Source organism: Gossypium raimondii, chromosome 4 (genome assembly GCF_025698545.1).
Source record: "Gossypium raimondii isolate GPD5lz chromosome 4, ASM2569854v1, whole genome shotgun sequence".
Lineage (NCBI taxonomy): Eukaryota > Viridiplantae > Streptophyta > Magnoliopsida > Malvales > Malvaceae > Gossypium > Gossypium raimondii.
In genome coordinates this window covers 44,510,387-44,582,475 of record NC_068568.1, presented here as the reverse complement: position 1 = coordinate 44,582,475, position 72,089 = coordinate 44,510,387, and the positions used below count along the sequence as shown (strand labels likewise).

The 72,089-nt window shown below is 33.3% G+C and overlaps 3 protein-coding genes across 9 annotated transcripts; all 3 read right to left on the bottom strand.

The window, feature by feature from the left end:
* Positions 1-21,576: 21,576 nt before the first annotated feature.
* LOC105778825 (ervatamin-B) lies at positions 21,577-22,871 on the bottom strand. The gene is made up of 2 exons (XM_012602585.2): positions 22,342-22,871; positions 21,577-22,258 (listed from the first exon to the last, which is right to left on the bottom strand). Exons 1-2 carry the CDS (start codon positions 22,775-22,777, stop codon positions 21,666-21,668), a joined length of 1,029 nt encoding a protein of 342 aa, XP_012458039.1. The 5' UTR covers positions 22,778-22,871; the 3' UTR covers positions 21,577-21,665.
* A 1,689-nt stretch (positions 22,872-24,560) lies between these two features.
* Positions 24,561-44,449, bottom strand: LOC105780054 (uncharacterized). The gene is made up of 19 exons (XM_012604151.2): positions 43,996-44,449; positions 43,825-43,899; positions 43,440-43,590; positions 43,170-43,238; positions 42,874-43,046; positions 42,556-42,693; positions 40,994-41,119; positions 39,648-39,746; positions 38,084-38,204; positions 37,902-37,965; positions 36,321-36,375; positions 36,113-36,237; positions 28,640-28,713; positions 27,233-27,282; positions 26,629-26,715; positions 25,649-25,699; positions 25,479-25,562; positions 25,201-25,251; positions 24,561-24,870 (listed from the first exon to the last, which is right to left on the bottom strand). Exons 1-19 carry the CDS (start codon positions 44,314-44,316, stop codon positions 24,787-24,789), a joined length of 1,998 nt encoding a protein of 665 aa, XP_012459605.1. The 5' UTR covers positions 44,317-44,449; the 3' UTR covers positions 24,561-24,786.
* A 1,836-nt stretch (positions 44,450-46,285) lies between these two features.
* LOC105779858 (uncharacterized) lies at positions 46,286-59,106 on the bottom strand. 7 transcript variants are annotated; one of them, XM_052629694.1, is made up of 21 exons: positions 58,724-59,106; positions 58,585-58,647; positions 58,311-58,483; positions 58,134-58,224; positions 57,972-58,049; positions 57,831-57,890; positions 57,605-57,709; positions 57,122-57,232; positions 56,327-56,368; positions 56,056-56,169; positions 55,794-55,981; positions 55,095-55,384; positions 54,898-55,019; positions 54,697-54,739; positions 54,505-54,596; positions 53,036-53,084; positions 51,663-51,733; positions 51,414-51,533; positions 50,174-50,214; positions 47,855-47,900; positions 46,286-46,663 (listed from the first exon to the last, which is right to left on the bottom strand). In XM_052629694.1, exons 1-21 carry the CDS (start codon positions 58,862-58,864, stop codon positions 46,604-46,606), a joined length of 2,100 nt encoding a protein of 699 aa, XP_052485654.1. In that variant the 5' UTR covers positions 58,865-59,106; the 3' UTR covers positions 46,286-46,603. The 7 variants fall into 7 exon arrangements, 5 of the variants coding, with proteins under 5 accessions (XP_052485654.1, XP_052485655.1, XP_012459267.1 ...); XM_052629695.1 differs by having other exon boundaries at positions 46,286-46,654; XM_012603813.2 differs by having other exon boundaries at positions 50,174-50,274; positions 58,724-59,105.
* Between the last annotated feature and the right edge of the window lie 12,983 nt (positions 59,107-72,089).

Genomic DNA, 72,089 nt, shown 5'->3' with positions numbered 1-72,089 from the left:
GGCACCCGGAATACAAGCTAGAAATGATCAATGTGGAAGCTTATGGGACCATGCACACTATAGATGTTGTATAAGTCATATCGGGTCAAATTACATAGCCTGATTTCACAAGGATTATGAGAAATGATATCTTATTAACTTGGGTACATAGTAAATATTATTTTTTTGTATAACTCTTTAACACATTATTTACATTCATGGATATACTTTCTATTATTTTTCGAAAGGGTATGAGCTCGTCCAACATCAATTCTATGAATGTTAGAGAATTTGCGAGCAATAAACAAATTTGGTGTTGAATACCTTGATGAGATATCCAAGGAACAATGGACTCAATCTTATGATGGAGCTTTATGGTACGGGCACATGACAACGAATCTAGCGGAATGTATAAATTTCATATTGAATGGGACTCGTTATTTACCGATAGCATCGGTGGTCAAAGAAACATATTTATGTTTATTAGCCTTGTTTCCAAAGCATACAGAAAAATATGTTGGAAAGATAACGAGTAGACACATTTGGTGCGAAGAATTGATTAAAGATATTATAGAAAATGCACAAAGAGAGAACTCTATGTTTGCAATGTGTCACTCGTGTCCAAAGAAAATGTTTTGGGTTACGGAGTTTTATAGACTCAAAGAAGGTATTATTAGGGGACCTTGTCGTCTATACTTGAGACAAGAGACCTCAAATGTTGAAGATATGAAGCACTTCGTTTTTCATGTGTACATGCAATTGCTATATGTGCCTCGGCACATTTGGATCGCATGAAGTATGTTAATGAAGTGTACAAACTAAAATGGATATATAAAGTGTAGAAGTCTTATAACGCCCCAAACCTAACTCGATTCACCAGGTCTGGATTTCGGGTGTTACTACACAATGCTAAACCATTCACAAAAACAATTTACAATTTCTTATTTCTTTAAGCATGTTATCTGACATTTTAATTAGAAACTTATTGTTTGAAAAAAAGTGAAGTAATTTAAAATACTCTTATTACAACATACTCGATACAAATCCTTACCAAATATAAGTTTATTTAATATAGACTTAAAAGGCGTATTCCTAGACTAAGCCATATCTCCATTGTATGCATAATAGCCCACTCTGCCACCAACTTGGCGTACTCCTAACGTCGTCCCTCTAGGAGAAGTCTCTTCTCAAGTACCTGAAAAGCAATAACAAATATTGTAAGTACAAGAGTACTTAGTGAGCTCATTATAACAATACCTTGGTGGATACTATGCAATCTCGTCGGAACTACTATGTGCCAATTATTCTGTATCATTTATTTTGGCGGATACCACCCCAGTTTACCATTCTCTTATATACCAGCTATCATTCTCTTGTCATACTCAGTCTTCCTTATGTAATTAATTGAGGAATCCTTCTAAACATTTCATATATCCCACAACAATTTCTTAACATTACATACCCTCAGAAATCACTTCCAACAATCCATGCCTTAACTCATACTCTTATTTCAAATAGTTGTTTATTGACATTTATCATGTGCGGATACATATATGTTTGACAAATACTTATGCAAAATTTAATACCATCAATTCGTAAACAGATCTACCCTGATTCAGTACCACACATGTCCATACTGTTAAATCACTGTATAGACCATTCTGGCGAATTCCATATCATGTTATATTAGACTCCCATAACTTAGTATCACATTAACTCAGATTCAGAATAATTTTAAAAGACGACACAATACCACTCACTTTCCATTTTTATAGATCATTATGATGGATACCCTTCTTAACATACAAATACACATATATTTTTCACGGAAACCCTTAAGATTTATTCACTCTATGCCCAGAACATATCCATACCTCATCTTAGCCTTACTTAATATAAAAATAAAAGACTTTACTCGTATTTTACAATAAAGATAGACATTCAAATTCAACCTTTACTAGACATTCCTAATAGTTTACATCACGTAGACCTAATAGAGCACTCCATGCAGGCAATCATATAGAATCTCTTATTTACTGTCACGGCAAGCTTCACAGAACACATCAGAGGCCAACAAATGATATGCCAGATGTGCCATAATTCCTTATTATAGAATGCACTCTAAAGTAATCTAATTAGAATACGCCACAAAGGCGATCCATAAAGAGTATGTCACAAAGGCGATACATTAATAGTACACCACAAAGGCTGACAAGATGTCACATAGGCATCCCAAAACTATCATGTTTGCAATATAGATTTGCCTAAACTCATATTGAGTGAGGTTTGCCCATCATCACCCAGGGACACACTGAGAACCCCGTTAGATAAAATGTTATTCATTAGTTCTTTTTTAGAGTATGCCATGGGCATAGAATTTTTCCTTCAAAGTTTCATATCAGATTTCATGCTTACAGTCCCAACGGACTTCCTTATTTACCACCGCAGTGACCCGACTCACTTTACAAACTCTACGAACTAGATACATTCTAGACCCAAGATTTCGTAATTCCATAACACTTTTCATATATCCCATAGAACTTATTTTCAAGTAGGCTAACTTATATCTTAATCTAATCATAACTTTATTCTTATAGTTGTATAAGTATCATATTCATGCTATACTATCCATGATTTCAGTTTCCATTTTGATCACTTTCATATAGATATACTTCAGTATGAACAATATACATGCAAGAGTCAAATTAGAGACTCACCTGATTCTCACTCACTATAGTTCAAAACTCCAGATCCAAATATTCATCTCAAACCATCAGCAACCACTGCTTAGATACATAACGTCACTATTACTACTCTTATACATACAAATTACTTATCATATTTATCGCTGACAATCTCTTGCAGAAATCTTATACCTATAGTATTACTGTCCAATCACCACATACAGATTTACTCATTCAGAACTTATCATGCAAAGCTGAAATACTCACATTGATGCGAAGTAACCACTGATCATAAAAGAACCATAGCTTCTAGATCATCGATGTAAGATACATTCAGGTTTAAAGAAGGTATCAGTAAATACCATTTAAGGAAGAGGAAGAAGAAAGAATAGCCCTTTCAGAAATCGTCTCTCACATATAAATATGACTCAACTTACTTAAATAATTTAACAAGTGTATACATTTCAGAACTTGCCTTCCTAATGGCCTACATTTTTTTAGATAAATATTAATAAATACCTTGTGATCACAATTATCCAGTTTGGTTGTTTAGTTGATTTCTAACCAAATTGCTTAAAATCTAACTAGTACAGTATTCCAGAAAAATCAGGTGTACTATACATTTGGCGAATACACATTCCATACTTACCATTTATCTCTTAATACAAACATCTCCTTAATATATGAGAATATCATGAAGTCAAATTCTTACTAACTTACGTGGTAGTTACTATACGCCTACACGTATACGCCAAAATAATCTTTTGGATAGACAACATTACGCCAAGTAGACTATTTACTACTATACGCCCAAGTCTTTAGACTCGCTAGATCTGGGGTGTTATAACTATGAATTCCAACCGGTCCCAAATGAAAGTATATGGTCACCTATTTTGAACACTCCATTTGAATTGCTACCGAATACTAAGCTGCTTTGCAAGCCAAAAGGTCGATCAAAATCTAGTCGGATACGTGACAATATAGATATTTAGGAAAGGATAGACCAACGAGGTTATACAGTTATTGTAAGAACTCAGGGCATATTAAGACAATATGTCCACATTTTGGGGCAACATTGAGGCGAGGATCAAATTTAAAAAATTTATTCATTTTTTTTATAAACATACAAAAAAAAAGAATTTATTCATTTTTTGATAAAATATAAATAAGTATATTGTTCATGTAAAAATACAATACAGTACAATACAAACAATTTATTCACTTTTTTATAAATTGTAAATAAGTAAATTATTAATGTAAAAATACAATAAAATACAATAACTACAATTTATTCATTTTTGGTAAATTATAAATAAGTGATTATTAATGTCAAATTACAATACAATACAAATAATTTTTTTCATTTTTTTATAAACATACAAAAAAAACAAATGTGAATAAGTAGATTAGAGATGTAAAAATTTAATACAATACAACTTAAAAATTAACAAACTAAATGATAATGTACATGACAAAAATTTAAAATAAAAAAATCATCTCCGTCGTTAGTGCGAATGTGTGTCATAGCCCGATGGGTGCCAATGACTAGGAGAATTTCGTCGTTGTTGGGGTTCTAACTTTTTATCTTCATCTTCTTCATTTTCATCTCCAAAATTATCTTTATTTTCATCTTATTCTTCCGTGCTAGGCTACACTTGCATCTTAGATTGTCGTTGTATATCGTCGGTTGTATTAATAAGTGGTTGCAAAGATGACCTACCTCTGAAGAATAGTGATTCCGGAGTGTTTGGGACACTATCAGTCAAGAAGTATAAGGTGTCAAATAACCGAATTATGCATAGAATGTTGGAATTGTAGGCGATGGTGGATACATTGGTGTTGTTGACGACGGTGGCGTGTAATATGCTCCTACAGATAGAGGTGATGCAAAAAAATATTCCTAAAGAAGGTGTTGATGCATGGTATGATGGTGCATAATGTGGTGCTTGTGTGAAATGTTGGATTTGGTGCCCTAAGTGTAGTATTTTTGTCTATGTACACTTTTAATTTTTTTCGAATAGATTGGTTAATAAAATAAATTGTAGATTACATTGATATACTTTTTACAGTGACCTCATCTTGTTTTTTATAGCTGTATTAATAAGTGTGTTGGGTATACGATTTCTGCAGTATGTAGCACCATTCAAAATAGTGGAATTCAAAGCCCAATACATGGGTAAATTATATTCTCTCAATGGCATTACATGATAGATGAAAAGTAAACATGACCATGGGTAGTTAGCCTTGTGATGAATGACGTGATTTATCTTACAGATGTAATGACTACCATGAGATAAAATATGATCATAATAGGACAACGGATTTATCCCAAAGAGATTAAGGATATCCTATAAGGGTAACACACTTATGATAAGGTCATTGGACGAGTACTAATCGAATTGCTTTTGCAATGGTATGTCATTAAGGAGAGATCAGTCACAAGACAATAGTGTAATGACTTAATGATTAAATGAGTTTATAATTAATAGACAAAAGGTTTGAACTTAATCATAAATCATTTGAGCCATAATCACATATGTCTAATCGGTCTCTCCTTTAGCTCGTTGAAACCGTAAATGAATTGCATGTTGAATCAAATGAATAGAAATGGTAAACTTGGAGAAATGAGAAACATTTGGAAATGAATGTGGTTTTATCACTAACTGAAAATGACCTAGAAAATTAATTTCGGTTTTTCAAATTATTATATAATTAATTAAATAATTGAAGTTAAAAATGAGATTAAATTAATTTATCATAGTGAATCCGTTGAATGTAGAAACATTAACCATCTATTTTTATAGATTCTCTTACGGTAAAGTCCTCATGATTACAACAAAATTAAAATCGGGTTAAGAAAATTATTTACTTAGAAAATTAATTAATTAAAATTAATTTATGATGTTTATTTTGGAAAATAGAAAAACATGTATTGGGTTGAATTGAATTATAAAGTATTGAGTTAAAAGTTCAAGAAGTACTTGTAATTGAACCCGATACAAGAGAGGCCCAAATGGCCCTCATACTAATACATGAAACGGTAAACCCTAATATATTTAACTAGGGTTGTCGGCCCTTTCAATCCTTGTTAGACTAGGATTTTATTTCTCTATTGAAATAGACTTCTATTAATTCAACAAGGGTTCCACTTCTTCTTATTATAAATAGATGGCACCGATAGGGCTAAAAACACAACTTTGTTATTCTGCTAAAAAGTAGTGATGATTTATCTTCTAAGTATAAATTCTATTTTTGAGAATAACAATTTTACCTGTTTTTATTAAAGAGAGATTTGTTTTCCCATTGAAAGTAAACTAAATAGTTTCTAGTTCTGTATTTGATTCAAGTTCGTTCGAGCCCACACTGGAAACAATTCATGATACGAGAATAACGTAGAAGGCGGTTTGATGCCGGGAACGACAATGATCCTTCTAATCGAAAACACATGTGTGATTTAGGTAAAGGGTTTATTGTTATAAATATCATAAACTAACTCAAAATTAAATATTTTAATTTTTTGTTGTGCAAAAAAATTGTTTTTGAATCAGATTTTTTTCAACAATTAGCATTAGAGCAAAGTTGTGCTATGTTTATAGTATAAACCGATATCAAAGCTTTTTTGTCTTCTTCATGTGTTATTAATTTTGATAAGATGTGGTATTCTTGTAATTATATGCATGTTTAGGGGAATGTATACAAATAAATGTATGTTATTATTTTATTATTGTGTATGATAAAGTAATTTTGCCAAAATTGTGATTCCTAGAAAATTAAATGTAATTATTATTAATTTTTGGGAATGTATAATTAGATCGTGGACTATCATCTCCACGTAGTTTTTTTAATTTTATTATTTTAGAATAAATTATGTGAGCTGGAAATGGATATAGGATCTTCGTAAACCTACACTTTTTGGCGGAACCCGATGAACCGAGACACATCCAGGCTGATCGAGATGACGCAAACTTGACCTAGCCAAACCGTAAAAACATCAACGATTGTTCAGTAGCAAGAGGCTGTTGGTGGTTCAACGATGATGGTCGTTGACGTTGGCCAATGACGGTGGGTGGTGGTGGTCAGCGGTGGTTAGCGGTAGAGATTTATTCGAAAATCAAGTTTGAAAAATGCAGTGAAAAATAGGTTTAAGGGAAAACCAAAAAAAGGGCTAGGTTGTGTTATCTAAAGTAATAAATCTTAATCAAAATCGTACCTTTATGATTTGTCTAGGATGAATGCTTCGTCCAAGTAGTCTTCTTCGCTATCCTCAAGCTCATGTCTGCTGAGTATAGACTCACTTCTAATCACTAGTGGGGTAATTTCATAATTTCTCTAAATTTTTTGGGGTCATTTTGTAAATAACAAGAATATCTCTAGAAATTTTCTAAAATAATTTCTTCAGAGAATTTTCTTTCTACAACTTTTCTTGAATTCAAGTGTATGAAAACAATGACTCATGCTCTCTTTATATAAAGAGAGTTTACAAAGAGTTCAAAATTGGATTAGAATTAATCACATTAATATTAAAACAATAAAATATTATCTTGATAAATATTAAATTAAATTTCATATTAAATTCATTAAAACAATATTACCTTTAGAAAAGTTAATTTGAAATCAAGTTACTCGGTAGAATCCCACTAGGAGTTTAATTTTTCCATTGCTCTACCACCAAAAAATCACCATCGCCGACCATTCATTAGTCATTGGATCGTCGACCATCTGATCATCAACTGCCGAAAAATCACCATTCGGTCACGAGTTTTGGTTCTTAGGTTCAATTTTTTTATTTTGGGTCCAATCTTCAAATTCAATTACTCATCGAGCCAATTGTCTGACTTAAAAATTAATGTAAAAAATATCATATTTATTTTAATTAATTTGATTAATTTAATTTTACTTGATTAAAATTAATTTCCCCAAAAATAATTTAGATTTTCAAATTAATTTTTCAAGAAAATTCTTTAATCAAATTTCCTAATTGAACAATTCTCATGATCGCTTAATTTAATTCCACATCGAATAAATTGACTCAATTAAATTATTTCTAAAGTCGTAGAATTTTTGTAACACCCTTAACCCGTGTCCGTCGCCGTATTAGGGTTGCGAGGCATTACCGATCAAAATACAACTCAGAACAGACATTCATTTCAATTCAAGTACCAAATAATATAATCATTTCAATTTTATTCATCTAGTATAATTTTAAACCAAACTAACGTGCTTCGATTCTATAATTCATACTCTACCCAAATTAATATTCAAACATTATAACTAATGAATCATGGCAATCGAATACTTAACTTATAACCAAGTATAAATATTTTTTTTCATATACCGATCATATATGAAGATATCCATTCATATAAATCTATTTCATTAACTACTTTCCAAAAACGCTATTTATAATTATGCACTTCTTCACATTTTACTAAGTCAAGCCAAACCACATGATTTATTAAACGTTAATATATATATACGACATTAACAACTTCACATAATGGTCAAGTATAAAATTTGGTTTTACCATACTATGCACGTTTTACCAAAATAATAACTACCAATTTTATATATAAAAGAGCCAAATCAAATCACACCATAATTACAATACCCTTGACTAATAAATATCCAAAATACCTATGTATCATTTACCAAATTCATAAATCACATATATGGCACATTTTAAATGGAGCATTTAACTTAACAACTTAACCATTAATTACCAAAATCACGAACAAAACATATCATAGGCATGGATAAGTATATTTTTCCTATTATTAGCCAAATATAAATACACACCCTTTACCATTTCCAAAATACATCACAATCGATCTTTTAACCATATATTCAGTCATAAAATTTATCCTCCGATAATCCAACCAATTTCACAATTTGAATCAAAGCTAATTGTACCAATTATAACCGTACCTAAATGACCATCAAATAAATTACAATATATGTTCATATTTTTACTATCACAAACTGTACTTTAACAATCAATATGCAAGCTATCACACATACATAACTTAACTTATGTGAGCATATGTATTATGTCAAAAACACATCATTTACCACTTTCAAACATTTACACAAGACAAATTATACATCCAAAATGAGCTACTTTCATGGCCGATTATACATCATCATTAACATTTCTCATTGCCGAATCATATAACCAACATCACAATCATATTTAACATGAAACATACCTCCAAATTAAGCTTATAACATGACCAAATATATATATACCAACATTAGTATCATGATCAAGCCATTTTCGCATGGTTATATACATATATACAAATTTCAAAACCAAACATATCAAAACTAGCCTATACATGCCACATAACCAAAAACTCAAAGCTTATATTACCGAAGCGATAAATGGATAGTGTGATGAGGTCTCCTATGACTTCCAACCCGAGCAAGTCTCTGAAACTCTATAAACATAGAAAGAAAACACAAAAAGTAAGCTTAGAAAGCTTAGTAAGCCATAAGCAAATAAATCATCTCAATGATATTTATAATTCAATTTAACTAGGCCGAATTTAGCAAATCTCAACCACATATACATTCATCATACTCGTAAATACTTATGACCACATTAAGTAACTTCACTTATCTTATTATCAATGAACATATAAACCATGCTTTCAAATTCGAATAGCAACCATTAGCTTAATCATATAAATTAAATTTGCACATATTAATTACATAACCAACCAGAACAAGTCATGTTTTACTAGCCATTTCACATATATGGTAACCATGCATCATAACACCACCATCTCGATATCAATTATCTAATCCAAATTTCAAACCAAATTAGCATACCTCAACACCATGTTTCATGTTTCATAATTCCCATGTTCGAACATATGACCACAATTTCATATAACGAGCATATGTAACACAACGTTCATTTATATACATTCATTTCATTCATTGTCATATAGTTCACATATCGTCATTTTAAACATTCTCACCTTTCAATTTTTGAATAACATATACACTTCGTATGTACCTGAATCAGATATACTTTCACATAGTCATCCATTTCTCGATATTGCCCGTTAAACCATTCGAAATCAATAAGGATACTCGGATAGCTCGGAAAGCTCATACAACGCCATATCCTAGATATGGTCTTACATGTTATCACATATCGATGCCACTGTCCCAGACAAGGTCTTACACGAAATCATATACGATGCCGATGTCCCAGACATGGTCTTACACGTACATCACAAATTGATGCCAATATCCCAAACGTGGTCTTACACGATAACACATCTCGAAATCCTATGTCATGACATATGTATCATATAATATTCCTATAGTTCGTACGGGGCTTTCGGACGTCATCATTCAATCAATTCCAGCTCGAAACACGTCATTCCATGCTCAATTCAATTCGGCAATATGTATATAAATACAATTCAATTTGGTAATATATAAAACATATACATTTGAATTTGAGAATATTTATTCACTTATGAACTTACCTCGTACGGACACGAACGAACCGGAACGATTATTCAATAACTTTCGACTTCCCCCGATCCAATTCTGATTTCTTCCTTTCTTGATCTTGATCAAAGATACAAGTGCTGAATGCATGAGAGCTCAAAAATGGTGTTTTCTTTCTTTAGAAATTCGGCATTCACCAAAAGGATGGACTAAAGTCATGTTTTGGTTTATTTAATTAACCATTATTTATTTAATTACCAAAATGTCCATTAATAAAACATAAATAAAACACTTAATGGTTATCCATCTTTGTCCATCCAATTATTCAATGGTCAAATCACAACATAAGGACCACACCTTTAATTAACTAAAGCAAATAAGCACTTTAACTTATAGCATGCTACTTTTCAATTTTACGCGATTAAGTCTTTTTTATCGAATTAACCACTCAAACGGTAAAATTTCTTTACAAAATTTTCACATAAACATCCTATCATACTATAAACATTAATAAAATAATAAAATAATTATTTTGACCTCGGATTGTGGTCTTAAAACCACTGTTTTGACTAACCCTAAAATCAGGCTATTACAATTTTCTTATGATTCAAATGCAGTCCGATTGAGCTTTTGTTGAGCTAGCGGAGGGACCAATCAGACATATACAATTAGGCTCAAGTAAATTACAATTATGTCTAGAAGCATCATTCCGATAATTCGCAATTACTTAATCATGGAGTCAGTCCATAAGAAGTACCATGATTGAAAATTCATTATTGTATACTCTTTACGAAAGCAATTCATCTAGTTATTTTGTCAAGTAACCTTGTCATGTGTGTGTTGTCCTCATATGATATCCTTGATTCCTTTGAGTTAAATACGTTCATTCAATACAATCCTATTTTATTTCATTGTCACCATTGTGTCTTCTTAATGATTAATATGATCACTGCCAACTAATGACTTTGATAAATTGCTAGTTCGAGAATAAGCAACCTGTGACCACATTCCATATTTATCAATCCACATACTACCAATGAGAGGATATCGTTAACTCTTTAATCAAGATATTTATCCTATTTTTTCTAGTAAAACCATGCCATACACAAGTCATGTACCCAACATACCAGCTATCGGCTCAATCATATTTAAAGCATAAGCCTCCATTTATATCAAAGCACATGAGTTACACATTAGATCATGGTCAGTGACTAACTCAGGATTTAGGTAAGTCACACCATGAAAGTCACAAGTGAATTAGTTCACAAGCGGATTCAGAATTAATTCAACTTGGGTCCAGTCTAATGTATCATCCTTCTAATGAATACATCTATGTCTCTACCCATGGAGTCAATTGCTCCGATAGCCAAGACTAGTCATCTCCCTAATTAGAATTGTAGACGACATAATAATTCTTTTGAGTATTTTAATCAAATGCTTACTTTGATTATTTTACGACATTACAGACTTGATTAGGTTATCTACTGAAGTAAGTTGACTTTCTTTCAATGTAAATGTTCTTAGAATGCCACTTATCATCAGTTTGAACTTAGACAATCAACGAGCTAACATTTGTTTGTCACAATTTTGCTATGTATGCAAAATATGAAAGACAGAAACACAAAAGATATAATAGTGAAATGTGAAATTAAATTTATTTATTTATTCATCGTTCAAATACATAGAAATAGTTACATATTTACTAAAATATGGACACATTTCCCAACAATTTAACGGTGGTTAGGCAACGGTGACAATGACACAAAAATTACAGAGAAAAACAGTGACGATAGTAGCGTGAACCAATTCCGCAGTGGAAGTCCGTAGTGGCAAAATAGAAGACTCAAAGTATGTTTTGGGGTGAATTTTGTAATTTTATGTTTTTATATGTGATAGCATGATGATATTTATTTGACTACGAATGTATATTCATGTATATGTATGATAAGCATGCCATATAGTTTAGCGAAAGAATGTCACATGTACTTATACATATATTGATCATTCATGATTGAAACCAGACATTAAAAATCTTGCATGTATTTTAAAATATTGAGTGAGAGCATGTCCCTAAACAAGACCTACAACCTCCATCAATGGTCTTTTACAATGGCATGAAAATTAAACTACCCCACGATAAGATTGTCATGTGGACCTCACTGAGGAGATTTCCTAAAAATAAGAAAAATTATCTTGTAATCATATGATAGTTGGCTAACCCAGTTGTAGGTATTATCATGCAATATAACAAGAAGTTTTTCTTCAAGGAGGACAACTAGTCACAACATGTTACTAGGTGGGATTGTCCCATGATGACTCATTTGTGGTATATAATTTGATAGGTGTTGAGTTGATGTTTATACACTTAAGATCTTACTTAACTTCCCACGAAGCTCTACTTAAGTTAGAATGATTGTCAAACGTTAAACGATTATTAGTACCTGTGAAGGCCTGAGGAATTAGGTTCTTGTACTAATTGGATTGAAATTCATGTTCTTACTAGTTGGTTAAGATTGCCCCAAGGTGTCTTGATTCAATGAGTGTAGGAATTATCGTTGCCACGGCTTACAAATGCTTTCAAGGTTTAATGTAAGACACAAGCATCATCTTAATGCATATTGTAAGTTGTAAAATATTTTCAAATATTTGTTTGACATAAAGATATTAATGAATGAATATTTTAGTTTCAGTTCGAAAATGACATCTACTCCTTTATTAAATATACTCACTAAGAACAAACTGAATGAAAACAACTATAAGGAATAGAAAAGGAATCTGATGATTATCCTAAGTTGTAAGAAACTAAAGACAGCCCTTGATAATAAATGCCCTCCTGCCACTCAAGTTGAGGCTAGAAAATGGTAAGAGGAGTCTAATAAGATGGCTTGTTGCTATATGTTGACAAGCGTGACCAACTCCCTTTATAAGCAACTGGAAAGCTGTAAGATTGTCAAAGCGATTTTAGACAAACTAGAAGATATGTTTGAAGACCAAGTTGTCTTGGCTCGATAATCTGTTATTACTAGTTCGATGAATGTCCAGCAAAATCTCGATACTCCAGTCAAAGACCATATAATCTCTCTTATGAGATACTTTGTTGAGATCGCAGATAATGAGTTCAATATAGACCAAAACACACAGATTGAGATGGTGTTCAAAAGCTTTTCCAATGGTTTTGCAGACTTTCGAACCGCATATAACCTTGGGAACAAGAATCTGACACTTATACAACTTATGAAGGAATTACAATCCTATGAGATAATATTGAATGACAATTAGCCAGTCCAAAAAATAGAAGCTAACTTAGCTATTGCTTCTTCCTTTAAAGGGAAGGGAAAGAACGCTAAGAGAAACAAAACTCAGTTCTCTAGGCCACCTTAAGTGGAAAGGAAGAGAACCAAGAGACCTAAAGACTTATCTACGTCTAAGTTTTTCTTCTGCAGTAAGAAATGACATTTCAAGGCGAACTGCAAAGAGAGGAAGGATTTCTTGGCCACTAAAGGAAAAGGTATATAAATCTTTATGATAGAAGCTTGTTTAGTGGAAGACTCAATAAACCACTAGGTTATTGATTTGAGAGCCACTAATAATGTGTGTGTTTCGCTAAAGGGGTTCAAGGAGACGAAAGATCTTAAAGATAAGAGTCTATTGTTTCGGATCGAAAATAGGACAATTGTGGCAACTTAAGTTGTGGGAGGGAGATTTACATCTTTATTTTGATAATTTTAGGAAGATTATTTTGAAAGACGTTTTCTATGTACCAAGTTTCAAAAGGTTATACTCAGAAATAATATATTGATTTCTATGTGGTTTTCTCACTAAATGGAAATGACCTAGAAAATCAATTTATGGTTTTTCAATTATTATTTAATTAATTAAATTTTAAAATTTTGATTAAATTAATTAGTCATAGTGAATTCGTTGAATGTAGAAATATTAAATATATTTTCTCATAAATTCTTTTATGGTAAAGTCGTCATGATTTTAACGAAATTAGCATCGGGTTGAGAAAATTATTTAATTGAGAAATTAATTAATTAATTTAAATTAATTTATGATGTTTATTTTTGAAAAATAGAAAAAAGTATGGAGTTAGATTGAATTATAAATTACTAGGTTAAAAGTCCAGAAAGTACTTATAATTGGACTCGATATCGGAGAGGCCTAAAAGGACACTCATGCTAGTGTACGGGATAGCAAACCCTAGTATATTTAACTAGGGTTGCCACCCCTCTCAATCCTAGTTAGAGTAGGATTTTGTTTTTCTATTGAAATAAACTTCTATTAATTCAACAAGGGTTTTACTTCTTCTCCCTATAAATAGATGGCACCAGTAGGGCTAAAAACTCAATTTTGAGTGTTGGAAAGGGTTTGGAAAACGCAGCAGAATATTAAATTTAGGAAAAAACCAAAGTTTTAATTTTTTTTCCAAAACAAAAACTTGGTTGTGATATCTAAAGTAGTAAACATTTAATCAAAATTTTACATTTTCAATTCGTCTAGGATGAATGCTTCAAATGAGTAATCTTCTCCGCTATCCTTAAGCTCATGTCTGCCGAGTGTGAACTCACTTCGAATCAGAAAATTTTTCACAAAAATTATCAGTGGGATAATTTCGCAATTTCTCTGAACTTTTGGGCCAAATTATAAATAAGAAAAATATCTCTAAAAATTTTCTGAAATAATTTCTTCCGAGAATTTTCTCTTTACGACTTTCTCTTGAATTCAAGTGTGTGTAAATAATGACCCAAGGCTCTCTTTATATAATAAGAGTTTAGAGAGTTTAAAGAGTTCAACTATAATTAAACTTAATTACTTTAATATTAAATTAATAAAATACTATTAAGATAAGAATTTAATTTAATTTAATATTAAAACTATTAAAAAATATTATTTTTGGAATAGTTAATCTAAAATCAAATTCTCTAGTAGAGTCTTAGTATGAGTGTAATTCTTCCACTGCTCAACCACCGAAGACCCACCGCCACCGACCATTTTTTGGTCACCGGAATGCCACCGTCACAGCTGCCAGCACCCTGAGCTGGTTCAATTTCTATCGGTTTGGTCTGGGCCAATGACGGTCCGACAAGTTCAATCCAACCATCGTTTGGATCGTTGGCCCAATTTCACATACCAAGTCCGGTTCAACCACCTTTTGTGTCTTGGTCTCGATTTTGGGCTCTCGAGCCCAATTTACAATCTCAAGTCTAATTTTCAAGTTCAATTACCCATTGGACCAATTGTCTTACTTAAAAATTAATTTCCAAAAATATCATATTAATTTTTATTAATTTGATTATTTTAATTTTACTTGATCAAAATTAATTTTCCCAAAAATCACTTAGATTTTTAAAATTAATTTTTCAAGAAAATTCTTTAATCAAATTATCTAGTTGAACAATTCTTACAACCATCAAATTTAATTTCACATCGAATAAATTGAGTCAATTAAATTATTTTCAAAGTCGTAGAATTTTCTTCTGATTCAAATGCAGTCCAATCAAGTTTTTGTTAAGCTAGCGGAGGGACCAATCAGACATATACAATTAGGCTTGAGTAAATTACAAATATGTCCAGCAGCATCGTTCTGATAATTCGCAATTACTTAATCATGAAGTCAGTCCATAAGAAGTACCATGATTGAAAATTCCTTATTGTATACTCTTTACGAAAGTAATTCGTCCAACTGTTTTGTCCAATAACCTCCTTAGGTGTGTGTTACCCTTATATGATATCCTTAATTTCTTTGAGTTAAATTCGTTCACTTAATACAGTCCTATTTTATCTCATTGTCACCATTATGTCTTTTTAATGATTAATATGATCATTGTCAACTAATGATTGTGATAAATTGCTCGTTTGAGAACGAGCAACCCGTGGTCATGTTCCATATTTATCAATCTACACAATGCCAATGAAAGGATATCGTTAACTCTTTAATCGAGCTATGAATCTCATTGTTTCTAGTAAAACCATGTCATACACAAGTCATGTACCCAACATACCAGTTATCAGCTCGATCATCTTTAAAGCATAAGCCTCCATTTATATCAAAGCACATGAGTTACATACGCATGGTCAATGACTAACTCAGGATTTACGTAAGTCACACCATGAAAGTCATAAGTGAATTAATTCACAAACGAGGTCAAAACTAATTCAACTTGGGTTCGGTCCAATGTATCATCCTTGCAATGAATACATCTATGTCTCTACCCATGGAGTCAATTGATCCGATATCCAAGACTAGCCATCTCCTTAATTGGAATTTTAGACGACATAATAATCCTTCTAAGTATTCTTCTAAGTATTTAAATCAAATGTTCACTTTGATTCTTTTATGGGATCACGGGCTCGTTTAGATCATCTACTGAAGTAAGTTATCTTTCTCGCAATGTAAACGCTCTTACAATGCCACTTATCATCAATTTTAACTTATACAATCAATGAGGTAATATTTGCTTGTCACAATTTCGCTATACATACAAAATATGAAAGACAAAAATACAAAAGACATAATAGTAAAGTAAACTATGAAATTTATTTATTCATTGTTCAAATGCATAGAAAACAATTACATGTTTACTACAATATGGGCACATTTCCCAATATTAAGATATTGTTATTCTGCTCGAAAATAGTGAAAATTCATTTTCCAAGTATAAATTCTATTTTTCGAAAAAAATAATTTATCGATTTCTATTGGAAAGAGATTTTTTTCATTGAAAGTAAAGTAAGTAATTTTTGGTTCTGTGTTTGATTCAAATTCGTTAGAGGCCACACTCAAAATAATTTGTGGTACAAGAATAACGGAGAAGGTTGTTCAGTTGAAAGCCAGAAACGAAAAGGATCCATCTAGCTGAAAACATAGGTGCGATTTTGGTAAAAGGTTTATTGCTATAAATATTACAAACAGACTCGATTTTCAAAATTTTAATTTTCTGCTGTGCAAAAAAATCGTTTTTGAATCAGATTTTTTCCAACATGAAAAACATGAGGTTAGTAAAAGCACCAAATGTAACAGCCCAATATTAGTGGTGTCGGAAACAGTGGTTTTGGGACCACAATTCTGACGAGCAAGTAAATGTTTTAATATTTATTTAATGTCTATAGGGTTAATTTAAGGTAGTTTTAATTTTTTATTTAGAAGTTTTGAAGTTTAAATGGTTAATTAGGTAAAAAGGACTAAATTAAAAAAGGTGCAAAAGTTAAATTCTATTAGTTAAAAGGACTAAATGGCTATGGAAAGGAAAGCTAATGAACTTAGATTGTATTTATACTATATAAAAGTTAATGGACAATTTTAGTTTATTTTTGTCATTTTGTAAACTAATAAACTAAGGGTAAATTAGTAATTTAATAAATAAATCTTAAATTAAAATAAAACAACCTAGTATCATCTTTATTAGTTTTCTTCTCCACCAAAAATTGAAGAGATAAAATACCATTTTTATAGCTTTAAGGTTTGGCCAATTCAAGAGCTTGCATGGTAAAATTTTGTGACTTGTTTTTAGTGATTTTTATGTTTTTGAGCTCATTTTAGCTTAAACTACTTAGCCCAGGGGTTAATTTGCAAAACTGTTAAAGGTTGAAGGACTTGCCATGATTGTTTTTGAATGTGTTTTGATGTTTGTTGATAGATTATTAAACTTGGTTGTTAAACAAACTTGTTTTGTTAAGTGATTTTTAGTGAATTTAGGGTTTAAAGATTAAATTGTTTAAATGGTAAATTCCTCGAATTTTGAGTGAAATGAGTAAAAATGTCGATCGATATAAGTATAAGAAAGAATCGGGTAACATGTATAGGACCTTTTTATAATGAATTTCTTTGAGTATGATAATGATCATTTTGGGATGAATATGACTTTGGAGTATGTATTTTGGTTTGTTAGACCTATAATGCTTAGGCAAGTTTAAGTTTTTTGGTCATTTTTAAGTGCTTGTAATATATGGACCTTATTTTGTGTTTATGATAATATGTGAATTGTTGAAATTGATGTCATTAGGTAGTTAAATGAAATAGGTTTTGTGTTTAAAGAATGGCAATATAGCCTTGTATGATTGAAGTGGTTTTGGTATAAATGTGGTGCCTTTGAATGGCATATTGGTTAGATGAAACAAGTTGTTTGAATTGGTATGTTAAATGTGTTTTGAAAGATGTTTAGGTCTATTAAATGTATGCACAAATGGTATGGATGATTGGATTTGTTTTGGTCTTGAAATGGCTTGTTTTTAGGGTCAAATTATGAAGCATATAGCATGGTATACGAGCTGTCACACGGCCGTGTGTCACAAGTCAGAGAGTTACACGGTCTGGCACACGGCCGTGTGACCTAACTTAGTGAGTTACACGACTTAAGGCACGGGCTAGGACACGGTTGTGTGTCCCTTTGTTCGACTGTTACACGATCTGGGCTAGGTCACACGACCTGGCCACACGGCCGTGTGACCCCTGTTTTCAAAATTTTAACTTTTTCCCAAATTTTCTAATTTGTTTTGATTTAGTCCTAGATTGATCCCGAACTATTTTTAGGGCCTCGAAGGCCCGATTTAAGGCTCAAATGTATAATTGTTTGCTAGGTTTGCGATGAATTTTTAAGTAATTATGTTTTGAAGTTAATTGTTCGGATTTGCATAGTAATGATTTGTAACCCTAATTCGACGACTAAGACGGGTTAAGGGTGTTACACCAAAAAAAATATAAACCATACTGATCAAGAGGTGGTGCATCCATCGATATAGAATTCAGGGTTGGAGTTTATGATGAACTTAATGCATATACTCCCGATAGCAACCTCAAGTGGGGTATTGTTGGCCTTCTATGACAAATTTTTCTACTCTTTTCCTTTTCCGACAATGGATATGACTTACCGTGAAGTCTAAACTGTGTCATGTAATCCAAAGATGTCGTCAAATCCAGTTTTCATTGGTGCTCCCCCACAAGTCAATCTTGTGAAGTTCATCGAGCTCTTGGGGTGAGGACAGAATATTTTGCACAAACCCAAACTAGCGCATCACTCGGTAAGATTCGTTCATCTCAACCATTGCAAAAAGTATCAATGGCTATTCAACATACCAAATATTGTGATACGTCAAAAATTCAGTCAAGATGCATTCTAGAATTCTCGAATTAGAGTATGACATCCATTCAAACTACAATACAAAATTATAAATTTTATTACATACCTAATATTAAATTTCAAATCCTTATGTAATTATTATATAATTGAATATTTCAAAAACTAACCTCGACTTCTAACCATTGATCTAACGATAATTGGATATCTTCAAACTCATTCGGTATATCCACATAACTCACGTCATTGTTCTACCTATTCAAATAATATGTTATTCCAAAAATATAATAATGAAAATAAATAATATGATAAGTATATTATTAAATGAATATTACCTTATTACGAGTGAGAATTGATAAAGGAATTTTATTCATAGATGTAAAAATGGTAAATTTACCATGCTCATGACTGAAAAATGAGTATACAACCATTTAATTTTCTATACTTCAGTTCCTCAACACATCTCTTGGTATAATGTAGCTAAGACAACTGATCCCCAACTAAGTCGTTTGACTTCTTTTAAGTCGATTAGTTATAGGAACCACCTTAAATGTACCAGAATGAATGCTCAACCTCAATATGAATGCTCAAGCGAATTGTTGTCTTTAAACCGCATTAAAAGAGTTATTGAGATGTTAAAATTTATCTTCTAGCCATTTCATATCTATCCAGCTATCACTAAACTTGTTCGGCACCTTGCCTAATAGTTGGTGGCAAATTGCACTCCAATCACCAACGTGCACTACTCTTATAACAATTGACCCATCAATCGGTAAACTGAGTTGTAATGCCACATCCTCGATTGTAATCGTACACTCACCGCATGGAAGATAGAATGTGTGTGTCTCAGGTCTCCATCTTTCCAGCAAAGCACTGATAAATGCAGACTCCAAGTTTGTCCCGCCAATCATACGAAACACATGCAAGAATCCAGCCTCTTCCAAGTGTTGTTCAATAATACGCGCTACTCTCGCACTTAAATTATGTATATAAGCTTCAATAATCTGATATTCGTCCTAGTTATATAAATATAAAAAATATTAACAACTTAATAATTATATTAATTAAAATAAATATATATATATAATAACATTTTCTTACCATTTGTAATTGGACGTCGAAAATGTGTTTATGATCCAAATGAGTTAGAGGCATTGACATTTTTAAAAAAATTTAAAATGATTAAAATCGAATAAATGAGAAGAAAATTTTGAGAGATTAGAATAAAAATTAAGAGCAAAAAAGTTGAGAGAATAGATGAATAGGATTGAATGAAAAAATTTGAAAATGAACGGGGTATATATAGAGAAAAAAGGCACCGTTGGGTTGAAAAAATATGGTTATTGGTCTCAACAGTTTATATATATTATTTTTATTTAAAAAAAGTTTTGGCACGGGGTAGGCCACGTGGCGCTACCCCGTCCCAAAATCAACCTATTTCCCTAATTTTCAACAAAAATGGTTTAAATTCCTGATTTTGTTTTAAAATTGGCATATTTGCCTAATTTTACCATTAAAATGAGTATTATTATCTTTTTTAAGGTTGTTAGGAAAAGGTTAAACATACATTTTGGTATTTAAATGTGGTTTCAAGGTTTAAATTGGCATTTGAGAGGTTTTTTTTTGTCCAATTAGGTACTTGAGCTTGGCTATAAAATTCAACTTGGTACTTAAAGTTTATTTTGGTTCAATTAGGTACGTAAACTTAGTTTCTTAGTTCAAATTGGTATTTGAACTTGACTTTTTTTATCCAAATTAGTACTTACGGTAAATGAATCATTTGAGCCAATTTGAATTATGAAGCCAAGTTCAAATATTAATTTAAACCAAAAAAGTTAAGTTTAGGCACCTAATTGGACAAAAAAAAAAAGATTAGGTACCAAATTGAACATCGAGGCCAAGTTTAGAAACCTAATTGGACAAAAAAAAGCTTTAGATACCAATTTGAACCTCGAAGCCAAATTCAAGTACCAAAATATATATTTACCCCTAGGAAAATAAAGTGCGAAAAGCAACATATATAACCACGTTTAAGGAAATGATGAGTTATAGGAAGCTAACATGATTGACATATTAGGCGGATACCATGACATGACGACAGCGTAGGAGTGTCTTCAAGGGCTAGTTGCTTGAGGATTCTTAGTTGCATTTGCAGCCATAAACAAGAGCAACTTCTTAAATAATTATAATTACTTATCCAATGAATTGAATATATATTATGGTATTAATAGGCGTATAATCAATTAAAGAAAACATTAAATCAGTTAAATGAAGAAAAAGATTATCTACCTACCTCTCTATATTACATTCGTGCATGGTCACATCGCATGTTTTGCAGGTCCACACATATTTTTCTTCAACATGTATTCTTAAATTATAATTATAAAACATATAAAAGGAAGTGAAATATTTCAATAAGCAAACAGAATTCCTAGGCCAATTTCACTGAAAAAGCTGTTCACTTCTTAACAGGGTAACTAGTATCCATTGCAATACCACAAAGACCCCTTTTATCAGAGACTCCCCGTTCCATCCTTACATAGCCAGCTTCACCCCATTCAGTACCCCATGAATTTTTCACTATCCAGTACTTTTTATTAAGAACTTCTCCATAGCCAACTATTGCAACTCCATGGTTGAGTTCATTTCCACAATCTCCAGTGAACACACCTCCGAAATAGAATTGAAATTCGAGCCCTGCTGCATCGATGGCGACCGATACAGGTTGCTGGGAAACTGCTATTTGCAGAGCTGTCTCATTGTTGGTAGGTAATCTCTTATACCCACTAATTGTTACTGCATGGTTTTTAGCTTGTGTCCTCTTGCAGGTGTCATCTCTTCCCGTGTATGGATAGTCTTTCTCAGTGGTGATTCCACCGTTCTTTATAATAAATTCATACGCTTGGACCATGTGTCCACCGTTGCAGCCTTGGTCGATAGAGTCGGTGTCGCAATCGATGAGCTCTTGTTCCGAAAGAGATGTCAAGTTCCCTGTTTTAATTTGATTGATCCCTTCTATGGCTGCCACTGCTGAGAATGCCCAACAACTCCCTGTATATCATTAAAAGGTAAGTGATGTTAAATTCATGCTTCATTAAAGAGAACAATTCATTAACTACGCAAGTGAGGCATACCACATTGGCCTTGATTCTTGATTGGAGCGACAGCACCTTTCTTTCTCCAATCTATGCTTTTTGGCAAATTGTGATATTTGTCATATGCGAAGCCTTTGCTGTTGCTCTCACATGGAGATCTTATGCTTTGGTAACCCAAATACATAGCCCTGAACTCATCATTTGTCATGTCTGCGAATTCGTTATCGGTCAACTTGAATGATAGGTTCTGTGAATTGACACAATCAATGAACTGAGAATTGGATTTGTATATCCCGAACCGCAATGCCCATTCGTTCTTGCTCTTGTACTTTCGGCCATGTCGGGCCACCCATCGTTGGTATCGTTCTTGCATATCATGGGGATCGTACTTTTCGGGGCAGTTGTACTTGCATTGTACCACTGAGGAAATGCACAAGGCACAGACAAGCAAAAGAGTGAAACTAGGATTCTCCATCACCACTGCAGTTTGCCAACTTTGATCCCAAAGCTGGATATTCAAGATAGAGAAGAGGAATTTCTTTTGTGCTTATAAATAAACAAAATTTATAATTGTTTTCGATACGCATTTGGGTTCATTTATTATGTGCTTATAAGAATATATATGCTTTTGCTTCACGAATTTCAGTTATGTTTTTTTGCTGTTTATTCATGTTTTTTGCGCTTGTGGATTTCAATGGGGCAAGTCTTGTATGGATTTACCGTCAAGCAATTCCGGATGGATTGCACAGTATAGTAGTCCACTTAGTTATACAGATTTTTATGTTTGTTCGTATTATTGGGTTAACGTTTCTGTTAAGTTGCAACTTCTTTGGAAAGAATAGAAATTTAAATTCTAGAGATAATAGTACTACATAAACTAAAATACGATTATGAAAATACCAACATGAAAGATAAAAAGTGATTTTAGATGTAATAGAAATTCAAGCGCTTCTTAACAATAGGTAAGGGAGAACCTTTTGCATCAGAGACTATTCCATCATGGTTAGGATTAGTGATTACTCCTTTTTGTTTTTATTTATGAATTTCTTGGCTTCCTTCCAACTCATTAAACTATAAATAAATTGGACACCTTGATCACCATTTTCAAGATGTGCAAAGTTGTTTTCTCACTTTAGTATAATTTTTTTTGAATTTTTTTTAACACAAATCATTAGTTGTGAGAAATAGATCTAATCATAGGTCGGATTATCCGTTCAGTTTCGAAGGTTTATCCAAAAAGTGAGAGTTTAGACAAAAATATAGACTCGAAACATGAGCTTGAATAAAAAATAAGTCACGTTTTCTAAAGGGTTGGGCCTCAGGTAAGAATTTTTTAACCTGAGCTCTGCCCAACTCGAATTTGGCTAAAAAAAATTTCCCTACTATGGTTTTGTTGTTGTTTGTTGCTATTTTGTTATTATATTGCTATTATTTTGTTGTTATTTTTTAGATATTGTATAACTCTTATTTTATTGTTAATTTTACCACTATTTTAGAGGCTTTTACTTGCTAAGTTGTAACTATCTTGATGGTATTTAGGTATAATTTTTTTAATGTATTTCAATTTGTTGGAAAACATTTATTTTAACATTTTTAGTGTATTTGATGTATTATATCTTTTAATTTTGTTTTTATATAATAATAATATAAAAATTTAATACGAGCAGATCAGGCTAGACTCGAGTTTAGCATTTTTTTTTATCTGAGCTAGACTTGGACAAAATTTTGGGCCATTTTTTGGATTGGACTGGACACGAACGTAGAAAGCGAGCCTAAAATTTTGTATCAATCCGGCCCAAACTCGACTCATGATCATGTCTAATGAGAAATATATTGGATGCACTGTGGCGGTGGAAGCTGGTTGGATGCTTACTTGGTATAGGTTATCAAGTTTTGGGATATCTTGTAACTTGTTTGAATGCTTACTTGGTATGGACTTTTTATAAGTTAGAGATGTAAAGAGTCTTAAAATGTAAGATTAAAAATGATTAATTTATTTGAATTAAGTTAACAAAACTATGTAATTTTATTTTAATTTAATTATATTTAGTTTTTCTAAAATTAAGGTTATTGGTCTCAACATCAATTATCAAAGTTGAAGCACTCAATTTGCAAGTATGAACCACGTTATAAAATATTTTTATTATAAGAGTAAAAATATAAGTAAACAAGGAGTACCGCACTTTCGTTTCTTTCAATAAGTAAAATAAAATTTCATAATTTATGTCAATTTTTTACGTAATCAAATTGTTGGAATCTTGTCAAAGCACAAATATATTAAGTTATGCTATAAAAAAAATAATAATAATAATAGCCATTGTTGTTTCTTTGGCAATTACACAGACAAAACATGAACTCCTCTTTGCCCCTTATTATTGTCATAAAAAAGATAATGTCGTTCATATTCTATAAATAAATTGTGGGGGCAAATATTGAACCCAACCCCGCCTATAGTTACAAAATTATAGTATGTTAGGAGAAGACTCAATTTTTGGCCTTTTTACTCATGGCTTTGCGCTTGTTTACATCCAGATATCTCTTCCTTAATCGGATGGCCTTTGGTGTAACCTGCATCTCAATTAACCATTATTATATCAGATATCAGATATCAAAAGCTTTCATGACCAGCATGCTTTAGCTATGGAAACCACTAGCAATGGCAATGCATGCATTTAGCCACACATAAACACTTTCTCTCTCTGTGCATACATATAATATAAATCTTTTCTGTTTCGAAATCCTGAAAAATTTTGAAATCTGTAATAACTCTAAGAATTCCAGAAAGAAGCACATTATTTGATGTAGGGATCGATAACTCAAGAATTAGAATAATACAAGACTAGAGAAATATTCTATGATGAATCCAAAAATGGAAAGCACAAATCAACAGTAACTTACCTCTATAAGCTCATCAGAAGCAACATAACCAATAGCTTCTTCAAGAGTCATCTGCACACAAGCACAATTAGTTCTCACGAGTCAAATGCAAAGTTGAAATGATGTTTGATTTATCTAGTTCCAAATGCTTTTAAATTGCTCATTTTCAACATTTGGTCCTTAAAATCTTCCTTGCAAGTATAGTGTAGTGTGATGTGTCAACAATCAACACATAAAAAGCTGAAACAAACTTAAAGAGGAAATAAACCAAGTATTTTTTATGGTATAGAAAGACATACAAGTTTTGGCGGAGATAGTTTCACATTTTCATCTTTGCCAGCTGCACGCATATTTGACAGTTCTTTACTCCTTACTGGATTCACCTGAGATAAGAGAGACATTGCACAAAGGTCAGCCATACTTGAAAAAAATAAGGCCTGCTTGCAGGGGCACTAGATTTTATTCTTACATCAAGATCTGTATCACGTGAATGCTCACCAACTATCATGCCATCGTATGTCTGAGAGCCAACAAATAAACAATAATTAGACTTTTAAAGAGGTAGACCTCGTCTTAACCTGAAAAAGACCAGCAAAACTCACACAACCAGAACTTGATTCAACCCATTTTTAATTTAAAAGTTAACCACCCAAATCCGGAACTTAAGCCAAGAGTATATTATTCTATTATTGTACACGTCAATGTCAATAAAAAATAAACAATACAATAGTATAGTATAACTTATTATTTTTAAAATGAGATAAAGCTGATTTGAACTAATTTGAAAAGTAGATGGCCTGAACTAACCAGATTTTATACTTGAAGTAACTAGAACCTAAAATGACTCATACCTGAAGTGACTCTAAACTGAAATGAAATTCATAATCTGACCCAATACACCTAATTGCTACCCCTATACAGACGAAACCAGATTTATTTAATAATTTGGCCAATAAAGCGTGCCTCATTCAATTAACCAAAAAATAATGCATTGGTTGTAGATGTCCTAGTATCACAAAATGATATAGCTAACAGTAGAGACAAAAACTATCGTGGCATCCTTAAATATAAAAGGCAAGTCCTATATTTACCAAGTGCATCACCACCAAGGTATCTCATATCTCATACAAATAATTTTTAAGTGTGTGTTATGGACTTGCCAACTTGAAGATTATTAAACCCACAAGAGTCATTAAGAATAACATAGCCCGCACCCAAATAGTTACCAGATTCTCAAAATAAATGGTCCTGGCTTCAACCATTGTTATAGAGGGTGAGGGGACTGAATGTTAGTATCATTGGTTGCATAATCCTACCTATTCATTTTTCAGAACATAATATTAAGATTAAGATTAAATAACCCATTTGAAAGCTAAGAACTTAAGAATTAGAGGCATGCATAAGCAAATAAACAAGTAATGAAATTATTAATCTTAACATGGAAACTACCTCCATCCCAGGGGTCACAAAAAGAGTTCCACGAGCTTCCAAACTCATCAATGCATAAGCTGTGATTGTACCATAACCCATTGATACCTGTTCAGAGTAAACGATACGTACATTGTGGCAAGGATTAAGCAGCAATTATATACATTTAGGTGTATAAAATATTCAAAGAAGTAAAAGTTTATGGATCATTATGGAAATTCTACTCATGCCAGAGTGTTCCTTATGAGCAGTGTCATCTATAGCTAGTGCAGAGCAAGGAGTAAGCAAGGTTTGCTGCAACAGCACCCAAGTGTAGTACAAGAGTATACTGCATACCTCTAGTATGTTGAATCTAACTAATCTAAACGTGTTCAAATTGTATCTCAGAACAAGCAAGACTAACATCTATCTTCAATGCTAAAAAAATTTGAAATCTTGAACATGTGAAAGAATGTCTTCATCTTGAACTTTTTGCTTTCATCAATCATTTATATTGATAGAAAAAAATGTCATTTAAAGAAGCTCTCATTTATGTGTCTAAACAAAAAGTACAGGATAATAATTATATTACATGCACAGAAATAACATAGTAATTAAGTCACAAGAAAGCATTAGGCAAGCATACCAACACTCCTTTCCTGACATTTCCAAGAGGGCCTCGATGCTTCTCATACGCTGCAAAAGGAACAGATCCCGGAGAGGGTTAACAAGACTAGGAACATTATCTTGTAAACTGGCTATATAGAGTTTTTAAACTTCACAATCAGTTGATCTCAGAGGAAATTATCTTATACACTGATAAAGAAGTTAAAAGCTCCATAAGTGGTACTAAAAAGTTGACAATTGACACTTATCTCACAAAGTATATTTATAAGAACTAACAAATAAATAAATTATTGAATGGATGCAAAAAACCCATCTAACCCATATCATGGTGCTTGAGAATTCCATCATCAATAGATAGAAGGAAAATTCTAAAAAGAGCTCCTTTATATGAGTTTTTCATCAGCTCCAACATTCCATAAAACATTGCAAAAGATGTAATGATTTGTGTAATTCGTGCTACCCAAAACATTTCGATAAATAATTTGTAATGTTTTGTGTAATTCGTTGTAATAATCTGTGTAATTGGATAATATTTTGTGTAATTACACACAACATTACGAAAGTTGTAATATTTTGCATAATTGAGAAACATTTGTGTGTCTTAGGTAATGTTTTATGTAGTTAGAGACGATGAGAAGCTTATTTTAGAAAGCTCACCCTAGAACTTCTCTATATGGAATAAGCAGACTACAACAATCATTTTATACACAACCAATGGAGTTTTTAAACTTGACAAGTGAGAGGGTTGACCTATGTCTCATTAGAATACATTTATCAAAATTAATAATTAATCAATCATTAAATGGATATATGAAAACCATCTAACTACCAGTTGCAAGCAAGGTTTTCAGAACCAAACCGGTGGTGAAACTGGTCAGACCACCGGTTTCCAGTCCAACCAATTCGACCGGTTTGTCTGTTTCAATTGAATAAATTACTAAAAAGTCATAAAATTTTGAAAAATAGAGAAATTGGTTCAACCGATTTTTAGCCTGGTTCAACCAGTTTGCGAGTCAACCGGTCCAACCCTTTATTTTGGCTTGGTAACCCGGCCGGTAACCGGTCTGACCAACCAGTCTGGTCCAGTTTTGAAAACAATGCTTGCAAGTTTAAAATTCCACAGTCGATGTATAGTACTATAAAAAACCCATTAATTGTCTCAAAAAGAATTTTTAACATTGTGTGAACCATGGCATGCAGGTTGAAACCTTTTCTTGATTTTTTTTTACAACACAAACCTATAAATAGAGAAAGCACAAGTTCATTCAATATGTTATCATCGATGGAAAAAAAACTAAGGAACGGATAACCTCTATTTCCAAGAAACCAAAAGATTCATCTTCCAGAGGATAATGACCTGACAACAAGATGCAATGCACATGGAAAACAAGACCAAAAAATAAGTATAACAGGTAGAAAAACATACATTGAAAAGCACGATGCATAAATCCAGTTCCACGAGTATCACTGCTGAACACACTTCTGTAACCAACCAGGCCCCTGATATACAAAATAGAAGTATAACTTTCCTCTGATTCTTATAATAAAATCGGCCCAACAAACGAAACAGCATTCTCATAAAATTTTCATGAAAGAACCAACCACATCATTGCCGCACACGCACACGCGCACGCACGCACACACGTGTATATATATATGCTTCCATTGAGTGGTTCTTACAATTTGCTCAACTACTCCATACCATCATCTATTAGATAAATTAAGCTAGAATTTAATCACCATCCCCACCTAGTCAATACTAATTTAACAAACGTGCGTTAATGTGCCTTCTCCATGAACTGATATCCAGAAACAAGATCCACCTAGCACCCTAACTATTACAAGTTATTTGTCATTCTGTTATCTTCTGCTGCACATTACAAGGATTAGACCACAAGTTATCACACTGCACCGCTCACAGTGGAGAGTGTCCAATCAAGGGAAAAGCCCAATGGCTAAACTTCTATATCGCATGATGTACTATGAAAGATCATGCAAGTCTCTAACTGCCACAAATGAATTGTTTCGAAACTTCATTATTTAACTTTTGGCTGTAAGAGAAACTGTTACTTTATCATCAGTACAGAAAATCTATAACCATTTTAATCCATTCCACAAGCACAATGGAGAAGCTCAGGCTACATGGTAACAATTTTATTCTGGTTTCCAATTATTTATTAATGTCAACTCTTCCTTTGTAGTATTTTCTTTTTTTTTTTTTTTTTTACACTCGTGTTGATATGGGACAGATTTGGCCAATTCTGCCACTTGGTGTTAAAGCTGCACTAATGTTGAAACATTAGAGCTTTTGGTTTGGGGCTACAGTAGATATTAGGACGGTGGTCCTGGAATCACTAAGGGTTTGCAGAAAAGGAGATTATATCTCAAAAGAACATTGAAACTGAAGAAAAGGTCGACAAAAGTTTTAGGGCAGAAAAAGTATCATGGCTTCTTTAGTTAGGAGGAATAGAATAGCCATTCCCCCCATTCAGTGATGAACAGTGGTTCATTGGTTAGGCTGGTAGAATCACCCATTCAATGGAAAGGCCATTTCTTCCCTATCTAGAGCCCTCCTGTAATAACTTTTCTTTAGTGATACCGAGGACGATATACCCCATGCAACACTGAACAACGAAAAAAATAATGCAACTTTCAAATATGCCCTTTAAGGACTGAATTTGGAAGAGACAAGGGGAAGAAGGGAGGGTGGGTGGGTGAGACAGGAAGTCGCATAGTTGCTGGCATGAAAGCCTGCCAGCCACCGCAAGACCAGTCGGAAAGAGAATATAAGAAAATAAATAAATACCAGAGGAAATCACAAAAAATAAAACTAAACATAATATCTCTTTTGTATTTAAATATTATTTATTTTTATATCTCAATAAAATTCTAATTAAATATAATTCAATCAAATAATCTATCTAAACCTGATATGATTGGATTTCAAAATCAATAAATTCAAAACGAACCAAATTCGAATTGAGTTTCAAACTTAAATAACCCAAACCAGAGGTACCTAGAATCCAAATAACCCGAACGTGAAATAACCATTAACTCAATACAAAATAACTAGAACACAAAATTGACCCAAAATTTTAGGATCCAAGTTGACCCAACCCGAATAGACCTAACCGAAACTCAAGTTAGGCTGTTACAGTTGCCTTTATAGGCAAGACAAATCATAGGTGTGAAAAATGGAAAGACTGTTGGAATCCCTATAATTAAGGATAGAAATCTGATGGTATTGGAATCCCTATAATTAAGGATAGAAATCATTGTGATCTCTTGTAAATAGAAACTAATCTCGATTCATCGATTCTTAGGAAATTACGATATCAATTCTTGATTCTTAGGGATTAGGATTTATTTCCTTTAAAATGATTATTTTTCTCTTTATAAAGTCAAAACTAAAGCGGTAGCAATATAATGTAATTTTTCCTCCGAGTGTTTTTACATGGTATCGAGCTATAGGATTCACTCGATCCTATTTTTTCTCTAAATTCTCTTACTAAAAATTTACGTGGTTTAGTCCTCCAATGGGTGATATCAATGAGAATTTCTCTAAACCGAGACATCACAAATAACTCGAATATCAATCGGGAATCACTCAAGGTGAAATTAATTCCTCCCTTATAATCACCAATCATCGGCTAAATGGGAAGAACTTCTTGCAATGGTCTCAATCGGTTCTTATGGTGATTCGTGGTCGTGGCAAATTAGGGTACATCAATGGAGAAATCCCACGACCAACCATGGTGATCCTACTCATGCCACTTGGGAACTCAACAATTCAATTGTAATGGCTTGGCTAATCAATTCGATGGAAGGCCATATAAGCCGCACCTATCTTTTTTCAAACGCAAAAGACATGTGGGATGCAATCAAAGAAAACTACTCGAGATCTTGGAAACGCCTCCCAAGTATTTGAAATCAAGCTTAAGTTAAAGGACATCCGACAAGGAACACTCGAGGTAACTCACTACTATAACAATTTGAAAATTTTGTGGCAAGAACTGGATATGTATTATGAGGCAGATTGGGGTGAAGGCTTAGAACACAACAGGTTTATGGTCCATCTCAACAATGAACGTCTTTATGAGTTTTTAGCAGATCGAACCGTGAGTTAGATGAGGTCCGTGGTCGAATTCAGGTAGATCACCTCTTCCAACGATCGGTGAAGCATTTGCGAAGTTAGAAGAGAAGAAAAGCGTCGTCTTGTCATGATGGGAGATTCAAAGGAACCTAAACCTATGACTCCAATTTCTAATCGTCCCATCAAACCTCTGCTCTCATCTCCAAAGGTCCACGACCACAAAACGCGTCTGGAAATGATTCGGATCAACAAGACCATGGTGTAGTCACCGCAATCGTGTTGGTCATACAAAAGAAAAATGCTTCAAACTCCATGGCTATCCCGAAAAAAAGAAGGATAATAAGACGCCATGTTATCCTCCACTACTGCGATGATGTTCTTGATGTTCGCTAACAAAACACGACTTGAGACTCTCCATAAGATACTTGGTACTCCCACTACTCATGGATCTCTAGCAACTCAAGGTCGCCCTCAACATTGCTTTTGAATCTAATAATCAATCTCCTTGGATACTCGATTCGGCGCCTCGATCACATGACGGTGACTCCACGTTGTTTCACACCTACACTCCTTGTCATAACAAATCCGAATCCGCATAGTCGACGGTTCTTACTCACCGTGGTGGAATAGGAGAAGTACAAATGATGAGAATTTTTCTCTCGATAAAGTCCTACATGTTCCAAACTTGTCCTGTAATTTACTTTCAATTAGTAAACTTACTAAGGATGAAAAAGTTCTTGCTGAATTTTCGCAATTGGTTGTGTGATACAGAATGTAAATCGGGAGGATGATTGGCACCGCTAAAGTTGATGATGGACTATATATTTGGAATAAAAAGCAGACACAAGGGGATTGGCTCTATCCATCGCAAAAGAGGACACTATTATGTTATGGCACCGTAGGTTAGGACATCAAACTTTGTGTATTTGAAAAACATCTTCCATTGTTATTTCAAATAAAAGTATTAATTCCTTGAAGTGTGAAATTTGCCAATTATCTAAACATACCCGTGTGCCATACCCATTAAAACCACATATTCAGTCCCAACCTTTTTCGTTAATCCATAGTGACCTATGGGGAGCCAAATAGAGTGAAAAATATTACAGGGGCTAGATGGTTTATAACATTCATTGATGATCATACTAGGGTCTTTTGGGTCTATCTACTCAAAGAAAAATCTGAAACACCCAAAGTATTCCAAAATTTTCACTCAATGGTTCGAACCCAATTCAACTCTACCATACATACCCTCCGTCCTGACAATGGGAGAGAATACTTCAACTCTGTCTTAAGTCCATACCTTTCTGACCAAGGCATTATACACCAAAGCTCTTGTCCTGACACTCCTCAACAAAACGGGATCTCTGAGAGGAAAAATCGTCATCTTCTTGATGTGGCTCGAGCCATAATGTTCACTATGAATGTTCCAAAATACTTGTGGGGAGAAGCTGTCCTTACTGCCTGCTATCTCATAAACCGAATGCCATCAAAGATCCTCAATTTCCAAACACCTCTAAATACTCTTTTAAAGGCCTTCCCTCTATTTCATGTCCCTAATCTTCCAGCCAAAATATTCTACAGAAAGCTTTTGTCCATAACCATCAACCAAATCAATCCAAACTTGATCCTCGAGCCCACACCGTATCTTCATTGGATATTCCCTACACAAAAGGCTATAAGTGTTACTCACCAACATTGCTACCGAATGTTTGTCTCGAGATGTTACCTTCTTTGAAAATGAACCATACTTTGCAAGATCTCATCTTGGGGAGATTTTTAATGAAGATGAGACCCTTAATACTCTCCTCATTATACCGCTTTGATCCTACTACTACTATCCCAGATTTAGTTGTTTCCCTATACTGACAAGAATTTAACACCGTCCTTCCCAATGACAATACCTCCACCAAGTACAACACCACTTGATCAAGGAAAAGCAAAATCTGAGTTTACTCCGACGGAATCGTTCTCCTGAACCGACTGAAAGAAGGCCAATTACATCTCCAACCGAGGACTGCTTCAAGCGAAGTCCCACCTCCGTCACCATCCATCTATCTTCCAATTGCGATTCGAAAGGGTACAAGGAGTTGCACTCAACATCCTATTTCTCGGTTTGTATCCTATGGAAATTTATCTAAGTCTTACAAAGCTTTTGTGACTAATGTTGATTCTGTAAAAATTCCAAAAAATATAGAAGAGGCTCTTGAATCACCGAGTGGAGACAAGCGTGATGGAAGAAATGAAGGCCCTCAAAACAATGAAACATAGGAAGTCTCGGATCCGCCTAAAGGGAAAAAAACCGTAGGGTGCAAATGGATTTTCACTACGAAATTTAAACCCGATGGTAGTATTGACCGATACAAAGCTCGACTTGTGGCTAAGGGATTCACCCAAACTTATGGTCTCGACTACAACGAGACGTTTGCACCGTTGCCAAGCTAAACACCATTCGGTCCTGCTATCTCTTGCGCCAACCTTGATTGGCACTTGACTCAATTGGATGTAAAAATGCTTTTCTCAACGGGAATTAAATGAGGAGGTGTATATGGATTTCCACCGTGGTTTGAAGAAAACAAGGACCAAGTGTGTAAGTTGAAGAAGTCCTTGTATGGTGAAACAATCTCCACGAGCGTGGTTCACCGATTTGCAAAAGCTATGACTAGCGAAATTACATTCAAGGACGAAGTGACCACACCATGTTCTACAAGCACTCGGAAGAGGGTAAATCTTGCATCCTTATCGTTTATGTTGACGATATAATAATAACAGGAAATGACTCGAGCGAAATTTTGAGATTGAAAAAATTTCTTGGTACAGAGTTTGAACTTAAAGACTTGGGGAGTCTTAAATATTTTCTTGGTATGGAGGTAGCAAGGTCGAAAAAGGTATCTTCATTTCCCAAAGGAAATATGTTCTTGATCTCTTGTCGGAAGTTGGTTTCATGGGCAAGAAACCAAATAAAACTCCTATGGAGTTTAACCTCAAATTGGGAACTAATGAGGATGGAGAAGAAATCGACGGGGAGATATCAACGTCTAGTAGGAAGGCTCATCTACCTATCTCACACCCGTCTAGACATAGCCTTGAAGATGAGTGTTATTAGCCAAGATATGCATCCCCGAGGGAGAAGCACTGAAGTCGCATATGGAATACTAAGATACCTAAAAGGAACTCCCGGTAAAGGCACAGACTTCAAGAAGACTATCAACCGAAGCGTGAAGTCTACATCGATGCAGATCAGGCGGGTTACATTAATGATAGACGCCTACAAGCGGCTATTGTAGTTATGTTTGGGGTAATCTCGTGGCGTGGAGGAGCAAAAACAATCTGTGGTAGCACGCAGCAGGCAGAGGCGAGTATCGAGCACTATCTCATGGTATATGCGAAGGAGTTTGGATACAAAGACTTATGGGAGAACTAAAAGTGCCTTTTACCGGACCTATGAAGATGTCTTGTGACAACCAGTCGCTATCAAGATAGCACATAATCACATGCATCATGATCGGACCAAACATGTGGAAATAGATCGTCACTTTATAAAAGAAAAGTACACTCGGGAGAAGTATGCATCATCTACCTACCTACTAGACAACAAGTTGCGACATGTTAACCAAAAGTTTGAACGAAACATGTTTGAAGAACTTAGTGGCAAGTGGGTTTGATTAACATCTACACTCCAACTTGAGGGGAGTGTTGGAATCCTATAATTAAGGATAGAAATCGATGGTATTGGAATCCCTATAATTAAGGATAGAAATCATTGTGATCTCTTGTAAATAGAAACTAATCTCGATTCATGATTCTTAGGAAATTACGATATCAATTCTTGATTCTTAGGGATTAGGATTTATTTCCTTTAAAATGATTATTTTTCTTTTATAAAGTCAGTAAACTAAAGCGGTAGCAATATAATGTAATTTTTCCTCTGAGTGTTTTTACAAAGACAAATAAGTTTATTTTAGTAATATTTTTAATTAGAATAACTTATTTTAGGATGTTTCCCATTAGATTAAAAGTCTTAAATTTTTGTATAATTTTAGTTTCCTGTTCTAAAGAATAAACCTATTGCAACCTCTATTTAAGGGGGATGATCCTGAGAAGAATTTTTATATAAAAAAAAAACGCTAAAAGATTTGGGTCTCTATTTAATGAGTCTTAAGGTTTCAGACTCCGTTTGATCTGAAAGGTTCCGGTTTCCTTTTAATGAGCTAAACAAATAATCTCAAACATACAATAGTAACATAGGCCTAGAAACTTAGTCAACAAATTAACCACTATAGAAATGGCCTACTCAAATGTCACCTTCAGTTAGACCCAAAGTTCATCTAAGCCTTTCGTTCCCAAAGTGGAAAAACTTCACCTAACCAGCCTATTGATGTACCATCGTGAATGTGCCAGTTTTCAACATTTTTTAGGGGGAACTAAGTACTAGTACTTTATTCCTCCAATGACTTAATATTCTTTTGATCAATGATTCTCACTTGTATTTAAATCCACAGCCAATTCTTTGCTAATTTATGGTACATATTGATAGAAGTTGCTAAAAGAAATAATTGAGGCCCTGCCATTCCAACTTTGAGCCCAAAAGGAGAAGAAGGCACATGCACAAATTCTAGGCTCATGAAGAAATCATCAATCAAAAGATATTCTGGGTTGAAGAAGAATCTCACTTTCCAAAAGAAAATTCTCCCTTTAGCACTATTTCCACACCCCCTTCTCAAAGAAAAAAAAATCATTTTTGCAGCCAAACGAGAATGTTCACAAGACACAATAAATAAATAAATAAATAAAACAAAACTAACCTACCTTGATGGACAGGTCAATGACAATCTAGTTCTACCAACATTTCCAGGAACAGGACCCATATCAGCAACCTCAGCTCGCCTATGAGATAGAGCTTCCATAACTAATCCTACATGCTCATCATTCACCTGTAGTAACAGATTAATGTGCCAAGTCCACAAGTATATAATGGAAGGAAACAAATTACTATGTCTGAATCTGCAATACTTACCTCAATGGTCACTTCCTCAATAGGCTCCAGCTTTTGACCTTTCTCAACTTTATACCTGATGTTACACAAGAATTTCCAGGAAAAGAATATATTATTTGCAAATAAAAAGTGCATGGAAATAAGTGGATCTAGATAGAACACAGAGAACTTGGAAAGGCATCTATAGAACATGGACTTAAGGTAAAAAGATTCATTCAAGTGAATTTCTTATCATTTTGGCTGTCAGCTGGCCATGAAGGTTCAATCAGTGGCCATGTCTTAAAATCAATAGAGGCATCGTCTCAATTTTGTATGAAAACCAACAAATTAATATCATAAATGTCAATAATTAGTATCATGCCAAACCTTATTTAGCTTTCCAAAATCACAACCTATGAGTAGACCAATCACAGTTTTTAGAAATTGTCACAGAAAAATTGGTTCAAATTTGTATCAAAGCCTTCAAATTTCAATATCATACATGTCAACAGCTAACACCATGCCAAAGCTGTACTAGGCACTGTATCTTAAGCGCCAAACACCAAAAGCACCTCATGACCTTTTGAACAAGGCACGTTTGATCAAAAGCACACTATACGCAACTAGACACGCTTTTCTGAAAGCTGTAGGCATTCTTTTTTTTTAAAATCTCGCATAATTGAAGTTCTCTTTAATTTTTTCATTACCTCAGTTAATGAAAAAACATGGGACAACAATAAGCTCCCTACTTCTTAGTGTTCGAGTATTCATTAACAAAGGGGCTATTAGGAAATCATGCATGTAGGCCAACAAAAGAAATAGAATATTTTGTATATTCTTTTATGATAAACTAGACCACTTTTTAGAGTTTATTATCACAATTATATATCTTACGCATGTTATATTTACACATACACGTATATACATGTATATCTGTTGTGCCTTAGGCAAGTGCTTTTTTTGCCTTACACCTCAAGCACTAAAATGGCTCTAGCCAAAACAGCACAGTGCACCTTCGACAACACTAAGTCTAAGGCTTAGTTCTCTGTTACTTTGGCTTTTGAAAAATGTGACAGGAAAGTGCTGTGAAAAAGTATGATTTGTTAATTTCAAGTGTTCAGTATTGCTGTTAAAGATTACGGTGGAAAGTTAAAATGTCATTTTCAGTCATGATGTTGAAAAGTAAAAAATTAGTTAATTTAAATGATATTTAAATAATTTAATATAATCATATATGATACATAGCTTTTAAATGCTTTTAAGTAATTAATATAAATTATTTGTAAAATTAATGATACAAGATATTTTAAAATTTAAATACAATGATAAATGATATTTAAATAATTTAAAATAATGATATTTGTGAATAATATTTAAATAATTTTTTAAATACTTTTAAACAGTTAATATAAATATAAGCATTTTGATAATTTTACTTCAAAATACAAAAATCAAAAGCCAAAATCATCTAAATCCCAGCTTTTGTGATTCAGTGGAAAAGAACTTTTTAACATCACTTTTGTGATTCGGTTGAAAAGTGCTTTTGGAACCCCAAAAGCAACGGAGAACGGGGCCTAAGACTAATAAAACAAAGGCCTCATAGAAGATTTGTAGAAAACTCACATCACTTTCGGTGGTGAAACGGACAGCTCAAATCCTTCACGTCTCATATTCTCAATCAAGATACCTGTTACACATGTCAACAAATAAATCCCACAGGAAAATTAGAAGATGCAGAGCACTCTATGCTAATAGTAATTAAACCATAGGAAACAAAAGCACGGTGCAAAGTTTGGTAAACAAACCCAGCTGCAGTTCTCCCCTCCCCTGAACCTCGAAAGTATCTGCTATGCCTGGAAGCACATTTATGGCGAGATTTGTTTCAGATTCAGCCATTAGTCGATCACCAATTTTTCCTCCGGTCAACTGCAGTATTTATCAGCACACATATCACCTCATGTTGATTGGATATGAGTTGCAGCATAATTCTAAATTTAAGTATATGTTTCAGTCTAAGCAGAGCATATAGGCATATTGTACTGAGGCAAATGAATTTCAAGGTTCAACAAGAAGGTGGAAACAATAAGCCTTAAAATTGGAAATGCTGCAAAATCACAACATAAATATGATTTCAAACATTAATAGTATCACAGTCACCTTTACATTTCTAACCATGTTCTACAGATATTTTTTCATCTAAAATAATTGAAGTTACAAATATAAGAAAGAACAAAAGTTCTCGATTAATATTATTGTTGTAAGCAAACAAAGATTTGATACCTAAATATGAATTGTCTTTGTAGAATAATTACAGAATAAAGCTGTAAATTAATAAGATTTCAATACTAATAGGTCATTTCATTCTTTTACTGCAAAAATTGAATGGTTATAAGCATTTACAAAAGTTTAACCATAAATTTGAATACCAAACACAAAAGTGATGTTTATTTTCCGGAAAAAAATAGCTTAGCTAACAGAAAATGACTTACTGGTCAACAGAAAATAAGTCTATTTTTTCTGAAAACTTTTCCCTTTTGAAAAGTGCAAGTCATTTTCCGAAACACAGTTCCCTATGAGTAACTTGATCTTTATATAAAATTTAACTTAAATATAACCAAATTACATTAATATTTTAATAATAAATATATATTACAATTTATAATTATTAATATTATTTATTATTTTAATAAATTTATTTAGTATTACAATTTTATTTTAATAATAATTTTAAATTTTAAGTAATATACTTAATATTTTATGGAAAATTTTATATTAATATTCTAATATAATATATATTACTATTTATAAATATTTAGTAATAAATGTTTTATAATATAAAAACGAATATGTTAATAATAAAAATAAGAGTATTTGTTTAAATTCTACTTAATTTCCTTTATCTCTTCCAACTACAATGTGCCATCATCCGCTCTCATATATATAACATATGCAACTTCAATTTGAGTTTTAGTTAGATATCAGCTATTATTAAGTTTATATAAAATATTATTTATTATAAAATAAATTTCAATTGTCAAAGGAAAATGCTTCTATTATATTTTGCAACAAATATAATTTATGTTGTGTTTGATTAACTGAAAACAAGTTTCAAAAAGAAATTCAAGAAAATTTGTCAAACACTAGAAAATATCAATTTTTCCACAAAATCAATCTATTTTCTAGAAATCATTTTTCGACAGGCTATTTTCAATGAAACAAACACAGCAAAATGGTGTTTATTTTCCAGAAAAACTGAGAAAGGGAGTGTTGCAAATTTTACCAGAACAAAAAATCCATAAAATTAGAAGAACACCAAAAAGCCAATAGCAAAATATATTGACAATGAAGGCAGGCAGGTATACAACTTACATGGGTACCATCACGACCTGCTAAAGGAGAATCATTGACACCAAAAGTCATGGAAATGGTTGGGGGGTCCAACTCAACGGTTGGCAATGCAGCCATAACCTAACAAATGTAAGAACAATCCATTTTATGTATAGATCCAACCTGCCAATTCAATTTATTCATAGATACAATCCAATTAATGCCCAAGAAAAAAACAGTTTCTTTCTTGGGTGTTAATAAAAAACACAGCAAAAGAACCCTGGATCAATGCCTTCGCCCATTCGTGATTAGTTTTAGTTTCCACCATATTCAAATCCATTCACAAACAAAACAATTCATGTCCTTGGGCAAAAGACAAAACCCAAATAAAGCTTAAAGAAGCGTTTGATAACAAATTGGGCAAACTTAAAAACGCACGTTCATGGTTGACTAACAGCAGCTAATTGAGTTAAAGATGACGGTGCTGATCATCATCATCTATTGCTCAGAACCAATAACACTATAATAGTTGGAATAAAATCAAACGAAAACCCATCAGTATGCTGCTTATATAAGCTTGAAAATCAAGAATGTCACCTTAGGTTTCCATGCTAGCTACCAACAAAGTAGATGATGCTACAGGTGTAGACAAATCAAGAAGACTTAAAAGCAGTAAGCAAGGAATTTGTATGAGGACCTGTAAGGGGGGGGGGGGTGAAGCGAGAAAGCAACAGGAGGAGGGGAGGGATGAAGAGAAGTAAGAAGTGGGGCCAGAGAATTTTGGGGAAGGACAAGAGAAGAAAAAGGAGATAATGTAACCATGGGGAGAAGATTGCAGTGGAGGCCAAAATAAGGTAGGGCAAGTTGACAGAGGGAGAATGCAGTGATAGCAGTAGAATTGCGTTCGTCATAGTCATTAGAAGAAAACAAAGAGACAGGGTTTCAGGGAAGTGTCTTTGGATCAAGGCAATTTCTAAAACTTTGAACTTCTCATTAACTGAAAATTTTTATAAATAAAAAAGGGTTAATTGACCTAACACTTTTTTTACTAACAAAACATCAAAAAATGAGGGAAACAACTTTTCAAGGTACAATTGGTACGCCCCAAATCCCAGAGAGGTGACACCAAATTGCAGGTAAGTACACTACATAGAAGGTTGTACACCACAAGCAATCAACATGGATGAACATGGAAGTGAGTCCCATCATGTATCATCACATGCACTTGAAAACTGTACATAATGGCACATAACAACCTAAATAGATCACATTGGCAGATTATATCTTGCAGAACATAACTAACAAGATTAACACCAAAATTGCTAGTTTACACTAAAACTACTGAAGTCAACACAAGCACTCAGCTTTATAACAAGATAAAAGCATACCTCTGTATTTGCCACTGTATGGCCAATTGATGGACTACCCAGCCCAGCCATTGATATAATATCACCAGCTCCTGCACTATCAATAAGAACCATGCTTGTACCCTTCTTTTTCATTAGCTTCACAACCTACAAGACAAACATTGCATTAAATATTGGCATCACTCAAGTATCACTCAGAAGATCAGTTTATAAAGACTAAACAGAACTTATGCCGAGAAAGATAAATGACTGTTGAAGTTCACCTACACTAATTTCAGATGGGTATTCAAAAATTTCATTGAACTTTAAATTGCAAGATTAAAAAACAAGAAACCAAATTTGCTTTGGTAATTTAGAAAGGAGTGATTCAGGTAAATATTTTGAATTTGAAATAACATTTCCAACCTCAAAACATTGTACCACAACCTTTTGAAAATCTGAAATTTCAATGAAACCATAACATCCATTACTCTCAAACTAGATGCCTAAAACCTTCTATTGACACCATTCAACAATTTCTATGACCACTAAAGCCACATCTTGAGGTTTTGGGAGCTAGAGATCAAAAAATGAGTTGCGTATTAGGGAAAATAAAGAGTATTGGAGAGATGGAAGAAGGGATAAGCAAACATCAGCAGCACAGACCTCGGCAATAAAGGAGAAGACTGAGGGTGGTCTTGATGCTAGGCTACTTGATTAGAAAACAGAGGGAGAGAGAATAAGGAACACCGAGGGCATAGACAAAATAAAATTGTGGATTATGCTAGCCCTATTCAGGTCACAGGTAATTTGGCCTTTAAATACTCTTCACAAATACCAGGACAGGTTTAAATTTTCTTTAATTTGCCTACTTCACACAGACTCTTCATTCTCCCTAAAGTACCGGTTCCCAAACTTGACCAACACATTCGACCATGGGTATGGGGGTATGATCCTCCAAATATATGGAAAAATCTGAGTCAAACACATACCCATACCCGACACTTGCCTCCTGCCCTCCCAGTCCAGGTAATGCAGAAGTTCTCAACAGTTAGCAATTGAAGTTCCCTTTCACAATCCCTCATTCATATGCACAGGAAATACTAACTGGGAAAAAATTTTCTAACATGCATTTTAGTAATTCCATGCATCTAATGCAAAATACTCTAAGAAAGCATGTTTTTCAGGATCACTATTGGATTTGCATATTCAGTTCATAGTGATTTGTCCTTGCAAAATGTTACAGATTTAAATGGAAACTTGGGTACCAGATCCATTCACTATCACCTTCAAGAAAGTAGAGGTAGAAGAAAACGCCAAATAAACCACAATTATACAATAGAAAGCAGTAGAAAAGTATTAAACCAGAGTTTTAGTATGTAAAACAATGCTTTCTGGTAAATTGTAATGTACCGCAGAAACCAAATTTTTCAGCATATTTTAATTCCAACCTGCAAACCAGGATTCAGGTAGACAATGAGCACTGGATTGCATTATTAACCACAAAAACATCAATGACAAGCAAAAGTTTTATGTCGGTGACGATATTAAGTCAAAGTTTTCCTCTACTTCCAATCAAAATCAGGCTATGTCAAGCTACAAACCTTTCCTTCTTCAATTTTCTCAATGCCAGATTCACTGCTTCGCAAGCCATGTATTTTATCACCAACACGAACAATTCCAGATGAAACACGCCCAGTTAAAATTCGCCCAAGATAAAAGTCTTTTTCCATCATGGAAACCTGACATGCTTATTATGTAAATAAGAAATTTATAACATGAAAGAAATGCGAAAAGGACAAAAATAACTAGGTACAAAAGTAGAACACCCGGACGGGGGCACACTCCCCCCTTCCCATCCCTTTCTCCAGTTGCAGACATAAAGACACGTTTTAATTGATTAATCAGCACTGAGTACCAACCAACATTTGGAAAGGTCCATCAAGGTTTGCTTTTGGTGGAGGAACATGCCTTACAATGGCATCAAGCAATTGTGACATATTCTTTGCACCAGCAGGAGGATCTTTAGTAAAGGTTGAAGATGCCCATCCTTCTTTAGCAGAAGCATAGAGAACTGGAAAGTCAAGCTGTTCCTCTAAAATGAAAATATGAGAAAATTTATTAAAAGTATACCGGTATTCAGGTTAGGAATGAGGAAAGTCAAAAAATCTGAAATGGGTTAATCATAGAACTTTCTAATTATTCTATATTGCTTCACCTGTAGCACCGAGATTTGCAAAAAGATCAAAAACTAGGGTCTCAACTTCATTACATCTCTCCTCTGATACTGCATCATTAACAGCTAGACATAAGGTCTAAAATTCTTTCGGTGCACAAGAAATAATTAAGGGACAAAAAAAAAAATCAAGAATAAGTAATTTCTCACCAACAGGTAAACATTCTTGCAATTAAAAAAAAAAAATCATGAAATAACATTTCGGTTTCAGTAAATCAGAACATGAACCAAAAATAACTATAAATTTTATACCAGAAGGTCGGTCTACTTTGTTCAATAGAAGAAGAGGGCGCAGCCCGTACTTCAAGGCTTTGGCAAGAACAAATTTTGTTTGTGCAAGCGGCCCCTCACCAGCATCAACAACTAATACTGCTCCTTCAACCATGCCAACAACCCGTTCAACCTAAAAATTCAGCAATACGGACAAGCACAAACCAGTAAGTTGCATGTTTTAGTTTTCAAAAGAGTGCAAATTATGCCCACTATTTGCATTGTCAGCCAACACCTTATTGCTTTTCACTAAATCACTTTTGAATGATAATCTAAAGAACAGAAAGAGTGTTTGCATTGATGATTAGGGTGATATCGAATCAAGCTACAAACTTTTTTCTAGCTAAATATGTAACTTGCAGCTTACCTCACCACCAAAATCAGCATGACCAGGCGTATCGACCATGTTTAACTCGTTTTCTTTCCATGAAACACTAGTGACCTGCAATTGTTCGATTGTATCATTGAATGAACCAATCAATATGCTACTTAACATAACTTCTTTTGGAATCATGTAGAGAGTAAAGAAGAAGAAGACCTTAGAGGCGATGGTAATGCCACGCTCCCGCTCAAGGCTGATGGAATCCATGGCTCTCTCGTGGGGGATGTCGGCTCCACACTGCCTCAGTAGCCGGTCCATAAGCGTGGTTTTCCCGTGGTCCACGTGCGCAATCACCGCCACGTTCCGCAGTCTACCAGGATCCAAATACGCACTCGGATATGTTGTGGCAGCGGCGGCAGCACTGGCAGGGCCGGAGGAGAAGCAGCGGGAGAAGCGGGGGAGTGGAGCCAAGTGAGAGGAAAAGGATTTTAGAGTGGAGGCGGACAAAAGAGAGCGAAGGAGCAAAGGACCCGCCATTTTCTGGACTCAGCTTGAGCGTTGGAAATGGGTCCGCCAACCAAGTACCAAGGGTTTAAGCTCCGCAGCTGGGAGCTGTTTGGGGTTTTAACTTAATAAGACGAAGCCAAGGGTAGGATGGTTTTTGCCTTTTAGGCCCTCTGTGTTTTTTGTTTTTTATTTTTTGATAACTTTTGTTTTAAGTTTTTTTAAGACTGCACTAGCAAGGAAGTCACGTCAGTTTTATTTAAGGAATACTAAATAATTAAAATTTTAAGAATTATTCTATTCCTGATATTAAAATTTTATAAAGTTCTAATTGGATTTTTTCTTTTATTTAAACCTAAAACAATATTATAGGATATTTTTATTCTTTAATACTATCATTTAGTGAATGATTAAATCGATGTCACCAACCAAATTTTAAAATAACTAATAGGTATTATAATAGATATTTTTGTTTTATATTTATATTTATATAAAACATAATTTAAATTCAAAATAAAACATCAAACTTTACAAACCCTCAATTTTAACATTTTTATCAAAATCCCTTTCTTATTTTATATATACTTTTTACCTACAATTTTTTCACTCAAAGTTGGCAATTTATCATAATTTAATATTTAGTTATACTTAATGCCCCATAAGTTTATACCACTAACTCATTTAAAACTATATATAAACTCAATTATAAAATTATATTAATAATTTATTTTATTTAAAAATTACATCCAAATCCAGTAACTTTCAAAATCTTATAATAAGTTATCAAATCAATAAAATATGATTAAATTTTGTTATTAATCTCTATACTTTGCAAAATTGTAAATTTAATCCTCATATTTTAATTTGATCATTTATAGTTTTTGTACTTCTCAAATTTTAAATTTTCAATTATCATCAAACAATAGCTATTAAATTCATTAAATCATGTTATTTCCAAAATTTGATATGCCAAACATGATATTATAATGTGTAATGTCATATCGTTTGTTATTTCCATATATTACTCACTAAAATTCATTTAGTAGATTAACTATTCTCATTTGCATTGACATTAAAATTTTAAATTTCAAAAGTAGACATAAAATGATTCCATTGAATAATATGAATCAAGTCTATAACTATACACAATGTACAAGACTAATAATTGAATTTAACTAACTAGATTTAGTTGTTATTAGGTTAGGATTAAAATTTCAAAATTCAAAATGCATATGAACTAAATTTGACCAATTCAAAAAATATAAAAACTTAAAAATAAAAAAAAATTCATGAAAATTTAAGGCTAATGCCAAAATGAAACTCGTGTGTTGGTCTAATGACTAGGATGTTAGCCACCTCAAGTATGACCTGAATTCAAATCGTGCTAGTCGCATTACTGTTAGATATTTGCCCTCCTCTTGTAATTCAAAAAAAAAAATACTAGTACCACAATTTAACCATAAAATATCTGTTACTTATCCGTTATTATTTTTATTTTTTATAAAACAACGTACGTACAATTAATTTACTTTTACCTTTTCTAGGGTAATTTACTTTTTACTTTTTACTTTTTGAGGGTATTTTCTTCTTTGACCGTAGAGGTATGGTGAAGTAATGCAATACAAACAAATAAAAGTAGAAAATGTCATGCAAGGATTTGAGCTTTGATTTCTCCTAATTCTACATAAAATCTATCAAGACGATAGCAGAGACCTTGGAAATTGGTCTTCATCTCACTATATAAATTATCAAATAAACAATTTCATGGTTTCAATTATAGATCTGCTTCATCGCCCTTCCTTCACACAGCCTTTAGTTTGACTTCAAAACAACAGGGAACCATTTAATTTAGTACATAAAACTAAGAAATGTGTAATGCAAAATGCACATATATTACCAAAACCAGCATATTGTTCTATTTCATGACACAAATTGCATGTTTGTCTGACGCCAACTGCTTTCTTAGATGATGAATGTGAAAAGAGAGAGAACCGCCACAGCGTTTATATCACAAAAAAAGACCAACCATTCCTGTAAATAAAAATGACCTCAAAGGGGTCGGAAAGTGAATACAAACAATATCCCTGTTACCGTCTAGTGATAAAGCCAAATAAGACAGCAACGAGGACAGATATTATCGATACAAAATGTAATTACAACTCAACATTGCTGCCCGTAAAGAATATTAGACCACTAAAGCTAGCTACTCTCAACAAGTTAACTAGTTAACAAAGAGAGGCAGTCCTCAAATATACATTCTACACAAATCTTTCAATAACAAGGTTTCTAACTCAGCTGCACAGTGAATGTACCATGTACCTTACTTGTTAAAGAATAAACCTCTCTTCTTTCCTTTTCTTCTCTCACCAGCCTGCAAAAGCTAATAAGAGATGTCTCTTGTGAACACAAGGGTTTTTTAAATAACGCAAGGATCACAAAATTTTACCCCACAAACTTTAGTCTTACAGCACTGCAAATAAATGCTTCAAATATGCACTGATCGGTTTCTTATATTATATTATCTACTTATTTAACTGAAAGCTAAAAATATTCAAGTGAGCCCACAGCTCATAGTTCTCTATCTTTAACCACAACCAAACTTATGACTCAATGCAAAAAAAGGAAACACTGCCAAACTCATATACACAGTTCTCAATCTTCAGTCTTACAGCACTTAAAATATTCCTCTTCATTTTGTGTAACAGATAGGTCAAAAATCAATAGCATCGAGCGAAACTCACACTTGATTATACATGCCAAAATCTCAGATTATAATTATGCAGAGAATGTAAAGATATTCACAAAGTAAACTTGGTTAGATGCATGACAAAACCATACCAAGTTTACAAAATTGATTCCCATCATTCAAAAAAAAAAATTTCAACAAACCAAAAAATAAGATAAAAAATTTTCCGGTCCAAGCTCCATATGTCTACCTTGCGAGCTAAAATCAAGGATAAAAGCTATCACTTGTCAAATTTGAGCCAAAAAAGAAAAGGAGGAAAAAGCGAAAGCATCATTCCTTGGGCATCCAAAAGAAACAATAACACATGACTGAAACCAGTGCAATTTTTTCAGGCATGGACTTAGAAGCTTTCAATCTTCAATTTAGGAGTAGAATAACAGCCAACCAGTCCAGAATGATGGAGTATGTAACAAAAGTAAAATTTTAGATGAAGTAAATGACAAGGCACTTTTCAAGAACATATGTATGCAACTGAAGCTGAAAATAAGAAATTCTATGTTAGGAATTTTGAAAAACTAGGAAAATCATCTTTGGATCCCCAAATAGCACTGCCGATATGATTCTTTCTAAAAATATGAGATAGATATCAGAAGCTTTTATTTAAAATTGAAGTATCAAAATAGAAGCCAGTACAACAAAACTTGGGTTTTCACACTTGAAGGTCAGAAAGTAGATCTACAGATCCAGTATTTCAAAAGACGGATGGTATGAACCTCTTATTCAGTTTTATGTTTCTATGTAGATGTGTGCATGTGAGCATAACAAAGTCGCACAATTCTCAGAGTACAAAGAGAAAAAAAAAGTACAGAAAGAGGAGAGTAATACCCGTAAGATGAATAATCTCAAGGTGAGCACAATTGTATCTCTTGAGCTGCACAAATGAAATGCAAGTATAAATAAACTTAAACCCCTACACAGCCACTTGACTGAAAAATAAACCCAATAAAACTTGTCTAAAATATAGATGAAAACAATCTTGAAAATTAAAATAGGATAGATGTAATTTTTGTAATGTCCTATAAAAAGACATGAAACAAAAGTATGGAAGCATTGCTCCTTTGGTTGTTATGAAGTCAGGATTAAGAAAGTCACAAGTTTTTACCATAAATGACACCAAGTTGGCATGCACCAATTTCAACAATTGGCATTAATATATTAGAAAAGAAGCATTCTCACAGCCGAAACAATGTCCAGAAACCAAAAAAACACCATTGTAGATTTTTCATTTTTGACCGTGACAACAGATATACACGCCACTTTTGGGCATCTACTGCTCCTTACTCTGTAAATAAAATCTGGAGTGGCATGCAGAAGCAGGTTTTGAAGGGCCTTTCAAAGGTTTGCCAAAGCTTGATCTTAGCACCAGGATTTAATTAAGTACATTTCTAAAATAAAAAGTGGTTAAAGAGTTTCAATAGTTCATAGTACACAAATGAGTCCTATCTATACATAATCTAACTTTACAATAAAATTTAGCAGTGTTAGTTGTATTGCTTTTGTCTTTGAAAAGTCAATGATCTATTGGCAGTTTGCTGAGAAAGATCAGTGTACCTTTCTTTCATTTATATATCAAGCCTTGCTATACTTTTAGGCCCTCCATTCAAGGCGTGTTTAGTGTTAGGTGTTAATAAGATAGATCTTTGTGTTCTAGGAGTGCTAAGATTCCATTCGGATAAAATATTTTAGAGCTCCACATCTTCAAAGGCTTTTTCAGTGGGTTGTGATTGCCATTATAATTTCATAATGAAATAACCATAGGAATCACATCCATGAAAACTACATGGGATTCAATTCTTATTTTCTTTCTCTTGCTTTGCAATCCAGATCCGTAACCAGTTCTTGTTGATTCCACACTTGGCAAAAGGCTCTCATTTATTTCTTTAAATCTTAGATCAAGCCTTTTTCAATCGATCACCAAGCCAGCATTACCTAACAATAGTATTTTAACCACAAAAGCCCAATTGCATTAAATAAGATACTTTTCACAACCCTATCGACAGTTTTCGTAAGTAATTTTTCTTGACCAGCTAAGCAACCAAATTTTATGTTACAATATTCACACCAAAACTGTTGCATACTTTTAACCTCACAAAACAATATTAACCATCCCCAAAGCCTCCGACAAAACATACCCCACTGCTGTTCTACCTCAATATTATTTCCAAATTTCTCAACCAAGATCTCTGTTTCAGTATCACTTTCTTCCACTATGATTCCCCCCCCCCCCTTTTCAATTCTCTCATCGTCTATTCATCTCAGTTAACTACATAATAGCAGCAGACTGCCAAAGTTTGGTCTACTATAGCTACCCAATAAATCCATCCCATAGACTATTTTATTACAAATCAAAGTTTCTTCAGTTTTGTGATAACTATATAAATAGATAGATTCATACCTGTCAAACAATTACCAATATAATTATTACACATAGAGATAGATTTAATAAGTAATCAGTTGCAGTGATTATTTGATATCATTCAGTTCAGGAGGAGTACGTTGAGGGTTTTACCCAGTGAACTCAGATTGCAGAATACCAGTGAGAGAGAAACAGTAAACAAGAGTAGCTTAAATAGGGGATTTGATCTTGCATGATGTATGCAAACAGACACAAATAGAGAAAAGATGTCGGAGAAGAGAGACAGAGAACCTTCTAGAATTTGGGAATAACATCCATTTTCAATTCTTCATAATTCAAAGCAGCAGAGGAGCAAAGAGTCAGACATGGGATTAATTTTACATAAAGTTAAGCCTATCAGTGCCGTCAGAGCCTCTATTGACAGTATATATCAGAGTTCACCCTTGGGGAGTACGAGTCATATACGAACATCTTCCAGATTTATTAAAGTTATTGGTCTTTGATGCAACTCTCAAAATAGAAAGCAAAAATATCAACAGTATTAAGCATTGGGATGCAAAAAGGGATGTAATCCCCTCCACCCAAACCAGTGCATAAACTATCAGGATAAAACATCAAGTCCTAAAATATTGAGGTGTCCCCTTGGGACTATATGAAAATACTTGCCTGCTCTTAGTAGAATAGTATTAATTTTGTCAACTTTTCAGATGTTATTCTCAAATGTACTACGGTTATAGTTGCATAATCAACAATTGTCTATTTAACCACAAGAGAAACTTTGAACTTACCAGCTAATATCTTGAGAGTTGTTATCTGCTCGTAACACACGCTGCACACCATTTGATCCAAAAATTATAAACTCTGTAGGCTCTTCGAATGTTATTTTAATCTAGAGAGAACAATGAATAATAAATACACAAAAAGATGCCAATATAAATATATAGAGAATACAAATCTAGGAGAAAACAATACATCAAAAGCAGCCAAAATCAGGTAACTATTTAATTATTTCCACCAGAAATCTATACATGGGCACAAATATATTGAGGCAATTTTTTACTGCATGAAAGGATTACTGACAAGAAATAAAGCATATGATGTGATACTTCACAGGGCAAATATTCATTATAACTAGGATCAGAAAATTTATCTCCATGTCGATATGTTTAAGCTTAGAATTATCCTGGATCCCCATGATTATAACAGTAAGATCTGTGCTGCATTTGGTTTCCTGCAATAACCCTCTACAGTGCTAGATTCATTTATTGTGAACATCTTAAAAACATGTTTAAGTCAGGTTAGTATTACTTTGAAAAATTAATTAAGAAAAGAAACCAGGGAAAGCCAACACTTTCTTTGGCACATAAAGTGAAAAAAGGAAAACTCATACGCTGAAACAGTTTAAAATGACGTATTTAGGTCTATGCTGATGTGCATTGCAATCTTAACGGAATGCTACTACACATGATGCCTAGAGCAACTCATTTTCTCCGGCAGTTCTACCATGAGCTTCAGCTTAGAAAAAGCTTTTACCAAAATATTTTGGTAAATCCTTAAATATTTTGGTAAAGTCTTAAAAATTTTGGTGAATCCTTAGAAATATTGGTAAATCCTTGGATATTTTGGTAAAAGCTTTTCCTAAGCTTTTTTTTGTGGAGCTCGCCCTAGAATTTCCCCCTTCTCTCTCCAAGGAGGAAAGTCTCTCAAAGTTCCCTGATCATGAACCTTGCTTGTCCAAAACGATTGGAGTGGAATTATAGGAATAAAAGGACTATAGAGCATAAATCTTGTCCAGAAACAGAGCATTAGAGGTAAAGCTTAATGTTATGAAGGCTAACCATCAATCCAAAAAGAGGTGTGAAGTTTTAGAGTTTTTTTTTCGTCTTCTCCTTTCATCATTCAATGTCTCTATTTATCTCAATAACTATAATCAATTCAGATCAGAAAATTGCTATAAAATCTTAACCTTCTAGCTGCCTTATATCACTCTTACAGGATCTCAAAAGAATAAGCAAGTTATAGCTGTACCTGAGTGGTTGGGTAAAACTTTTCAGTGACCACAGGACCATTGGGTCCACTACACTTGATACTGTAACCATCCCTCTTAATGGCCAAAGTAGCCGGTTCCCATATATCAAGAAATCCTGCCTGTAATATAGAAGAGTTAGAAGTAAGGACATTGTAATTAAATAAAGTTAATAAGCACTAGAAAACTAAATGGAAGTGCCATCACCCAATGGGGTAGTATATGCAACCATACAAGTGCAGAAGTCATACCATGGATAGAACTTTATATGAAGCATGACCACTATAAAGAGTCTTCTCTATGTGGCCTTGCATCTCAGGATCTGTTAAAAGTAAAGGGAAAAACGAGAAGAGAATAAGTAGAATATAAGTATTAATATGTGGTGCTAGAAAATTAGTAAACAAGTTAAAAAGGGACTGGATGGAGATTATAACTATCTCAAATGATAAAAGGTGCAGAAATTGTTCAAGGAAAAACCAACATAGACTTATTCTGGTAAGTAGAAAAGACAATCTAACCAAAGCATATAGTATAAATTTCTCCCTTATGAGAAGAAAAGGAAAAAGGAAAAGATAATGGGGATACAGGCAGAGACCCCTCTGTCATTAATTTCCAACACACATGGTATCGCCGTTTTATCTGTGGGACTCAGTTATCAGCTATGGATCCCCCATATGCAATGGTCATGACAAGTGTACTGCAAAATTTGGACAAAAGTGTAATGAAGGGGCACCAAACCATGGATATTTTCATCAACAAACCATCAATCTGACAAAAGGGTTGACGAATCCGCCTTTGTCTATTCAGCATTCTTTAAGTACAGTATGCAAGAACTATAGTTGCTGTTACAATCAGCTAGATATTACTAAAGGTCGGTTCTTCATTGCTTAAAAAAAACACTTCTGACTCCAAAAGCACTTTTGAAAGAAAAGCTGTGAAGAACAAGTTGCTCTTGACTGAAATTTTTAGCTTTTCAGAACTTCTGAAAAGAAGCTGAAAAGGAGAAGTTAAAAATTTTAGCTTTTCCTCTCCCAAAAGCATTTTTAGTGCTTAATTATTTTTTCACCCCTCCAATAATATAATATTTCTTTTTTTTCTTGGTGCTTAATTACAATTGTGTTAAAATCATTAATTAAAAATAAAAAAATATTTTTTAAAATATTAATTACAAATATTTAATGGTTATATTCAAATATTTAAAATATAATTTATATATTCTAATTAAATTTTATAAATAATTAACATTTATTGCTTAAAATATTTAAAATTTATATTTCATATATTAAAATATTAACAACAAGTTATAATAATTTTTTTATATTCTTACTAAAATATAATAATATTAACTAATTTAAATATTATTTAAATGTATATTTGTTACTTGATAATAACATGCCTAAAATGGACATTTTATTTCTCAAAAGCACTTTTTGACAGCAATGCTAAACACTCAAATTTTAAACCAAACTTTTCAAAAGCACTTCTCAAAAGCACTTTTCCACAGCACTTTTCAAAAGCAATGAAGAACTGGCCCTAAGTCTTTCTCTGATTTCAGAAAATCTCATTTCCATTCATTACAAATAGAAGGTATGCTGCAGAAACATAAAGTATTAGTACCACCTACCACATGTGATCTTCTTGTGGTAATTAGCAAAGACCTTCACCAGCTCTCCCTGAATTGAGATGCAAAACAAGTTATTCAAACCAGCAACAATACCAAGCAGATAGTTTCCCTAGTGCAAAGCAAGTGGTGCCTAGAGTATATTTGACAACTGCAGGGTACATTATTCCCCAAAAAATGATCGCAAAATTTACAACAATCATCATATTCATCTTTATAGACACTAATCACCCTTCAATTAGTTGGCACCTCCTAATGCCGTATGAGCATGGGGAAATTTAAGCATTTATACCAAGATTAATGGCAGGGTAAGGAGCCCTATGAGGCAAGAAATAAAAAAAAAAGGCACATACAATAATGGAAAGACTTCATGAAAGATAGAAATGAAGTGATGACACAACCAAGTCTGGAATACATGGTCTTCAATTGACAATGAAATATGCTCAATTTGTCTCCATTTGAAGGTTCATACTTGAAATGCAAAAAATTTAAGAAATGCTGACTTTTGATTCTTTGTTCCTAGAAAATATTATCTCAGGCTACAAAACAGGAAGTAGCCCTCTCCCATTCCATAATTCTACCCCTCCCTTCCAAAGACTCAAACCAAAAGCCCCAAGCTGAAATCTCAGCCTCTCAGGTTCTAGAACACTAGCATGTCCTTGTGGACAGAAGTTTTGACTTCGATGATTGCACACATTCAGTTCCCCATCAGCTAAAGTTTTTTACTTCAGGTATTATTAGTAAATAAAAGGATATAAGGAATTTTCATCATAAAAATGAATCTACTTTCGGAAAATGGAGATTAAGACTGAGGATTATTGTTAGAGAGTGGTTGATCCTTTTGGTCAAGAAATAGCATTGTGAGAGGTCCATAGACACATGTTAAACACTACTTAAACCCAAAAGCCTAAGCTAATGGGTTCTCAGAGCCTTCAAGTGCATATGTCACTTTTACATCTCACTTTCATCAATGATGGGAAAACTGCAATTCCAGTGGCAACCTCAGCAAAATTCCTCTTCAGATGTGAGTCGTGATTAAGCTACCTTGGATGAGTGAACAACACAATTCTCAATGCTGAAACTCTTTGTGCCCCATAATTTCTATGCCAACCCCATAACCCTATTACAGGCCTCGCCATAGATGAAAATGATCCACAGGCAAATAACAATTACTTTGAGTGCAGAAGACATAAGCACCAAGTCATCATTAGCTTCAGCAATTTCTTTTAGCTTATATGAGGTTACAACTGATACACATGTAAAACATGGATAAAACATTATAACTTCAGAATGCAAAACTAGAAAATACATGAATCAACATGTTTTCTACTGTTAAATGGATCTTCCCTGGTTAAAACTTCAGACTTACCTTGTACCAAATTCCTAGGCAAAGAAAGAAAAGCGAAGGACAACAAACCACACATGAAAATACAAGGTTCCAAGTAAGGGAAATTGCATTGTAAAGTCAATACCTTGCGTTTCCTGTTATCTAGAGGTTGAACTTCAATAGCAAGGTATGTATCAACATCATCAGCAGTAACAAGATAGTTTGGTTGCTTTGCTCCTGTTTTTCAGAACTCCTTTAGAAACATATTTGATAAATAACAGGGATTACATTTTGAAGGGAAATTAGAAACCCTCAAGAAGATAAAAGATGAAACTACCTTCTATGTAATTAACAGATCCATCTTCCATGTGGCGCACCCACTGTCATTGCAAACACATTACAGCATTACAAATCCACATCTTGGAATCAAGAAAAATGCTAACTATTACAAGGCATCTTCAAATACAGCCAAGAGATAACAGTACCCAAAATCCCAAATTTTCAAAATAGAGGGTAGAAAGATATCCTGAAAAAGCACCTCGAAATTACAGCTGGTTGTTCCATTAATAGAATATCCACACGCCTGTAGCTCCCTTCCTGGATAAGCTTCCCCTGAAATTTGGAGACCTTCTATAGCTGGAAGCGGATCATCTTCTGCAGCTCCAGAAAGCAATACATAACATAAGATGGTCAATCTTGATTCTTACAACCAATAAAGCACAGTTAACACCTTACCCTCAGAAAAAGAAGATGAAGGCTCTTCAAGTACTGGTGGTAGATAAGGAGGATAGGAGGAACTGGGATCATCCTGTGCAGGTGTATAAGGCGAGTTTCCTGAACGCCAATTGGAGGGAAGTTCTCTTTCAATCTGCTGCCCCTCAGCATCAGGATAATCCATCTCGCTATTGCTGACAGGGACAAGAAATTTAACTTGTTTATTTATAGTCTCTTCACCATATCGCACAGTGTTCGTGTCACCTTGAGTTCCTGCCAGCTGTGTGGGTATCTCAATGGCAGTAGAAGTCCTGGCAACCATTTAAGATAAACTTATTTTTCAGTTTCACACACATGAATGCTGAAATGCCATTGTAAAAAAAACCTCAGCATCTGTCATTAGAAAATTCACGTGTCATTCTTCAAACACATCTACAAGAGATTGTATATAAAATTTTTGCCCCCCCCCCCCAAAAAAACTGTTTATATAGACTATCAACTATAGTATCCTAATTTGACTATTTCTCCAAAATGTGGAAGCAGTATAGTGTCACAAAGGAAGGCTCATATTGGCTCATCCTGAAAATCTAGCTTTTGAAATGACTTATGCATACAACGCACCAAAAGGAATTCAATGAAAACAGAACCCACCAACAAATGCAGATGGTTGTAATTTGTACATTCAGTTCACAATAGCAATCTCCATTTGACCAGGCTCACCTGCTTGCTATGGGTGAATATCTCCCCAAATCATCAGGTTCCAAATTTTTTGAGACAATACCACCACCTGAGCCGCCTTGGTATTGACCAGGTAGATCCCAATTTGAATCTGTTTGAGCACCAGAGACTATCTGTGTCTTTCCATGGGAAAAAACAGGCTGTGGCACCAATTCAAGACCATTTTTGCTCTGAGAGAAAGCATAGGAATAAGAATGCTATAGGGTACAGAAGTAAAGATCAAAAGAATATATTATAATCATACCGAAGCTGTCAATGTTGGACCAAGGGAATGAGATGGAGATTGGGGGGTGAAATTGGAATGATTGACATCCGACCGCCAAGGTGCCAACTGATACTGCGAGTCTTTTAGCTTTGACTGAGGCCAGGAAAAGAAAATATAAACATAATTAAGTTTTACAAGATCAACATGAAGCTCAAAATCTCAAACCATAATCAACACAGGTGAACTCAATCAGAACTGGAAGAGAAAGATGCCTCCAGTTATTACAAACAATTCAGTCCATGCAGCATACCTCGGTGATAATAAGCTTCTCCTGCAGATGTTTAAATAGAACCTGCACGAGTCCAGAAGTAACTTCATGCCTCTGATTTAAAGAGAAGATACAGATACATTCTGAATAATTCAAAATAATTGTTCGTTCTTATGTTTTGTGTCCTCATCTAATATATATGTGTGATTTTTCTACACCAACTCTCTTCAGAAATATCAAGGACAAAACTGGATAGAAACTAGGTACATTATATACTGTGCTACAAGTACACCAACCTAGAAAAGGAGGTTCTGAAAAGGAGAAAATGAAAAGAATGTACGAAAACGTAAAAGCATATCTTGTTTGCCTAATGATTACAGTGGCAATAAAACTCATAAGACAAGCATTTTTTTTATTAAACTTTTTAAGAATCTCACATTTGTCTTTCTATTTTATCATATTCATCAGAAGTTAGCCTAACTACTGTCAAGATGACCCAGTCAAATTACATGCATCATCATAATTAGAGATTTGACAGAACAGAGATACCAAAGCAAAGACCACTCGATTAGTTATTCAGAGATATAAGAAGCTCATACCAATTATGGCCATTTTTATAAATAGCAGTGAAGTATGTGCCTCGCACTATGATATCATTTTTGATAGGATTGAGAAGAACACTTTCATTTGAGTTAAAGAAAAAATTCATATCCATAGAGATACATAATAATACAGACAAATTCCTGATTTTCTTGCACATCGATAAAGGGTTTGCATAAAAAAAATATTCTATGAGTATAATTATATCAACAAATCGGACAGCACTCCGAGACTGACCTTGACATAGCTTACAATGGATTGAGCATCGGGTACTGGTGGCTGCAGGGAATACTCCGCCAAAAGAGGAAGCAAAGATGATACAAAAGTTGTTCTTTCTTGCTGTGCAGCCTGAAAAAGAGGACCATGCATAGAACATTGAAATGTACATCTTTAATAAATTAATAAATAAACCTAATCATGATCATCATAACAATATACAATATTACAATATATTGACAAAAATGCATAAGTTCATTGTCATGACAATATTTTTTAAACGTCAATTGAAGTGAATAAAGAAAAAAATGATTTCACAGCTGAAATAATTTGAGCATTAATGGCCAGAAGTTTAAACATAAGAGAAAACATGGTTAATTACCCAAACAGAATACAGAAACATTGCATCCTACAGAAATTGAGAGGACAAGTATCAATGTGATAAGGAAAAGAAAAATATTAACCCTCAAGGTGGAAACTAATAATACTAAGAAATAAAAATACCTGTAATTGATATGTTAAGCGAATATTTTCCTCAATTATATCTTGCCTATAAGAGAGAGCTTTTGAGGCAGCATCAACAAGGTCCTGTTGTTGCTGATCAAAGGCCTGATGACAATAACTCAAAGGATTTTATTAATTATATTTCCATTCATGAACAAGAAGCTGAACGAAGAAGAATGAAATGAGGCATTCTGCAAATGGAAGGAAATACTAAGTTAGTGCCTACCAGACGCATGTAGGCAATGCGCTTTTCAAGAACATATTTTTCATTACGAATTTGTGCTTCCTGCCAGTGTAACCATGAATAATTATAAATCCAGAACTAACAAGAATGAAAACAGAGGGAGAAAAGAAGCAAGACATAAACCTTGATAGAAAATTCAGCAAGCTGTTTGCGCAACTGCAAAATCTCTTCTTCATGTTCCCGAATCTTGATGGGAACATCCTGGAGAAAAATAGAAGCTCGCAGTCTATAAAAGAATCTAAAAGAAGAGAATCCAACAGCATAGTTAAAAGGGCATGAAGGAACCTGTTTCCAAATGGAATTGGAATTATTTACTTGAGGCACTGGCATAAGACCCTGTGGCAATCGAGAACTGTATTCTCCTTCTAACTGATACCTACCATATTAAAACAATAGAAAAAGAAAAATTTCATGTTTGATGTTCGTACATTGTGAGGAGTAACGCAATGTAATAAGAAGAACCTGGTGGGCGAAAAAGAGGTAGCCGTGGAGGGTGAAGAGAAATGAGAAAGAGCAGGGCCCGTGTTATTATCAGAAGCAGCAGCAGCAGCAGAAAATGCATTGAAAGTACCATTTAAAATGGTATTGGTAGCTTCCTTTGCAGAAGCATTTGGATTGCTAACACTTTCTACTTTCTGCTTTCCATAAAAATATAAATAAATTCGAGCATGAATAAAGCACAACGAAAATATAGAACTTCACTGATAACTAGAATGCAAAAGGTTAATTGTCCTACATATTTTTCAAGTAGCTCAAGTTTCTTCTGGAGTTCGGACCTCAATCGACTATTCTCTTCTTCCTGAGAATAGATGCAAAAAAATTACTCTTTTTTTATCATCACAACTAAAGATGGAGGAGAAGAAGAAGAAGAAAACCTGTTGTTGGATGACGGCTTCGGCGGCCTCAATGGCTTTCACGGCCCGAGACAAGCTATCGTCGTTGTTGTTGCCGTGGTTGTCGTTGAGGGCCAATCCAGATAGCTTTTCAGCCAATTTCCCATCGTGACCGTTCTCCATGCCCCCTACCTTCAACCCTCCCCTGATTTATGGATTCTTAAGAATCAAAATCTCAAACCCAATCTCGATGATGGAGATGGCGATGGATGCAAAATATTCTGGGCCAAAAAACCCCTAACCTAATGATCTATAATTTAAAATATAAGATGGGGGTATATGAAATGAGTAAGAGTTGGAGTGGGGAACGGGAAGGGGAAGAAAGGGAAGGGACAAAGTGTGCGTGTTTACTAAGACAGATTCACCGGCCAATTATTTCCCCTTATTATTACAAAATTACAACTTTATCGCTCTTTTTTTTAATCAAAGATACTTTCACTATTTCAAATCATAAACATGGTAAAAATATTACCTTCTAAAGTATTTTAAGTTTCCCTTGGATTATCTATAAAAATTATAATTATATAAATCAATAAGACACCTATCACCATTTCAACCCACTTATAAAATTTTATTTTACAAACTATGGCACAAATATCATTTCAGACCAGCAAATAACAACCACCAAAGTTTCAAAACTAATAAAATTTGCATCACCTTAATTAACCATCAAGTAATTTCAAAAATAAACTCTAACTTATTCTCAATGTCTCAAAAATATCCATTACACGAAAATGATTTATGATTATCATCATTAGTAAAGGTAAAATTACACTTTAACCTTATTAAAATAATAAAAATTTAATTTAATTCTTTAAAATTATAAATATATGAATTATTAAAATAATAAATTTTATATTTTACTATCATAAATATTACAATTTAATTTTAAACTCCCTAAAAAATTTTGACTTCACCACTGCTCACGCAAGATAAATAAAATTCATATAATCAAAATCTAAATTAGATTTACGGGAGAGTCAACTTGAAAGAAAACTGAAAGTAAACCACTCCAGCTTTCCTATTGGATTTTCTTCACTATAAAAACGGAGTTAATATCACAAATTTTAAATACGACAAATTACTATATACATAAAAATAGGTAGTAATCTAATGCCACCATGTTGTAATAATAATTACAAAGGAAGCCTACATTACATAGCTAATCTAATAATGATTTAAAAATAAAAATGCATGTGGGGCTGACTTTTTCCTCTTCTTGTCGCTTCCAGCCTCACCTACTTCTTTTTTAAATTTAATAACAACTAATGCTATATGTAACCTATCGCAAAATTAGACCACAAAATATGTATATTATCCATTAAATATGAGATTAGTAATGCATTTAGATGTGTTATATTTTACAAATATAATTTTCTTTTCTTTTCTCTTTTAAATTCGACTTCTATTATGTACAAATATCATAACATTAGTTTCTTCTATATATAAACTCTTGTCGTGTTTGGTTTTGTTTAATTCTTTTATTTAAATTTAAATATATTTCAATTCTTAGTATATTTTATTTTAATTAATGAAACATGTGTTATATGTGAATTGTACATATAATTATATTTGTAAAACTCCTTAAAAATAAAATCAAATTTAATCTTTAAATTAATTTAATTATCACTAAACTATAATCAGTTTACTAAACATTCTACAAAAACTTGTATATAAAAATTTTAATATAGTTTAGACTAGTCAGCAAGTACTACTTATCTCTCGATCTCATAGTTTAGACCAGGTAGGCTAAGGTTTTCACGGTAGACTATACCGATTTCGGGTTCATATCTACTTAAATAACTTCCTAGGGTCGTCAATCCTAGGGTTTAAGTTATTCCCTTCCTAACCAACTAACCCGCTAAGTGATATCCAGTAGACTATTTTAGGTTCATATCTACCTAAATGAATTCATAGGGTCGTCAATCATAGGATTTAATTGCACTCAACCAAACCCAACCAATCCAAATTAAACTCTACATTTCAATCAATTAATTAGGTTAATACAGTTGAAACTTGCAAAATATGTATAAAGCATAAATTGATTCTAATCTTTATACAATCATTCAATTAACAATGTTAAAGAAAGAGATATAAAGAATAAAATAAAATAAAAATATGCTCATGGATTTATCGATAAAAGCGTGGCTCCGGAATAATCTCCGCTTACGAAAGTCTCACTTCAGAATAGAATATTCCGGTTACAAGAACATAATGTAAACTAAGTAAAAACTAATAACAAAACAAAAACCTAATAAATTTTCGCCTCCATCTGTTTATAATGTTGTATTCACAAGACTAAAATGCCACTTTGTTTATAATGTAACTTAGGATTTTAGGTTGTAAAAAAACCCCTAACTGCACCTAATAATCTCAATCAATGTGTGCAGGGATTTTGGGTTATGCAGAAGTCCTGTTGCAACACAGCAGGCGGATGTTGCAACATAGGTCGGTGTCGTGACACAGCAGGCAGTTTCGTTAAGGACTTGGCTTTGTTTTTGTCTTCAGTGTTGCGACATCGGTATCTTGGTTTCGCGACATGGGTAATAGTTTTGACCTGAATGTGCATTTTTAGCTCTCGATTTAACCTACATAGCCCCATAACCTTATTTAGCTATCTAAGATGTAATAAAAACTACTAAAAATCATAAATTACTACTTCAAGCATGAAAACATAAATATATACTAAGATGCTTTGATTTAACTATTAAACAAGCTAAAGTTATGTGTAAAAAATGATGTAAATAATAGTATAATTCGTGGCAGGTCACAATTTAAGATGGTTCAACAAGAGCAATAATCTATTAGTGAGGGCATATCTATATTGAGATCTAGTGCCCTTAATGTAGTATTTTCATTTATATGTACTTGTATTTTTTGAACGACTTGGTTTAGTAAAATATCCATCAATTTCACTAATATTTTGTATATTGTCCTCAATGATTTTTGCACACAAAGCAAAATAAAAGTAAATATCGGATCACTGATTATGTAATGTTTAACTAATATTAAGTGACATTGTGTAGTCGATTGTAATATAGAAAGACAACTTATATTAGTAGATAGTCTAAACACATCCTTAGTCTAATCAATATTGATCAAATCAATTGAAAGATTAATATATTGTTTATGAAGTCCAATTGAAAGATACATTGTATTGGGTATCAGAGTGGATAACTCCCACTATATAAAAATATAGATGTGAGTGACTAGATTGACAATACATCGAATAAAAACCAAGAAGAATAGATCATAGATTCGTTTATGATTTATTCATTTGTGATGATCATAATGTGGCATACTGTTAAGCTCAATAAACACCCATAGGGGGTGATGTTGAATCTGGTGCCCTAAGTTTGGTATTTTTATCTATGTACACTTGTAATTTTTTTAACAGATTGATTAATAAAATTATTCATAAATTACATTAATACCCATTGTATATTGTCTTTACGTGGTTTTTGTATTTAAAGCAAAATAGAAACAAATATTAGTTCAATGATTGTTTGATGTTTAAACTAATATTAAGCAATATTACATGGTTGAATCGTAATACAAAAAGACAACTTATATTAGTAGACGAATATAAACATGTCCTTAGTTTAATAAAAAATAAACAAATCGATTGAAACACTAATATGCCATCTATCAAGTCCAATTAGGGAGATAACTTGTCTTGGATATCGAAGAGGATGACTCCCAGAAGATAAAGACATAGATGTGACTGATTGGACTGACAATATGTCAAACTAGACCCAAAGAGAACAGATCTAGAATTTATTTATGAATTTATTCACTTGTGACGTTCATAGTGTGACATACCTTAATCCCGAGTGAATGACAGACTATATATGTTTGACTCGTATAGTTTGATGTAAGTAAAAGCCTGAGTTAAAATAAATAAGGAATCTAAAGTTGGTGCGTTGGGTATATGACATCAACAGTATGTAGCGTCATTTACAATAGTGGAATTCATAGCCCGAGATATGCGTAAATGATATCCTCTCATTGGTATTACATGGTAGATGAAAAGTAAACGTAACCACGGGTCATTCATCTTTGTGATGAATAACTTGATTACTATTTTTTAGTAATTGATTTTTCATGAATGAAGATGTAATGGTTACTGTGAGATAAAATAAGATCATAATGGGAGAACGGATTTATCCTAAAGAGATTAAGGATATTCTATGAGGGTAATACACTTAAAACAATCATTTATTAAATAACTTTCGTAATGATATGTAATTAGAGGTAGCTTAGTCATGATACTATATTAGAATGACTTAATTTTAAATTATTTGAGTTGTAATTATATATGTCTAATCGATCCTCCGATTAGTTCGTTGAAATCGAAATAAACTATATGTATAATCAAATGAACAAAATGAATGGAAATAATTAAATTAAAGAATTATGCCACGTTCACAAATAAATATGTTTTCTCTATCTATATAAAAATGAATTGAAAATTAATTTAAAATTTTCAATACTATTTGTGTATAACCCTTCTTACTGCAACTTCGCAATACTTTATGTCGATAACAACATCAACGTCAACATCAACCACAACCTAATAATACAGTAGCATCAGCTAACCAATATGTCCTCCACAATCAGTTATGCTTCAACACATGCTTATTGTTCATTGCTTGCCTCCACCCAACATCACCTAACAACTTAAAACTACCTCAAAGCTTAAATTACCTCAAAAATTTAAAACCAACTTTTGTCTAAAACCACTTGAATTTATAAATGAATTGTTTCTTTTAACATTAATCTCATTGTAGGTTCTTATCATATATTCTATTTTTTATATAATGCTTAGAACTACTCATAACCCTTTCCCGACCCTTAAATTTATCTTTTAAATTTTCTAGTTGCATCAAATGTATCAAACCTTTTATAATCCTCCATGACTGGTTATGGCGTTTCCACTTGGTTGTAGAAAGAGGTTAGAGTGCTGTAGCGGGAGGTTTCTAAGATCCGTGGTGAACTTACACAATAGGACACCAAACTAGAAACCAGATTCAATGAGTTTAAGGATGAATTCAAGGGCGAGTTACGTTCTAAGCTTCACTCTTTGTTTGGATAATACCTTGGGCACCCCAATCCTACTCCTAACAATGTAAAAGCCAAAGGTAAAGAAATTTTGGAAGGGCACCCCTTAGATTCGTTCCTCAAAATCCTCTAGAGGTTCACATAGGAGGTAAGTCCATGCTATAGTAGCACTCATTCTCTTCCAAAATTGAGTATTGTCCATCTCAAGTCTCATCCTGGTTCAATGGATGGTTCTAGTAGATACCATAGGCTCGATTGTCCTAGATTTGATAAAAAGGATTTTTGAGGTTGGTGGTCCAAGCTCGAGCAGTTCTTTGAGGTAAAGGGCATCCTAGATAATACTAAAGTTTACACGGTGATGCTTCACTTGGAGGGGAGAGCGCTAGACTAGCATCATTTCTACACCCAAAGGAAATTGAGGCATTCACATTGAATTGACCTTGTTATGCTAGAAGTTTACATGAGAGATTTGAAGCTAGCTTATTTTGTGATCCAATGGCTGATTTGGTTACTCTAACACAACAAGGGACATTTGAATACTATCATGATGTATTTGTCAATCTCTTGAATTAGTTGCACCTGCTTGAGCCATATGCCTTTGGTATTTTCATCAGCAACCTGAATGTGAAGATTGGTCAATATCTCAAATTGCTCAAACCTACATCCTTAGTTGAAGGTTTCCAATTTGTTGGACAAGTGGAGACTATTTTCATGCACTCTTAAAATAGGATTTTATTTCCTATTGTTGGGAGTTATACTCAATCTTTCACTGTACCACCTGTTGTGTCTGACCATTCTGGTGTATCTTTCAATTCTACTACTAGTAGTAAGACTATCATCTCACCTTATTCCAGCTCAACACCTATTGGTCCTGGTTCTAAGGCATCTTTCAAGGCATAACACCAATTATGATGGTTGAGAGGAAGCAGAAAAAGTTGTGTTTCTAGTGTGGTATTAAGTACTATACAGGCCACAAGTGTGTAAATCACAATTGTATCAGTTTTTGTTAAAGCCACAGTTTTATAGGGAAGGGGAGGATTTTCAAGAATGTGTCGAACAATTAGAAGACACCCCCTGAAAGAGATTTTACCTCAATCACCTATCTTATCCTCACATGCTTTTCAATGTTTACAAGGCTATAACACAATGTGCATTGCAATAAGGATTGGCTCTGTATGGGCCATTATATTGGTAGACTCATGTAGCACACACAATTTCATTAATGCCAACTTGGTAGGCAGGTTCTCTTTACCTGTACAATAACAACATCAGTTGAAAGTGACAATGGCCAATGGAAGGTGTTTATTCACTAGAAGAATATGTAAAGGAGTCCACTAGGAACCTCAGGGCTTTAAATTCATCAATGACTTCATGATTCAGCCTTTAAAGGGATGTGATGTTTTTTGGGAATTCAATGGCTACTCTCTCTAAGGTGGTTCCATTATTTAGAATTTTGGGTCCCTAACCACACAGTTTTTGATTGAAGGAGAACATTGCATCTTCCAAGGGATTGCTCTTGTATCCATAAACTTTTTGGATGTTGACCAGCTTCTAAGTGCTTTGTTGTAGTAGGATAAGAACTATTGCATCCATCACCGGACCAACGTCGACAGTTGTGTTTCCTCCATTTTTGTTCATCATTTTTCAACCTACATAATTTCTTTTATTAAATAAAATTCTGCACTATTTATTTCACTTAGTTTCTTAAATTATAAGTCTTTAATTTATAAATTTACTCTTAATCAACCCCTCTTTTTAGATCATTCAATTTTCCCAAATCAAAATCAAGACGATCCACTAATCTCTCCTTTTTGACCGAGATAGAGTAAGTATAAGGGTTGAATGAGAACCACTCATTCCTCACTATTTCCCTCTTGATCAACTGTTCATAAGATTTATGGTGAATTTTTCCATCATTTATTAACTTTTAATTATGATGTCTTTTTGAAGGGTCGATCAACATCGACACAAAAAATTCTTAATTCACAAGGGTAAGTGTCAAATGGGAGATTCGTTTAATAAACTTATCTCTTATGATGATCATGGTAAACTTTAACGAAGGATTATCATTTGTGTGACTAGGTGATCCATTAGATAGATCCAAGTGTAGGCATCTTAGAGAGTTGTAACACATAGGATTTACAATTAGGTGTGGGTTCCACATTAATTAAAAAAATGTTGTTAAAATTTTATTAGTGTTATTAAATGGTGTTTATCAAGAAAACTATATATTTTCGAAAAGAGGAATAAAAACCCATTGAATTGGAATATCCAAGTAAGTGAAACTAAACCATTGTTTTTGTGATTTGTATGATAGGAGATCTTGATTGTTATCATTGATATAAAATGTATGAAAACCTCATTCTCATATTATGTGATGTTATGGCATATGTGACTTTTGCATGATTTATGAAATGTGAAATATTATGTGATTAGCATGTTAAGCATGCCTATGTGATTTTAAGTGATAAGTGATATAATGAGCATGTCTAACATGCCAATGAGAAAATTGATTTTAAAGTGAAAAATTAATTTTTGTGGTCATATCACATGCATGAGGTGGGATATGTAAAAGGAGGAAGATGTGGTAATTTATCTGCAAAAGTGGTGGCTTGTCCACAGTATTATGAAGTGGCAAATTATCTGCATTATTGTGACACTGTTCACAAATTAGAGTTTTTGGATGGACGAGTTTTGCAGAATTCGATTGTGGTATGTAGCGGTGATAGGTAGAATGTTTTAAATAAATTTGCATAAATGTTTTATAAAACAACATCGTCATGATCATGTGCATAAAGTGAAATATTTACTTGGTTGATGATTATGTGTTTATTCATATTTATTTGTTAAAAGACCCACACTAGGCTTTAAAAGCTGACCCATTTAGTGTTATAACCTTTCAAGTAATACTCGAACATAGAGCTTGGATTCAACATTCAGTGGAACCTCTCGGATGGTTTATTTTATGGATTTCTAATAATAGAATTTTATGTGGCTTTGTTTGCGGACTTTGGACACTTCTTTTATTTTGGGTTGTTGGTTATTTTATAACTTAGAATTGCTATGCATGCATGAAAATTTCATGTGATTTCAAGTATTTTGAAGTATGGGGTTTATTTAAACTATTTACAATTTTACGTGGTTTAAAACAAAATTATAATTTGTAATTTGTAATTTCCTAAGTAGATTTATGAAAGTCCACTACGAAATTTTTTTACCCAAAACCTTTTTAATAAATAATTATAATACAAAATCTTTATTTTCAAATAACTTAAAATGACATTATAATATAATCTCACACTTTACTTTCGAAAGATTATATTTTTAATAAGTATTTTTTTCAAGGAAACAAAATCATTAAATATTCAAAATTTTAAGTTTTCACACAACAGCTTGACCCTAATCAATTTCAAAAAGTAAATAATTTCAAGCGTTGTTAATGTAACTTCCTAGATCCGGCCATAACGTTTAAGTCGGGTTTGTGGCGTTTTAGATTGAGCGTTGTATAGAGTCAAACATAGAGCTAAGTGGTATCGCAAGGTGGTACTGCAACGTAAGATCGCAATGCAGTGTTACGAGGTGAGATCGCAAGGTGGTGTTGCGAGGTCAGATTTCGTTATGGGGATCCAAAGTCGCAATACCCCTGATAGTGTTGGAATTAAAAGAATGGAGACCACCAACAGTGATATTGCAATGCCAACCATAGGGCATCGCGATACCCAAGCTCCCAAAGGACCCCTATTTCAAAATTGACGAAGATATCACGATATCGAACCATGCGTATCGTGATATTAGTGTCAAAAGAGACAAAAAAAATTACCGTAGGGGTAGTCATTCTCCAACATGTCCCCCCAAAAAAATTAGACGTCTAGGGGCAATTTGGTCCAAAATTTTGGGTTGTATTTACATTAAAAAGTCACTTTTGGCTGAGGAGAAGGGAAAGCTTTTTAGTTTAGGGTTTCTTCTATCTTTTAGTTTAGGTTTAGGGTAGTTTTCTTCTCCTTACCTGTAGGATTTAGTTTTTCTGCAACTTCTTTGTTTTCCTTGCATTTTTTTAGTTAGTTAAGTTAGTTTGTAATGTAGCTTAGGTTCATTTATATGTTCAGCACCTTAAACTCTTTTGTAGTTACATTTTAGTTCTCATTTAATAACAGTCATTTTTTTCTTTATTTTCACTTATTAAAAATCATAGCTTTAGTATTTTTATTCATCTATCTTGCTTTGATTGTTGTACTCTCTAAGCTTTGCAAGAAAGCTTAGGCTTTTATTCACTTCTCTTTAAGTTAATACTTTCATTGCTTGAATTTTTGCTTGTTGTTGGCTTAGAAATATATAGGAGTTGCTAAACCTTAGGTAGTTGGTTAATGGAAGTGTTGCTTGGTTAATTTTTGGTACAAAGACTAAATCGTAAAAATTTGACTAAACTGAATTGACTTAAAAACTTAGGAGTAACGCCCCTAAGGGAAAACCAAGATAAGTGAGATTGAGAGGAGATCTTATTGGGCACCAATTTGTTAGTCTCGGGTTAGTTGATGAGGTCTAGAGATAAATTGGAATAATTTGTCTAAGTTGGTAAAGTTGAGGTCGAGAGGTAATGTAACTCACTAAACTTGGCCTAGACGTTATGATTGAATCTCGAAGATCACATTAGCTATGACAATAGCGTAGTAAAAACATTTAGAAGTTTTTCTCTTTTAAAAACCGCCTTCACAAAACGTCTTTCAGTATTGTTTTAAGTAAAACCAAAATTTAGTTGATATCGTTTAACTTTAGAAAAACTCAAGTATTGAGAGTGTTTTAGGAAAACGTCGTAATTTAATTTAAATATCGCAGCAGACAAATTTCTATATCTAAAACTCATTTGTCATTTGAAAACACTGATTAACATACATCTCGTAAAATATTAGTTTCGTGAACACGTTGTGTCGTGTAATGAAAACTTAGTATTGAAATTTTGAAAACATCATTATTGAGCTTTTTATTATTTTAAATAAAATCCATCTTAAGTTGTTAATTTCGCAAATCATTTATATGATAGTTTTTAAAACATAAACCATGCAGAAAATCCCAGTCCAAAATCCAAAGTCCAAAAAAAACCAAAGTCCAAGTCCAAAAAAAAAACAAACTCCAAATCCAAAGTAATAAAACAATCCCAGACTATCAAATACCAATAAATATAAAGTTTATTGAAAAATAATCGAAAGTGCCTTCGTAGCCAAGCCCATCCTAGCCTCGATTATCTGAAAAATCAGTATTTAAAGGGGTGAGCTTAAAAAGCCTAGTGTGGGTTACTAATAATAACAATAACATAATTTAACTCATAACAACATTAATTTAAGCATATCATAACATGTCAAATATTCATTCACAGAATCAGATATGGCAGAATGCACAATGATGATGTCAATGCAATGCTTTTAAGAAAACAAAGGAAATTTTTAGAAAATAGATACTACCCAACTTCATTACACACCATAAAGAGTTCCCTAGAGCTCATCCATCCAATAACACACCAATAATGTGGACTAGTCACCAGATACTGCAATCGAGCTATCAAAAACAAAATAATGTGGTTGAACCACCAGATATTACAGATTTACTGCTAGATACAAAACATTATGGATAAGCCACCAGATAATGCAGATTTACTGTTAGATACTTCCTCCATACATATTTTCCCAACCTCATGCATGTGATATGACATATAAACAGATTTTCAATAGGCACGCTTTACATGCGAATTAGAGTATCGAAATATGGCATGCTTAATATGCGGATCAGATCTCGTATATATTTTATCACAATGGCATGCTTAACATGTTAATCAAAACCAGAAATATGGCATGCTTAACATGCTAATCAGAAATATTAGAATAGTAACATATTTTTCATGCGAATCAGAACATCAATAATCATATTTTCACATCATTTGCACATATATAATCCAATAGCCATAAATCACATATCATGAGTAACAGAAATCATATGATTACATATTTTACAGAAATCGCCAAATCACAATCATGATCACAATTCTAAAGTTTTGGGAACTTACTTGGTATCCTCTTTTATTGAATCTTAAATCAATCCTTAAGAACACTTTTGTGTTCACCTAATATTTCATTATTCAAAGAATAATATTAACAATAATATTTTATTGCTTATTAAATTATTTTTATCAATATCATCATCAACCATCATTATTAAAGTAAATTCCCACACCTTGTAAATCTCGATTCCACTTCGAAAGGGGAGAGTTCGATTCTTGAGTCACAACGGTTTTGACCAAATACTCATGTTAGTGCGGATTTAATAAATAAATAAAAAACCTTTGATTAAAACAATTGTGATTTAGTCAGACTTACGCAATTGATCATCAAATTGCACACTTTTACTAATGAAATATGTTTCTCGGATTTTTGAATGGCACTTCATGAAGGTATGGTAAACAAAGTGTTAGTAACATCCTAATCAAAATAATAGTATGAAAGAAAGTCATTAACTAGAGGATCTTCCATACTTACATAATAACAGATGAAAAGGCTCAACATTTTCCAAAAAGCTGACTGAAGAGGTGGATTCGGCACTAAAACGCACAAAATAACGTGTTAGAAAGATAAAATAAGAAGTGATATTTTAATAAATAAAAATTAGAATTGAGAGATTACAGATATGAGTTTTGAAAAGAGAAGAAGAAAATAAGAAAAATGGAGAATTTTGGTGGTGGCACGACAGTGACGAAGGAAATATGGTGGTGTGGTGGTGTAACATCCCGATTTTGGGCCTATTCGAAACAGTGGTTTCGGGACCACAAATCCGATGAGGAAAAATTTATTTTTACTATACTTTTATGGCCTATAATTTCACTGAATGATTTCGTGAAAATTTTGTTCAAAAATTTCGACATTTGGGCACTCAATTTAGTCAAAATGACTAAATTGTAAAAAGTACAAAAGTTGAGTTCTACATGTTAGAGGTGTTCAATTGTTATGAAATTTTAAATTGGAGGTCTTTATATGGTAATTACGTCATTAGTTAGTGATGGAAAAAAATGAACATGAGATAAGTGAAATAAGATTTTTTTAGTAAGGGCATTTTAGTCATTTAGTAAATAAATGAATTAAAAAGGGAAAAAGATGTGAAAATTTTGCGTTCATCATCTTTGCTTGTTGCCAAATTTGAAAGAAGCCATAGCTAGGGTTTCTTCACTTTCTCAAGCTCATAATCAAGAAGAACGGAATCTGAGGTTAGACAAAGGAAAGAATAAGGTTGAAGACTAAGTGGGTGGATTTGGCTATATTTTGTACCGAGGCAAGTTTACGGTAAATAAATGCAATATTTAAATAATTATTATTAATGTTGTTATTTTCCAGAAATTGTGTAATTACTTCATGAAATTATTTAATGTTGACTCAAGTATGAGATGATAGAGAATTAGTGATACAAGCCCCGTTGAAACATTAGGAATGTATTGGATACAATTGTCATGACATTTGGGTAAAGAGATCCCATGTAAGACCATGTCTGGGACATGGCATTGGCATCATTGAGATTATGAGAGGTCCCATGTAAGACCATGCATGGGACATGGCGTTGGCACTGAGATGAGAGGTCCTCGTAAGACCATGTCAGGACATGGCATGGGCACCGATATGAGAACTCCCATGTAAGACCATATCGGGATATGGCATTGGCAAGACAAGAAATATCCATGTAAGACCATGTCAGGACATGGCTTTGGCATGTTATTATCGAAAAGAGACCCAAGTATCCTTATTATTCCAATGTGGCTCAACGGGCTAGTAAACAAATTATGTTCCATGAAAGTTCGTAAAAAGCATAAATAGCAAATTCAGTGAGTTATAAGAGTTAAGAACATATTATGTTATCAATTGAGAACCAACATTTCAGCAAGAGAAGAGTAAGTTATAATCATGAGTTAGCTAAGTAAACAAGCAAGAAAACGAGTAAGAGATTAAGTAAAGAGGAAATTAGGGATCATGTTACTTGAGTATAATTATTTGTGTTAAGTGTTGTTATTTATTTACTTGTAAAATTACTAAGCTTTATGCTTACTTCTTTTATTTTTCTTTCTTTTATAGTATTGCAAAGCTACTTCAGGGATCTTAAATACGTCGGAGAGCGTCCACACTATCAACCACAACAACTCAGTATTTTATGATGATCAATGTTGAACTATGGCATGTATAGGGACTTAGTCATTTTGAATGTATGTCCTTATGATAATGCTAAAGGATGATGTGTAAATATGTGATAATGTTTAGCT

Excerpts from the sequence above, each read along its gene's own strand:
- LOC105778825 (XM_012602585.2), bottom strand. The coding sequence starts at position 22,777 with ATGGAGAATCCTAGTTTCACTCTTTTGCTTGTCTGTGCCTTGTGCATT. Across the intron at positions 22,259-22,341 it reads CAAGAATCAAGGCCAATGTG|GGAGTTGTTGGGCATTCTCA; the intron begins GTATGCCTCACT and ends AATGATATACAG.
- LOC105780054 (XM_012604151.2), bottom strand. The coding sequence starts at position 44,316 with ATGGCGGGTCCTTTGCTCCTTCGCTCTCTTTTGTCCGCCTCCACTCTA. Across the intron at positions 43,047-43,169 it reads TGCAAATCTCGGTGCTACAG|AGGAACAGCTTGACTTTCCA; the intron begins GTGAAGCAATAT and ends TTTTCATTTTAG. Across the intron at positions 42,694-42,873 it reads ATGGACCTTTCCAAATGTTG|GTTTCCATGATGGAAAAAGA; the intron begins GTTGGTACTCAG and ends TAAGCATGTCAG.
- LOC105779858 (XM_012603813.2), bottom strand. The coding sequence starts at position 58,864 with ATGGAGAACGGTCACGATGGGAAATTGGCTGAAAAGCTATCTGGATTG. Across the intron at positions 58,050-58,133 it reads CCAATTCCATTTGGAAACAG|GATGTTCCCATCAAGATTCG; the intron begins GTTCCTTCATGC and ends ATTTTTCTCCAG. Across the intron at positions 51,734-53,035 it reads CCACAAGAAGATCACATGTG|ATCCTGAGATGCAAGGCCAC; the intron begins GTAGGTGGTACT and ends TACTTTTAACAG.